The sequence below is a fragment of the Triticum aestivum genome, chromosome 5B (assembly GCF_018294505.1).
Source record: "Triticum aestivum cultivar Chinese Spring chromosome 5B, IWGSC CS RefSeq v2.1, whole genome shotgun sequence".
In the NCBI taxonomy this organism is placed as follows: domain Eukaryota; kingdom Viridiplantae; phylum Streptophyta; class Magnoliopsida; order Poales; family Poaceae; genus Triticum; species Triticum aestivum.
Genome location: NC_057807.1, coordinates 655,167,672 through 655,239,760, shown reverse-complemented (window position 1 = coordinate 655,239,760; position 72,089 = coordinate 655,167,672). Strand labels below are relative to the sequence as shown.

Sequence of the window (72,089 nt, the reverse complement as noted above, 5' to 3'; positions counted from 1 at the left end):
GCGGGCGGAGCAGGAGGCGCTGCTTGATTCGTACCGCTCCGCCTGCAAGGGCCGCCTCGAGCGCTGGCGGTACCACATGCGGGTGGCGGAGGCTGCGGCCGCCTACAAAGAGACTAGCAAAGAGGGCGATGAAGCGGGCGAGGCGCTGTTTGGCGAGACTGAGGACGAGGCAGAGGACAATGCCGGCTCCGACGAGTCCCCGCTCCGCTGGCGTCGACGACGCCCTGCTCCGCCGACGCCCCACAGTGCCAACAACGAGGCAGAGGACACCGCCGGCTTCGCCGAGGCCCCGTGGCGCCAACAACGAGGCAGAGGACACCGCCGGCTCCGCCGAGGCCCCGCCCCGCCAACAACGAGGCAGAGGACATCGCCGGCTCAGCCGAGGCCCCACCGTGCCGGCAACGTGGGGGAGGATTTCCACCGCTCCGCTGAGGCGCCGCCCGCCGGCAATGAGACAGAGGCATCACCCTTTCCTCTTCAAGGAAAACCAACGCAAGCTCAAGATGTAGCAAGAAGGATTTCTGGCGCCGTTGTCAGGGAGGTCTTCGCTCAAGTCAAGACATATCAAGTACCCATCACAAACCCATCTCCCTCGCATTTACATTATTTGCCATTTGCCTCTCATTTTCCTCTCCCCCACTTCACCCTTGCCATTTTATTCGCCCTCTCTTTCCCAATCTCCTCCTCTCTTTTTTTCGCTTGCCTTTTTCTGTTTGCTTGTGTGTTGGATTACTTGTTGCCATGGTGCAAGATAATATTAAATTGTGTGATTTCTCGAATACCAATAATAATGATTTCCTTAGTACTCCGATTGCTCCTCTTAATGATGTTGAGTCTTGTGAAATCAATACTGCTTTGCTGAATCTTGTTACGAAAGATCAATTCGCCGGCCTTCCTAGTGAAGATGCCGCTACTCATCTAAACAACTTTGTTGATTTGTGTGATATGCAAAAGAAGAAAGATACGGATAACAATATTGTTAAATTGAAGTTATTTCCATTTTCACTTAGAGATCGTGCTAAAATTTGGTTTTCGTCTTTGCCTAAAAATAGTATTGATTCTTGGAACAAGTGCAAAGATGCTTTTATCTCTAAGTATTTTCCTCCCACTAAGATTATCACTCTTAGGAACGATATTATGAATTTTAAACAACTTGATCATGAGCATGTTGCCCAATCTTGGGAAAGAATGAATTTGATGCTTTGCAATTGCCCTACTCATGGTTTGAATTTATGGATGATCATACAAAAATTTTATGTCGGTTTGAACTTTGCTTCTAGAAATCTCTTAGATTCGACCGCGGGGGCACGTTTATGGCAATCACGTTAGGAGATGCTACAAAACTTCTTGATAATATTATGGCTAATTATTCTCAATGGCACACCGAAAGATCTTCTAGTAAAAAAGTGCATGCTATAGAAGAAATCAATGTTTTGAGTGGAAAGATGGATGAACTTATGAAATTGTTTGCTACTAAGAATACTCCTCTCGATCCCAATGATATGCCTTTGTCTACTTTGATTGAGAATAATAATGAATCTATGGATGTGAATTTTGTTGGTAGGAATAGTTTTGGAAATAATGCTTATAGAGGAAACTTTAATGCTAGACCGTTCCCTAGCAATTCCTCTAATAATTATGGAAATTCCTACAATAATTCTTATGGTAATTTTAATAAGATGCCCTTTGATTTTGAGAATAGTGTGAAAGAATTTATGATTTCTCAAAAGAATTTTAATGCTTTGCTTGAAGAAAAATTGCTCAAAGTTGATGATTTGGCTAGGAACATTGATAGACTTTCACTTGATGTTGATTCTCTTAAACTTAGATCTTCTCCTCCTAAGCATGAAATCAATGAGTCTCTCAAAGCAATGAGAATTTCCATTGATGAGTGCAAGGGAAGAACTGCTAGATTGCGTGCTAAGAAAGATTGCTTTATAAAGGCGTGTTCTTCTAGTTTCCATGAAAATAATGATGAGGATCTTAAAGTTATTGATGCGTCTCCTATTAGATCTATGTTTTGCAATATGAATCCTGATAATTATGGTACTGATGATGAGTCAACTTTACCTAGAAGGCGTCCCAAGAATTCGGAGTTTTTAGATCTTGATGCTAAATTTGGTAAAAGTGGGATTGGAGAGGTCACGACTTTAAATAGTATTGAACCCACTATCTCGGATTTCAAGGAATTTGATTATGATAATTGTTCTTTAGAAGGTTGTAATTCCTTGTTGCAATCCGTTGTTAATTCTCCTCATGCTTACAGTCAAAACAAAGCTTTTGCCAAACACATTGTTGATGCCTTGATGCAATCTTATGATGAAAAACTTAATTTGGAAGTTTCTATACCTAGAAAACTTAATCATGAGTGGGAACCTACTATAAAGATTAGAATTAAAGATCATGAGTGTTTTGCTTTGTGTGATTTGGGTTCTAGTGTTTCCATGATTCCGAAAACTTTATGTGATATTCTAGGTTTCCATGATCTTGATGATTGCTCTTTAAATTTGCACCTTGCGGATTCCACCATTAAAAAGCCAATGGGAAGGATCAATGATGTTCTCATTGTTGCAAATAGAAATTTGGTGCCCATAGATTTTATTGTTCTTGATATAGATTGCAATATTTCTTTTCCTATTATTCTTGGTAGACCTTTCCTTGGAACGATTGGCGCGATTATTGATATGAAGGAAGGGAATATTAGATTCCAATTTCCATTAAAGAAAGGCATGGAGCACTTTCCAAGAAAGAAATTCAAATTACCTTATGAATCTATCATGCGAGCTACTTATGAATTTAGTGCCAAAGATGGCACTACTTAGATCTATCTTCGCTTTTATGCCTAGCTAGGGGCGTTAAACGATAGCGCTAGTTGGGAGGCAACCCAATTTTCTTTGTGTTTTTTGTTTTTGTTCCTGTGTAGTAATAAATATTGCATCTACCTCCTTTTTAGATGTGTTTTTATCTTTTAATTAGTGTTTGTGCCATGTAGAACCTATAGGATAACCTATGATGATAGTTGATTTGATTCTGCTGAAAAACAGAAACTTTGCACGCACGAATTTAGTTGTATTAAATCACAGAAACATGATTTTGCGTTGATTCTTTTTGCTGCTGATCAATAAACAAATGTTCCAGGACTTCCTATTTTCGTAGGAGTTTTAGAGTTCCATAAGTTTGTGTTAGTTACAGATTGCTACAGGCTGTTCTGTTTTTGACAGATTCTGTTTTTCGTGTGTTGTTTGCTTATTTCGACGCATCTATGGCTAGCAAATTAGTTTGTAAACCATAGAGAAGTTGGATTACAGTAGGTTTAACACCAAAATAAACAAATAATGAGTTCATTGCAGTACCTTATGTGGTGGTTTTGTTTTCTTTCACTAACGGAGTTTATAAGATTTCCTGTTGAGTTTTGTGTTGTGAAGTTTTCAAGTTTTGGGTAAAGATTTTATGGACTATGGAATAAGGAGTGGCAAGAGCATAAGCTTGGGGATGACCATGGCACCCCAAGATATTCAAGGATAGCCAAAAGCCTAAGCTTGGGGATGCCCCGGGAAGGCATCCCCTCTTTCATTTTCGTTCATTGGTAACTTTACTTGGAGCTATATTTTTATTCGCCACATGATAGGTGTTTTGCTTGGAGCGTCGTGTATTATATTAGTCTTTGCTTTTTAGTTTACCACAATCATCCTTGCTGTACACACCTTTTGGGATAAGCCTACTTGATTAGAATTTGCTAGAATACTCTATGTGCTTCACTTATATCTTTTGAGCTTGATAGTTTTTGCTCTAGTGCTTCACTTATATTTTTTAGAGCACGTCGGTGGCTTATTTTTGAAGAAATTGCTAGTCTCTCATGCTTAACTTATATTATTTTGAGAGTCTTTTAGAACATCATGGTATTTTCTATGGTTATAAAATTGGTCCTAGAATGGTAGGCATCCAAATTGGGTATAATAAAAACTATCATAGGAAGTGAATTGGATGCTATGATCAATTTGATACTTGATAATTGTTTTGAGATAGGGAGGTAGTGATATTAAAGTAATGCTAGTTGGGTGATTATGAATTTAAAGAATGCTTGTATTGAAGTTAGCAAGTCCCGTAGCATGCACGTATGGTTAAAGTTGTGTAACAAATTTGAAACATGAAGTGTACCTGGCTTGTGAATCCTTATGAGTGGCGGTCGGGGACGAGTGATGGTCTTTTCCTACCAATCTATCCCCCTAGGAGCATGCGTGTAGTACTTGATTTTTGATGACTTCTAAATTTTTGCAATAAGTATATGAGTTCTTTTGACTAATGTTGAGTCCATGGATTATACACACATTTACCTTTCCACCATTCCTAGCCTCTTCGGTACCGTGCATTGCCCTTTCTCACCTTGAGAGTTGGTGCAAACTTCGTCGGTGCATCGAAACCCCGTGATACGATACACTCTATCACACATAAACCTCCTTATATCTTCCTCAAAACAGCCACCATACCTACCTATTATGGCATTTCCATAGTCATTCCGAGATATATTGCCATGCAACTTTCCACCGTTCCGTTTATCATCATGAAATACTTTACTTTTGTCATATTGCCATTGCATGATCATGTAGTTGACATCGTATTTGTGGCAAAGCCACCATGCATTATTTTTCATACATGTCACTCTTGATTCATTGCACCATCCCGGTACACCGCCGGAGGCATTCATATAGAGTCATATCTTGTTCTAGTTTCGAGTTGTAATTCATGTGTTGTAATTAATGAAAGTGTGGTGATCATCATTATTAGAGCATTGCCCAAAGAAAAAAAAGAAAGGCCAAAAAAAAGAAGGCCCAAAAAAGAAAAAAGGAAAAAAGGAAAAGAAAAAAAAATAAAATAAATAAAAAGGGCAATGTTACTATCTACTTTTCCACACTTGCGCTTCAAAATAGCACTTTGTTCTTCATGTAGTGAGTCTCATATATTGTGATTCAAAGTAGCACCATGTTTTTCATATAGTGAGTCTCATAAGTTGTCTTTTTCGTACTAGTGGGAATTTTTCATTATAGAACTTGGCTTGTATATCCCTACGATGGGCTTCCTCGAATGCCCTAGGTCTTCGTGAGAAAGCAAGTTGGATGCACACCCACTAGTTTTCTTTTGTTGAGCATTCATTTATAGCTCTAATGCATCCGTTGCATGACAATCCCTACTCCTCGCATTGACATCAATTGATGGGTATCTCCATAGCCCGTTGATTATCCTCGGCAATGTGAGACTTTCTCCTTTTTTGTCTTCTCCACACAATCCCCATCATCATATTCTGTTCCACCCATAGTTCTATATCCATGGCTCACGCTCATGTATTGCGTGAAGGTTGAAAAACTTTGAGATTATTTAAGTATGAAACAATTGCTTGGCTTGTCATCGGGGGTATAGAAGTTGGGAACATCTTTGTGTGACCACTACAAAAAAAATACACTTCCGTGATGATACGTGTTTGTCATAGTAGGTCGCGGTTTTTGTCATGCATGTACATCCATGACAAATTTATGAAAGAATCAAGATAGTCATACCTATGCTGTCGTAGAAGTGTTCGATGACATTACCAAAATTATCATCACGGAAGTGTCCACTTCCATGACGATAAATCACGCGTCATAGAACTGCTTTCGTCAAGGGTGACCGACACGTGGCATCCACCGTAACGGAACACCGTTAAGCTATCGGGTCGGGTTTTGGAGCCGATAACCCGTTAACAGCCCCGACCAATGGGGATTTTCTACGTGTAAAATCATCATTGGCTGGAGGAAACACGTGTCGGCTCACCGTTGGGACAGATGTCATCCACTCATTGGATAGAAGGCGCCTATGATACGTCGACACGTGGCACGACCCAACAGAGGCCCATTCCTATGAAAAGGCCGGCCCGTTTGACTTGGTCAAAAGGTGGTGGGCCGGCCCATGGAAAGCCTGTTAATGGCCTGTTCACATATAGCCCATTTACAGCCCGCTAACCCAAGGCCCGTTACGCCCTATCCGAATTAGGCCCAGTAGCATCATTTGGGCCATCCAATATGATTCCAGCCCGTTTTCACTTCTGGCCCATGTATGGCCCATGACGTCTTTCGGCCCATATGAGGCCCTATGTAACTCTTGGCCTATTAACGGCCCGTGGTGAAACTGGCCCGCAATGAACAGTGTATCAATTTACACCCACTAACGGCCCGTGGTGAAACTGGCCCGTAATGAACAGTATATCACTTTATACCCATTAAGGGCCCGTTATTCAGTTGGGCTGTTTCCAACAAATGTTATCTTTCGGCCTTCTCAGAGCCCATTTATTCTTGGGCTCATTTCCAGCATTCGTTTACTTACGGCCCATTACTGTCATTTTCTGCTTGTGGGCCAAATTTAGCCCGTGGTTACATCGGCCCGTTTGTGGTCCGTTAATACGTTGGGTCCTTTTCATAGCGTCATCAAATACGACCTATTAACGATGGCCCGTTATGGTCATACGGCCCGTATAAGGCCCATTGATGATACGGCCCGTAGAAGGCCCATTGTTTCTACGGCCCGTAGAAGGCCCATTGTTTCTACGACCTATAGAAGGCCTACTGTTTCTACGGCCCGTAGGAGGCCTAGTGTCACTATAGTAAATATTATCCCATGGTTATTGTGGCCTAGTTTTAAAAAGAACTGCACTGACTACAAGCAAACAAATAAACAAGACAACAAGGAAATAAATAAGCAAGCAACTTATGCTAGGCTATCACGGCTGTTACACATATTACATCCACTGGGCATCAAAGTTCGCCACTAGTGCAAATATAGGGAACAAAGCAGCATATCATATACACTGGTTGTCAAAGTTGGCGACCAGTGCAAATAAACACCGCAGCAAAACAAATCCAGAACTGAAACCACTTCAGAAGATCTCAAGAAACAATATCATGGGTACCCATAATGCTGGAAAGATGCTTAGCAAGCTTACTAACTTTCCCTTGTTTGGCGCTTAAATCCTCCAGCGCTTGCTGTTGCACCAGAAAATATGCATCTGAATTCTGCAGGGACTTCCTCAGTCCTTCAGCTTCCTGTCGTAGCACATCTGATCGATGTCTTTCAACTTGAAGTTGAGACTCAAGAAGACGAACTGATTCAGGCAGCGAGTTCGAAGAGCTTGTGCCAGCAGTAGTGGACAGTAACTCGAACACTACATCAAGACAGGACTTTTGGGTTCCCTCACTATCGTCAAGATAGTTTTTATCAGCTTTCTTGGAGACCAACAGGGATGTCTCACTATCTTGAACCTTATCTGCATTACTTCCTTTACCATTGGATAACGCGGTACTGTTCTCCAATATTTTGTCTGCATTCTAAAAGAGAAACAAGCAGACACATCACATGTTTACCATGTTGTATATGAAACTCATTTTGGTAAATGAGTTCAGTAGTAAAGTGGACAGGATAATAGCATGAAACAAACATATATCTATGTGCCATGGTCACTTTATGGTCTATATCATTCTAGTTTTTGTTGCCAAATCAAGATAGAGACACAATTCAAATAATATTTGTTCAAGACAAAGCAGAATAGACAGAATATAAGTGTGGGTAACTATAGAGCAATAACAACACTTGTAATTTGCATGACATGAGAACATAATTGTTTATTCAATTGAAACTGAAATCAACAAAGAGCAGGTTACAATAGCAAACTAGTTAAAGAAACATGTTTAAAACATACCTGTTGCGCCATTGGAGTTTCAATTCCATCCTTCAAATTTGAAAATAGTTGGTATGAGTAAATACAGTAATGCAAGAGCAAAGGAGTATGAACCATAGCTACAGAACCTGACCTGAGAACAAATCTTCTTCTCCTTTAAGCGTTGAGTTGGGATTCGGAGTGGTGGTCCTCGTGCTTTGGGCACCGCAGTTCCCTTACTAACTGCTCGTGTTTGGGTGCTCTGTGGTGGAGACGGTGATGTGTCAACTGGAAATGGGTTACTATCTGCCGGGGTTGGGGTTAAAAGGGGTGTAGCTGGTTCTCTGTCCAACTGGGTAGGGGTACAATCTGCGAGAGTCTGGGTTATGTGTGGTGGATCTGGTCCTTGGGCAAGTACAACCGTGGTTCTATCTGCATCAACTGGTAGCACTATCTTTTCTGAAGACCGTGTTGTTACTCCGTTAGATACTGCCATCACGCTCTCCAATTCAAATGGCTGATAAACAAGAAAAGTAATTAAAAGTATAGACATTGTATGATAGACAGGTGCAATGGATAGTGGGGAATAAAAGAGGGCATGAAATAATTCATATTTATGTTGTCTAACCAAACATGATAGCATGACACAATTTCACATATATGATGGCTAACTAAACAGGATAGCATGACACAATTTCACAATATGATGGCTAACTAAAAAAGATGGAAAGACATAGTTCAAAATATGAGACTATGTAAACAGGATGACATGACATAACTATATAATGTGTTTATTAAATAGGTTGGCATGCCATAATTCACATACATTCATGGATAGAATGCCATAATTCTAAATATGATGACTGTAAACACTAAACAGGATGAGATGATATAACTATATGATGTCTTTATTAAATGGGTTTCCATGCCATAATTTAGATAGATGATGTGTATGTACTATGTAAACATGATGGCATGATATAATTCAAATATATGATTTATATAGTAAGCAAGTAAGCAGATGGCAATCTGTATATGATGTAAAAACTAAGCAATGCAAGACAACATGCATGACATGGGTAATATAAACCTGCCAAGTTTGAGCATAGACCTCAAGGGGGAAATAGGACTGGTCATCAGTCTCTGAATCCTCCTTTGAGGAGCTCTCTGTAGCCAGCAAGATGTCTGCTTTAGTAGGTAGCATTGTCTGCTCTGAATACCTTGTTTTCACTCCAGATACTTCCATCACCGCTTCAAATGGCTGATGCACAGGAAGAGTAGTTGAATATAAAAATGTTGTCGACAAATGGAACACATAATACAAAAAATGATAGCATGATATAATTCACATACATGATGATTGGCTAAACAGTATGGCATTGCATAATTCACATATATAATGCCTTTGCAACAAGATAGCATTGTATAATTCACATATATAATGTCTTGCAACAAGGTGGCAATGCATAATTCACATATATGGTAATTAGACACTGAACAGGTGGCATTCACACAAAGCATGTCCAAACTAATCAAATGGCATAGCAATGCGAGACACCATACGCACGATATGAGCAACATAACCCTACCAAGTTAGAGCATACACCTCGAGGGGGAATAGGACTAGTCATCTATCTCTGAATCCTCCTCTGAGGAGCTATCCGTAACCAGCGAGATATGCGCTTCGTCAGATAGCATAGTCTGCTCAGAAGACCTTGTTTTCACTCCAGAATTTGCCTTCACCATGTCAAATGGCTAATGCACATGAAGAGCAGTTGAATGTACTAACATTGTTGACGAATGTAATATGTAACGGGAAAAAAAGATGGCCTGATATAATTTACATATAAGATGATTGGCTAAGCAGGATGGCATTGCAAAATTCACATATATGATGCCTGGCTAAACAAGGTGGCGTTGCATAATTCACATAAACGATGAATAAACTAAATAGATGGCATTCGCACAAAGGATGTCTAAATTAAGCAGATGACGTATTTGATGTATAAAGTAAGCAATGCAAGACACCATATCCATGATATAACCAACATCAGCATGCCAAGTTAGAGCGAAGACCTCAGGGGGTAAATAGGAGTTATCTTCTCCTTCTAAATCCCCCTCAGAACAGATATCTTCCTCTCGATTACAATCCGAAATGCGTGGAGGGGGGGCTGCCTTTGCGCCTACCATGGAGCGACGTCTGCATGAAATTATATTGCCACGCAAGGCTCGTCTCTTTTGCTCTACATGTTCAGTTCCATTGTTTACAATAACTGTCATGCATAGGAATAAAACATAGTGAGATTATGTAAGGAGTGCATGCAGAAATCCAGAGTGATGGTAGCAACCTGTGTATAGACCCAAAACCAATAATAGCAGGCACATAATGGCTTCAGTTAATAAATACAGATAATGGCTTCTTTACTATTTGTTTCCCACCCAACATGAAACTCATAGTAGACACTGGAGATTAACCAGATAGTAGATAGATACTATTGATAGCGGCCCCGATATGTACCCCACAACCATTTAAAAAGTCAAGTTTGACCATTAGTTTGGAGCTGACTCGGAGTCTAATCGGTGAACAGGACGATAAAGTAGCATGTAATATTAAGCGATGCATAACGTAAGCAGACACGAAAGAGTGCGACCTCTCTTGCGGACCCATGTAGTCCTCGAGGTCATCTGCTCGGTTGATGATGGTAATGCAGTTTTCATCTGCCAGCGGCGGGGAAGAAGATCTGAGGCGGCGAAAGACAGTCTGGAGGCCGGATCCCTGCTCTGCTAGACCCTTCTATCGTTGGAGCAGCTGAGCTGGGGTGGACGACGACGCAGCAGGACTGAGACAAACCACGCAAGGTTTTCTTTGACAACTATCTGTAAGAGAAGTAATTCTGTAAGGGCTCGTTTGAATTGGAGGATTCCAACAATGCAGGGATAGGAAATAGACAGGAATGGGATAGGAATGCACGTGCAAAACAGAGAATTTAAAAACACAGGATTTCTGCCAATCTGGGTGTTTGATTCACAACAATTGGAAGATCACATGATGCAAAGAAGCATGGTGAGATTAAGTCAAATCACAAGAAAATGTACGGTTATAATGCTATTATGCTACTATTTCTTAGTCTTGTGCTTCATGAATAGGAATTTGAAAAGGAGGACAAGTGAAAATTAAAATTCCTACGTTTTTTCTTTCAAGGAGACACTAAAGGAACAAATCTGTGTGCTCAGTGGACAATATATATAACATGTAGAGTAAAAAAGAGATGCAACAAGTGTACAACCTCTTTGGCGAAGCCATGTCGATCTCAGCGTGATTGGGTTGGCCGGTGAGGATGCTCCGGCTGACTTTGTTGTCGGAGGAGGGGAAGAAGATCTTAAGCATCTGGAGATGGATCCCGAGGTACTGCTCTGCTGTGATGGAGGGTTTCGTCGTTGGAGCAGCTCCGGTGAGTTGTACGACGCCGAGGCTGAAGCAGGACAAGAGAGACAACGAACAACGTTAACCTGAGTGGAATTCTAATAGCATCTCCAATACATGACGTAAAATACATAACCACAAAGTGCTATATGTAAAATACATCAGCCGCTCATCTCTGAACTTAACTGTCGAAACTGAACTTAACTGTCGAAACTGAACCTAACTGTCCAAACTGAATTTTGCTGTCGAAACTGAATTTTGCTATCGAAACTGAACGCACTAGCAAGGTGAGGCTACACGTCGGTCGACTGATTTTTTCATCTCTGGTCAGTCGATTTTGCAGCCATTGGATACGAAATCAAGGGCCTGCGGTTCATCTTCAACCTCCACTCCCCCTGAGCCGCCAGCCACCACCAGCCAAACAGCAGCCCCCCGCCGCCCGCGGTCGGCGGTGCGCCACCCCGCCCGCCCCGAAAACACTCCCCACCGACGGCCCGCCGCCGCCCCGGCCATCCCTCTAGGCCCCCCCGGTGCCGAGATTTTTCTCCGGCGATCCCCACGCCACCGCCCCGCCAATGCCCCGCCAGCGCCGGCGACCACCGCCCCCATCTTGAACCCTAAGGTAGATAGTGGGGTACATCTCCGGCGAGCCCCCCTCCCCGCTGTGGCTGGTTCTTCCTTCACCCTGGCGAGTCCACCCCTTGGAAATCGACTGACACAAAAGTCAATTCAGTCGACTAGAGTGTAGCCAAATCGGAGCAGCATCGCAAGCAAGAGCAAGAGCAAAAGCAGCAGCGCGAGCAAGCGCAATAGCGAGAGCAGACCAGGCAGGGGACCAAGAGCAAGAGCAGAGCAGCAGCGCGAGCGCGAGCTAAAGTAGCAGCAGCTCCTACTAATGTGGACGTCGCCGCCGAGGGAGCGACACCGTGGAGGAAGTGGCCGGTGATGCCGCCGTGGATGGCGCGCCGTGTCGGCTCGGGACCGAGCGCCGGCAGCACCGTGAGATCGAATTAAGAAGAAACTGCAGCGATTAGTGTACAACCTCTTTGGTGACGCCGATTAGGCCGCAGCTTCATCTGAGGAAACGGTGATGATGATGCTCTTCCGGTGGTGCAGGTGAAGACGGCGGTGTGGGAATGGAGGTGGCGCGAAAGACGAGGGGAACATCGAGGCAGCTCCTTGGAGGTGGAGGACGGGGTGGCTGAACTGGCAGGACGATGAGATCAACGATGGATCCTCATCCGGTACGGTGGATGAGGGACGTCGAGGTGTTGCTGTGGACGACATCGTCGGGGAAGAAGCTCCGGCTGGGTGGCGGATGGAGCAAGGTGTGGGGTTTCGTCGTGGGTTTTCGCGGCCTCGGTGTATGAATGGGTGGGCGGATTGGATGGCAGTGGGGAACCATGGCTTAGAGATGTGCTTGTCCGAAATGTGGGGTAAGTTACAAAAGTACCCCCCCCCCCACCGATTTGAGGCGGTTCTTTCGATTCAGGGGTACCATGGGCATTTCGCGTGTCGGGATTTCATACGAGGTGGGAGTTTTTGCGCGCGTTGTAATTTCAGAATAGCAAGGCGCGGGTTGAGATGGAGGGAGTTGTCGAAGCACAACGAGACAAAGATGTATCTTAAATATTTCGGGCTAACAAGGCGCGGGTTGAAATTTCTGGACAAGCCTAACGTGTACTGTACCAAATCAATGCGCACTACAAATGTCATTCAAAACTTTGAATTCATGTTATGTTCAATTAAAATATTTCGCTACGTGTATAATGCATGCAACCTACTACTCAAATGAATGTTTTAGTGCATTCCAAACGTATATACTACCGCTTCAACATGAACTGAATTTGAATAAGATCTACAGTACTGATTGTTGTGAAGTCAAAGCATTTGAATTCGTTTCTCTATTTTAATAAGATCTACAATCATCATTATTGTCAAGCTAAACCATCGTTTGTGTATTATCTTCACAGCACACCACATGATCAGTATCGAGTTACATATGAACTATGTGTACTATATGAACTCGAACTAGATTTTTTGAATCGACTTTATTTTGATTTCAAATCACATTACATTTCTAGCTCTAGCTAGATCTTCATAATCTAAACCATGTCTCATATGTATAATGTGTTTATCACATTATGTATGGTGCCCCGCCCCCTACGCCTACAAGTATTTAGATGTGAGTTGCAAACACCACACATTACCACAAATTCAAATAAAATGTGAGAATGTTCGATATATAGTATTGTTTAGATTGCTCGATATTTAGTTGTAAGCTGCAAACGCCGCACATTATCACAAATTCAAATAAAATGTGAGATTGTTTGATGTATAGTATGGTTTAGATTGTTCGGCATTTAGCTGTGAGTTGCAAACGCCATGCATTATCACATTATGGTATAACATGTGCACAGCACGTGTATCACCGCTATATTCATGCATGCAATGTTTAAAACACTATGATCTCCTATTCAAATATATGAATCTGCTTTCATATCAAATTATGATCTTTGTTAGTCTCTTACACCCACACAGTCCTCTAACCTTTGTAGCTACCACTAACTTTCTCTCGTGCATGCACATGCCCTCCTCGCCCTCCCCCTCCCTCGGCATTCTATCCACTGGGCACATTCATTTTTTCCTTTAGGTCGTTCTCCCAGAGTCTCCACAACTCCTTTCCGACACACACCGATCGATAAACCTCTCCAGCGATGTCTGCCTACAGCATACACACACAGCTTCAATCTCCTCCTTTATGTGTCCTTGCCTCGTGTCTCTCATATGGTCAGACACACGTGTAAACTCTCACCCCTCTTTTAATCGATCTCACAACCGCACACTCCTCCCCCTATCCAGCTAGTAGTTGGGCCTCTCGCACCACCTCCTAGCTCCATTCTCTCTGTCTATCCGTCTCGCTGGGCCTTATTTGCCTCTAACAAATGGACGTACACCGACCGATCTCTCGCAATACATATAGCCAGCTAGGTCCTTATAACTCATTTTTACCCACACATCGATCGATCTACCTCATTAGTTGTGTCTCTCCCTTCCTCCGACAAACAACAATTCATCTACCGATCTAGTTAGGTTTCCTTACCAAACACATGGTTCCCCTTCATCATCCATGGGTGCGTCCCGACAGATCTATCACGCACAGGCACACACAAAAACACATCCCCACTCTTATTGATAACATTGTAGTTCCACCCTTAGTTTGTCTAGTAGGCCTCTCCCAACATCTCCGAGAAGCAACTCCATCACCCATCCAGCACTCTAGCCTAATCCCTCCGTCTCCCTCCCTCTCTCTCCTCTCTCTCTCTGTCCCATCATATTTCCCGTCCTTCAGTTATGTATGGATGTCGACCGATCTCCCTTATGACATAGCTGGGTCTCTCCTTCTCAACACATATACGAGTCGTTCTACCTCTATAGTTAGGCCTCTGCCTACCCCTCCCCCCACCCCCTCCCCCCCCACACACCGATACATCAAGCGCTCTAGTCATGTCTCCCTGCCACACACAAACTTGACATGTGCCCTCTAACGTTCCGGTAGGCCAGTCGCCCTATATCTTTGACTTGCACACACACACACACACGCGCAATTTCAATGGCTCTCTTCATCGATCTCGCACCCACCCGTACTTGATCCTCTCTCCGACTCTATCGATAGCTATGACCCCTCCCTCTCTTCTCGTGGATTGCCCGACCCTCTATGTATGATATGGATAGGCCTCCATTTCACACACATTGCATGCAAAATTTTGTTTGAGATGTCATCGACACATATTCCCACAAATAATTCATGAAATCAACCCCCACCCCACCCCCACCCCCCACCACAAAACAAAAAACACTCACGAACGCGGTTTGTATCTCTCTCACACACCCACGTAGGTGGGGGACGTGCACGAAGAGAAGAGGTGCATGCACGGCGCACGTACTCTCGTCTCTTTCCCAACCACACCCGCGCGGGTACATGGTGGAGCTCATTTCTGTACGAAAAAGGCAGCCCACGTGGTAATTTGGCACATGTACTGGTTGTCCACTTGGTGGAGGGAGGATCGTCTACCACGGGTGAACAAACAAATTGTGACTTGATGCGTTATGTGAAATTAAAAAAAAGGCAAACCATGTGGGGCCTACCTTAGAGGCAAGGCTCTATACACTGGAGTACTTTTGATGTGTCCCGTCAACTCGTAGAACGAGGAGAAGCTTGCTTAGTACACCGTCTCCCCTGCCCACGGGCGTGGTGGCTCGCAGGATGAGGTGAAGCTTGCTCCTCCCTCGCCCATGCGCGCGGTGGCTCGCAGGACGAGGAGAAAAATTTACTACTCCCTCCGTTTACTCCTCGTCCCTACTACCTTAGTTATAGAGATTATATCATATTGTTTGGAATATATATGTCCTTAGTAGATTTCAATATGAACTACTAGTACATACTCCAAACACTGATGTATATAGACGTATTTTAGAGTGTACATTCACTCATTTTGCTTCGTATGTAGTAGCACTCTCCCTCGACCCTCACCCATGTGGTGGACGTGCAGCAATTCATTCGGTTTCATATAGCCATAATGATATATACTGCACTGCCATTATTGCTCGACTTCCCGAAGAGGCGAAGAGCCAATCGCAAGGTTAATATTTTGGAGATGCCAAGCGCAAGGTTATAGGAGAACGAGCAGTAGGTGTCGCGTCATTTATAAATATATATTTTTCTTCAGTGGCACGTACGCAATATGATAGGTTCATATGGAGAGAAAAGGAAACCGCTCCACTATATACATAGTCAGGACGGGCAGCCTGCACGGTTGCTTGCTGGGGTTGCTCTCTTCACACACTCTCGCACAAAACGGTTGTGGCCACATCTCAAACATCCTGGCGGATCACGTCCGCTTGGGGAAGGGGTGGATGCTTAGTGTAGATGCGGTGTCCGTCGCCGACGGTGAGAACCCACTATCGGCACATCCCGTTCAGGGGTCCCCGCCGTTCTCTCTCACAAAGCCGGTGAGGTTGCCTTCCTCCCTTGCTCACTGCCACGACGTGGGCAGTTGCCGCCTCCCGCCGCCCTCCTCAAGGTCGAGCTACGTCCCTCAGGTACAATTCCCTTTACAGCCGGCTTGCACCACTGCTCCAGCTGCCCACATCACTCCCTGTGGATATTTCTCTACTTCTTTGCCCCGCACATACCTGATACCTCTACTGGCTTCTACGTACTGTATTTGTGATGAGTTCATGTCTCATCAACTAGTCCTAGTAATCTTATTCTAATCACGCTTCTTCAATTTCTTTGCCACAGGGATGCTCATCTCGATTTTGGTGAAACTGCACAAATGATCCGATGGTCAAAAGGTTGCAAACTTCATTTATTAGGAAGCTCGAACGTTGCCAGCAAATTGAAGCCTGGTTAGGGTTCATGGTTCAAGGGCTAGGGACTGCATGGATCATTTTTTTCTTTAGTTGCCTCTGTTCCAAAATAAGTGTCAACTTTAGTAGTAGTACAACTTTGTACTAAAGTTTGCACAAAGTTGAGACACTTATTTTGGAACGGAGGGAGTACATATTTGCTATGATCTATCAATCATTGAGATGCAATAGCATGCATGTTAGTCTCCTTTGTATTTGATGAAATGTTGCAACGGGCAACCTTTGACGCAAGATACATGTAACAGGAGCTGGAAGCTTCATAACATTGTACAAATTTATCTCGCTGATAAATTACAGTACGTACTAGTACTATACTAGTACTTCCTCCGTTCCTAAATATAAGTCTTTGTAGAGATTTCACCATTAACCACATGCGGATGTATATAGATGCATTTTAAGTGTAGATTCATTCATTTTGTTCCGTATGTAGTTCACCTAGTGGAATCTCTACAAAGACTTATCTACTAGTAATAGCTAGCCCCCACTACTAGGAATTCTCTATCCTCTCCTTGAGCCACATCATCAAAATTGACGTAGCCGTTAGATGAAGTAAATCAGTCATAATAGCCATTTGATCTAGACGTTGAGAGGCTCAGCACTAAGCCACATGCAAGCATGCACAAATACCGGGGCACATGCATGTGAGTGGGTTTTAAATCACATCAACATGTCTGCATGCTAGCATGCATGTAAGTGAGCTTTTAAGTCCCATTAACATGTCAAAAAGAAAAATATAATCCCATTATGCAGTAGGAGTTGGCTGATCTTTTTTCCTTATGTGGGATGATCTAAATGATGATGGGAGTTTATTTAGTTTGGCTACCACATTTGTCATGCGGTTATAGATTTTTTTAGTTCTATGAAATCGATAATTTTGCGCTGAGAGATATACCGCTGTTCCGCGGCAACGAGCGGGGACTCATCTAGTAATATTTAGGAACAGAGGGAGTACTATGTAAAGAGTTAGGTGTCGCACGGTGATAGTGTGAGGTGGGCCATGTAATCACTGAGCCTGCGTGTTTTCATTGCTCTTGCACTCCTCTGCTATAAGAATGGAGAAAATTGTAATCTACTACCTCCTTCGCCGAAAGCGTGGGACATCCAGCAGTCCTACCACCTCAGTAATAAAGACCAATGAGCCGTCAAATCACATAGACCCAGCAGTAAGTTGGACGGACGAAGCAACCATCACTCTTGCGCCAGTGAGAGGTCGTGTCCGCTCTGCCCGGGCATGAATGCGGCACCGATTCTTTGGAGCGGCGCTAACCGTTTCGGGTGGGAAGCGCGCGTGGGCGATGGAGGGGCTTTGGGTGGGCCAGGTTGGTCAGGAGCGGGCGTGGCAGCTGTCCGCATGTCCCTACCGGGCACGCCTGGAAACGAGAGGATGCACCGACTCTCGCGGCTAAAATCGTACACTACACACCATATTTCTATAGGAGTAGGTCAATCTATCGCACTCTCTAACACACACATGCTGTTAAACACACACACGCACACGCACGCACCTTGGTCCCGGTGCACCTTCTAACGTCGAATACAAGTGCCCAAAATTTATGTGCATGTTATAATAAGGATTCGCTTAAAATAGTACGTGAGCAAACAGAGGGATCAATTGGACAGTGTTCCCGAGCAGTAGCGAGATGTGTGAGGTAGTAAGATACACCGCTGACGCTTTTAATTTTTCTTATTAATTTGTTTGTTTCACCCTCTGACTAGTGGGACCCAACGTACTATGTGGAGAGAGGTAAGGTGACTAAGGCTGCATTATTTCTGCACCACTGTGGATAATCTTACCACCAAAGCCACATGACACGATTATGATTGAAATCCTAATGACTCCCCCCCCCACACACAAAAAAACACGGCATGCCTGTCACACGAATGCAGGAATGTATAAAAGGTTATTTTCCCCTCGTTGAACATAACGGGAGGGTTGTGTAGCTGGTTAGCCTGTTCGCTCATCAAACTTGAGGTCTCGGGTTCGATAACTACACTTGAGCATAATTTTTGCCAGGAGGATTCTTTGACTGGTCAAAATGTTTTCTAGGGTTTGCACGCTTCACACTCTCTCTCCAGTATATATATACACGCTGGAGCCTCGGCGCTTGTAGTTGCTCTCTTCACACTCTCTCGCCCTCTCCCGCTGGATCCTCAGCGCTTGTAGTTGCTCTCTTCACACTCTCTCGCCCTCTCCAGATCTAAACAAGACTTCGTTGGCCTCTCTCCCCCCTCACTGCTGCTCAAAGAGCCGGCAGGATCCGTCCGCTGGGAAGGGAAGGAGGCTTAACGCTGTCGTCGTCGGCGAGGGAGGGAATCCACTACCGGCGCTGCTGTTCACTTTCCACCCAGCAGCAGTGCGGGAGGGCCTCCGACCCTTCTTCTTCGCCGTCGTCCCGTCGCCCACCGAACCACGCCCCAAGAACCTTAAGGTATATTTTACTTACTCCACATGCATTTCTCTAGCTGCATGTATACCATGAATCTAGGACGTGGTTCAAAGAGGAAAGGAGTGGGGGAAAGTAGTGGGAAAAGTTGTATATAGCATGAATCTAGGACGTGGTTCAAAGAGGAAATGAAGGGGCAAAGTTGTATAGCATGAATCTAGGACGTGGTTCAAAGAGGAAAGGAATGGGGGAAAGTAGTGGGGAAAGTTGTATCGCATAAATCTAGGACGTGGTTCAAAGAGGAAAGGAAGGGGCGAAAGTACTAGTTCAAAAAGGAAAGGAAGGGACAAGGCTGTAGAGTTTGAGCATGACTAGATTTGCTTATCTAGCTAATAACTATGGACCCATAGGTCTGTGGTAAACTACTCACAACTCATCGGAGGGGCTATGGTGTTGATGTAGAAGCCCTCCGTGGTTGATTCCCCCTCTAGTGGAGCGCCGGCGAAGGCTCCAAGATGAGATCTCGCAGATACAGAAGGTTACGGTAGTGGAAATTGTGTTTCGTTGGCTCCCTGGATGTTTTTGGGATACATAGGCTTATAGAGGAGGAAGAAGTACGTTGGTGGTCGCCCGAGGGGCCAACGAGGCAGGGGGTGCGATCTATAGGGGCGCGCCCTCCTATCTCGTGGAGGCCTCGGCTGCTTCTTGACTTGCACTCCAAGTCCTCTGGATCACGTTCGTTCCAAAAATCATGCTCCCGAAGGTTTCATTCCGTTTGGACTCTGTTTGATATTCCTTTTCTTCGAAATACTGAAATAGGCAAAAAACAGCAATACGGGTTGGGCCTCTGGTTAGTAGGTTAGTCCCAAAAATGATATAAGTGTGTAAAATAAAGCCCATAAACATCCAAAAGGGGTAATATAATAGCATGGAACAATAAAAAATTATAGATACGTTGGAGACGTATCACCCCCCCCCCCTCCGTACACAGGCTTTAGTTTTAGAACCTTCTTTCAATATGAGGGGTCGTCTCTGATGGATGGTGTGGACCCTGAGCAGAACATTCAGGACAACTTGTTTGATGTGCGGTCTTCTGATGAGGAAATTCAGGCTGTGGACGCTCTTGCTGATGGTTTTATTCTTGGGAACCGTGCTGCACGTTTGGCCTTTGTCAGAGCAAGTGGAGATTCAGGTAACTTCTTTGTGGTTGTTGATCGTGAGCTTTTACTTTGGATGGGACGGATGCTCAAGCGCATGTACACACTGTCCCTCACTTTTGAGCAGTCCGAGTATGTCATGCTTCCTCTGAATCCCTTCAAGGTTATCCAGAATCAACTAAATGATGTCTTTGTAGCGTGGCTGACTTGTGCTGCTCCAGAACCTGATGTTATGTCAGCTGCATTCAGCTCAGTCTTTTAGTTGGGTGCATCCATTATTCCCAAGTTTCTGCTATAGGAGTTTTCTGGTGTCAGGTCGGAGTCGATCAGTGCAGATTGGGAGCTGGTTGATCGATCCCCTGGGCTCAAGGCGGTTTCACATCTTGCTTCTGAAGCTACAGGTCTTCAGTCAGTTCCTCTAATAGACCAAGGTACTGCTCTTCAGGTGGTTGCTTCTTCATCTCTCTTCAACGCATCAAACTCTCGCAATGTCTTGGTGCGACTTGACACCACTGCAGTCAGAAGAAGCACAAGGTCGAACAAATATGATGGGTTCAAGGTCAATCATGCCCCTGATGCAAAGCAATCCAAGTCAAGGGTGAAAGCTCATGTGATACCATTAATTTATCAATGTTGTTTCCATGGTTGCTGCTCCTGTGCAGGTTGCTGCTGGTCTGTGTCCACCTCCCACTTCAATCGAGGAAATTCAACAGGTGGGCGGCCGTTACAGGATTGCGCAGGAGGATTTATCTCCTAAGAAGCTGCTGGATGGCCAGCAGTCGACTTCTGACGCTGGAAACTGTGCTCTCCCTCGACATGAATAAATCGTGGAATGTGCTATCGTGGAATATCAGAGGCATCAACTCTGGTAGTAAACTTTTGGCTCTTAGGAATGCTATTGATACTAGCGGTTGTTCTGTGCTATGTATCCAGGAAACTAAGCGTGAATCTTTTGATTTAGCTTTTATTAAAACCTTTTGCCCCAAGCGTTTTGATAAGTTTGTGTTTTCACCTTCAGTGGGTGCCTCGGGTGGCATTATCACCATATGGAATAGCTCTGTGTTTGTGGGCACGCCATGGCATGCCGATTCGTTTGTTGTGGGTGTTTCTTTTGCTGCTACTCAATCCAGTGAAACTTGGGATCTTGTCAATGTTTATGGCCCTTGCTCTGGTCAGAGAAGATGGATTTCACTGTTTGGTTATTTGATCTCAATATACCCAATGATGAAAACTGGTTGATTCTGGGTGACTTTAATTTCATTCGATCCACGACTAATAGAAACAAACCAGGTGGAGATGCTGCAGATATGTTGTTGTTTAATGAAATCATTCAAGCACAGTCCTTGATGGAACTCCCAGTGAAAGGTAGGCCATACACCTGGAGCAATATGCAGGACGATCCTTTGCTCGAACAACTTGACTGGTTCTTTTCCTCGTCTAGTTGGACCACCTCCTTCCCAAATACGATGGTCTTACCGTTGGGCAAGCCTGTATCTGATCATATCCCATGTGTAGTGGCCATCAAATCAAAAATCCCAAAATCCAAATTGTTTCATTTTGAGAACTTCTTGGTCAACCATGAGTGTTTCTTCAATGTGGTTGCTACCTCCTGGTCCAAGTCATGTTATGCTCCGAACTTTGCTGCTCTCATCTGCAAAAAAACTCAAAATGCTGAGATACGGCCTCAAACGATGGAGCCGGGGCATCTCAAAGCTGAAAATAGTGATCCAGAATAGCAATGAGGCTCTAGTTATGCTGGATAATCTTGAAGACAAGAGATCTCTCTTTGTCCAGGAGTCGAATTTTAAAACTTCACCTGAATACGCTGCTCAAGTACCAGAATGAATACTGGAGGAAAAGATGTATGATCATGTATTTTAGGTTTGCTGATGAGAACACTGATATGTCTCCAATGTATCTATAATTTTTTATTGTTCCATGCTATTATATTACCCGTTTTGGATGTTTATGGGTTTTACTTTACACTTTTATATCATTTTTGGGACTAACCTACTAACCGGAGGCCGAGCCCGAATTGCTGTTTTTTTGCCTATTTCAATGTTTCGAAGAAAAGGAATATCAAACGGAGTCCAAACGGGATGAAACCTTCGGGAGCAATCTTTTTGGAACAAATGCAAACCTGGAGACTTGGAGTGGACATCAAGCAACAAACGAGGCGGCCACGAGGGTGCCCGGCGCGCCCCTGATGTCTACTACACAACCTTCTTCTTGTAGACATTGTTGGGCCTGCAAGTGCACAGGTTTGTAGGACAGTAGCAAATTTCCCTCAAGTGGATGACCTAAGGTTTATCAATCCGTAGGAGGCGTAGGATGAAGATGGTCTTTCTCAAACAACCCTGCAACCAAATAACAAAAAGTCTCTTATGTCCCCAACACACCCAATACAATGGTAAATTGTATAGGTGCACTAGTTCGGGGAAGAGATGGTGATACAAGTGCAAAATAGATAGTAGATATAGGTTTTTGTAATCTGAAATAATAAAAACAGCAAGGTAGCGAGCGGTAAAAGTGAGCGTAAACGGTATTGCAATGGTAGGAAACAAGGCCTAGGGTTCATACTTTCACTAGTGCAAGTTCTCTCAACAATAATAACATAGATAGAACATATGACAAGCCCTCAACATGCGACAAAGAGTCACTCCAAAGACACTAATAGCGGAGAACAAACGTAAAGATTATGGTCGGGTACGAAACCACCACAAAGCTATTCTTTCGGATCGATCTATAAAAGAGTTCGTACTAGAATAACACCTTAAGATACAAATCAACCAAAACCCTAATGTCACCTAGATACTCCATTGTCACCTCAAGTATCCGTGGGCATGATTATATGATATGCATCACACAATCTCAGATTCATCCAACCAACATAAAAGTACTTCAAAGCGTGCCCCAAAGCTACTACCGGAGAGTCAAGAACGTATGCCAACCCCTATGCATAGGTTCCCAATTGTCACGAAACCCGCAAGTTGATCACCAAAACATACATCAAGTGGATCAATAGAATAACCCATTGTCACCACGGTTATCCCAAGCAAGACATACATCAAGTGTTCATAAAAGACTCAATCCGATAAGATAACTTCAAAGGGGAAACTCAATTCATCACAAGAGAGTAGAGGGAGAGAAACATCATAAGATCCAACTACAATAGCAAAGCTCGGGATACATCAAGATCGTGCCATAGAGGAACACGAGAGAGAGAGAGATCAAACACATAGCTACTGGTACATACCCTCAGCCCCGAGGGTGAACTACTCCCTCCTCATCATGGATAGCGCCGGGATGATGAAGATGGCCTCCGGTGATGGGATCCCCCTCCGGCAGGGTGCCGGAACGGGGTCCCGATTGGTTTTTGGTGGCTACAGAGGCTTGCGGCGGCGGAACTCCCGATCTATCTTCTGTTCTGGAAGTTTTAGAGTACGTAGGTATATATGGGTGCAGGGAGAACGTCGGTGGAGCTACGGGGGCCCCACGAGGCAGGGGGCACGCCCAGGGGGGGAGGGCGCGCCCCCCACCCTCATGAGCACCTCCCGTATCTTCTGACATGGGGTCCAAGTCCATCAGGTGGGTTTCCTTCCAAAAATAACTTCTCCAGTTGATTTCGTTCCGTTTTGACTCCGTCTGATATTCCTTTTCCTCGAAACACCGAAATAGGCATAAAATAGCAAATCTGGGCTGGGCCTCCGGTTAATAGGTTAGTCCCAAAAATAATATAAAAGTGGATAATGAAGCCCAATATTGCCTAAAACAGTAGATAAAGTAGCATGGAGCAATCAAAAATTATAGATACGTTGGAGACGTATCAGTCCCCTGGGGGTGGGCGCGCCCCCCACCCTCGTGGGCCCCTCGAGCGTCAACCGACCTACCTCCTTCGCCTATATATACTCCCGTACCCTGAAACCATCGAGGAGCACCACAAAAACCTAATTCCACCGCCACAACCTTTTGTATCCGCGAGGTCCTATCTTGGAGCCTTCGCCGGCGCTCCGCCGGAGGGGGAAGCGACCACGGAGGGTCTCAACATCATCTCCAAGGCCTCTCCAATGAGTTGTGAGTAGTTTACCATAGACCTTCGGGTCCATAGTTATTAGTTAGATGGCCTCTTCTCTCTCTTTGAATCTCAATACAAAGTTCTCCTCAATCTTCTTGGAGATCTATTCGATGTAACTCTTTTTGCGGTGTGTTTGTCGAGATCCGATGAATTGTGGGTTTATGATCAAGTTCATCTATGAGAAGTATTTGAATCTCCTCTGAATTCTTTTATGTATGATTGGTTATCTTTGCAAGTCTCTTTGAATTATCAGTTTGGTTTGGCCTACTAGATTGATCTTTCTTGCAATGGGAGAAGCACTTAGCTTTGGGTTCAATCTTGCGGTGTCCTTTCCCAGTGACAGCAGGGGCAGCAAGGCACGTATTGTATTGTTGCCATCGAGGATAAAAAGGTGGGGTTTATATCATATTGCATGAGTTTATTCCTCTACATCATGTCATCTTTCTTAATGTGTTACTCTATTCTTCATGAACTTAATACTCTAGATGCGGGCAGGAGTCGATCGATGTGTGGAGTAATAGTAGTAGATGCAGAATCGTTTCGATCTACTTGTCGCGGACGTGATGCCTATATACATGATCATGCCTAGATATTCTCATAACAATGCATTTTCCTATCAATTGCTCGACAGTAATTTGTTCACCCACCGTAATACTTATGCTATCTTGAGAGAAGCCACTAGTGAAACCTATGGCCCCTAGGTCTACCTTTTATCATATAAGTTTTCCATCTATCTTTTATTTGCATCTTTTATTTTCCAATCTATATCATAAAAATACAAAAAATATTTATCTTATGTTTTTATCTCTATCAGATCTCACTTTCGCAAGTTACCGTGAAGGGATTGACAACCGCTTTATTGCGTTCATTGCGAGGTTCTTGTTTGTTTGTGTAGGTGCGTGGGACTTTTGACGAGCCTCCTACTGGATTGATACCTTGGTTCTTAAAATATGAGGGAAATACTTACACTACTTTGTCGCATCACCCTTTCCTCTTCAAGGAAAACCAACGCAGTGCTCAAGAGGTAGCAAACACCAAGCTCTTCCAATCTCTTGCGATTGAGATATATCGGCACAACTCTATTGCCACGCTACGTGATGATGATGTGGAGATCACTGACCATGTTGGCAAGGAGGGGTGTTGTATAAAACCTACAAGGAGCGCTTGGGTTCCTCCAAACCCACAAGCATGTGTTTTGATCTCTCTAGAATTATCCATCAAATAAATGGTCTGGATCAATTATCGGCTCCCTTCTCTACTGAGAAGATTGATGCTGTGGTTAAGGAAATGCCCATTGACAGGGCTCCTGGCCCTGATGGTTTTAATGACTGCTTTCTTAAGAGTTGCTGGCAGATTGTCAAAGAGGATTTTTACAGGATGTGCCAGGACTTCCATGGTGGGAAGCTTGATATCACCAGCATTAGTGAGGGATACATTACTGTGATACCCAAGATTTCTTCTCCAGAAACTGCTAACGACTACAGACTAATCACTCTGCTAAATTGTTGTTTGAAAATTGTCACAATTTTTTTGGCTAATCATCTGCAGTCATCCTGAAAATTGTTCATAGGAACCAGTACGGATTCATTAAAGGGAGAACCATCCAAGATTGCCTGGCGTGGACTTTTGAATACATCCATCAATGCCAGACCTCGTCGCGGGAGATTGTACTTCTCAAGCTTGATTTTGCTAAGGCGCTTGACTCGATTGAGCACGCTCCCATGTTAGAGATCATGAAACACGTGGGTTTTGATGACAGGTGGCTGAGTTGGATGGAAATGATCTTTGGCTCTGGTGTTTCTTCTGTTCTCCTTAATGGAGTTCCTGGCAGGAGATTTCAATGCAAATGTGCGGTGCGGCAGGGCGATCCCCTGTCACCGTTAATCTTTGTCCTTGCCGCGGACCTCCTGCAAGCAGTGATCAATGATGCTTTTGCTAGACGCCTTGTTGACCTACCTTTTCCTCGCAACAACATTGGTGATTTTCCGGTAGTGCAATACGCGGATGACACTATATTGGTGATGCAAGCATGCCCCGAGCAAGCTGCTCGTATGAAATCAATCCTTGAAGACTATGCTGCCTCGGTAGGTTTGAAGATCAATTTTCACAAATCCACCCTCATTCCCATTAATATTGATCATCAGCGTGCTGTTGAGCTGGTGGGAGTGTTCGGCTGCTCTGTTGCTTCACTATTGTTCACTTACCTGGGCCTCCCCATGGGGACGACGAGGCTACACATACCGATGGTGCATGGAGTGGAAAGATGTCCACGACATTGTCTCTGATGTCGTCTGGGGCTAAACTTACTTTGATTAATTCTGTTGTGACGTCGATGCTGATATATGCAATGTGCACGATCAAATTACACCCCAAAGTGGTTGAGCATCTAGACAAACTGCGCAGGTACTGTCTTTGGGCTAAAAACTCTGATGATGGGATCAAAAATAATTCTCTTGTGGCCTGGGAGCTAGTCTGTCGACCAAAACGGAATGGTGGTCTTGGAGCCATCGATATCAAGACCCAGAATGTGGACCTCCTCTCGAAGCATCTATTCAAGTTTTACAACCATGAAGATGTCCCTTGGGTGACCTTGATCTGGGAGGCATACTACACGAACAAAATCCCGCATGCTGCCGACCCGGTGGGCTCTTTCTGGTAGCGGGATGTAATGCAACTCAGCGATGTTTTTCGCGGGATCACCAGGGTCACCCCAGGAGATGGTTCTTCCTCATTGTTCTGGAAAGATGTCTGGTTTGCTAGTGATCGAGATGCCCCCCTCATGGACGTATACCCTAGGGCTTTCTCTTTCTGCCTAAATGAGGATGATTCGGTTCCTAAGGTTCTCACTGCTATGGACCCGACCATGATTTTCCATCTACCTCTTTCGGCTCAGGCTAGAGAAGAAATCAGGGAGATCCAGCAAGGTTCATTGCATGTGTGGTTGGTGAACGACTGCTGTGACACTTGGGAGTGCACACTTGGGTGATTTTCATCCAAGAAGTTCTATGATCACTGCTTTAAAGAGGTTATGGCCGATGATGCTTTCAGCTGGCTTTGGAAGGCCAAAAGCCCGATCAAGTTTAAGATGTTTGGATGGTTGTTGCTGGTGGATCGCTTAAACACGAGAAACATGCTCAAGCGCAGACACTTCACCGTTGCGGGGAACAATTATGCTTGCATGTTGTGTCAAAACCCCCCTGAGGAAACTGTTGAACACCTGTTCTTTACATGCCCTTTTAGCCAACACTGCTGGAGCAAAGTTGGCATGCTTTGGACGATGCTGGGCAACAAGATCGCTTTATTGCATGGCGGCAAGGAAAATTGGCGGTGACCTCTCTTCATGGACATTTTTCTGTTAGCTGCCTGGAGTTTATGGATGGAAAGAAACAACGAATACTTCAGAGGGATCCCACATTCTTTTGGTTCGTGGTTGACTAGGTTCAAAAATCTTTTGGAACTCCTAGTCCATAATTGCAGAGAGGAGCTTTGTCCTTTCCAGTCTAATTACATCGTAGGCTTGAGACTCTAGTGCTGTTATATTTTGCCTACATGGCCGAGGGGCACTATAAACCCATTGTAACACCAATGTAACTGGTTCTTTGTGAGTAATACAAAAGTCAGTGGGAGCCTCTCCCACTGTCGTTCATGTTCAAAAAACAATAGCTCATGGCCAAGGGCAGCGTCGTCGATGTCTCATCATCTCTCTACAAAAACGACCCTGGACCTTGTAGATAATGTAGCGCAACGGATCCCTACAATCCCTTGCGGTGGTGCTTGGAACTGAGGTAGCAAAAACATAAGCCTTTGACTTAAGAAGGCCTCCCTGTCCGCGCTGGCATTGAAGTCTTATGGTTGAACCAAGAGATGTTGCGACCAAGGTATTGTAGAGGCCGATGGATCCTTGCTAGTGCGTTGGCTCTTTGCATGAGTGATAAATGGACCAGCCTTGCTCCATGCCTGAAGAAGAATGGTCGACGATGGGGGAATGGATAACTACGATGGATTTGAGCTTGGGCTGCCTAAAATGGGGGTATGGCTTGAAGATCTGTGATGGAGAATGGTGGCGCAACATGGGAGCACTCGCCCCAGAAAAAGGGGCACGACTGGCCAGGCATAAATACGCGGGGGGCAGCTAGGTCTCCGGAACCATGGACGGACCGGAGGGAGAAAGGGGGTCTCCCTCAGATCCAGGCGATGTCCATCACGCGATTTCCAATGGCGGCGCCCTAGGGATAGGTGACTGAGAGTGGTGGGGTTGCCATGAGCTGTGAAGGAGGCGCAGCTACCCGTGCGGGTATCAATGGTGGCTCGTGGCCGCCGCATCCGGAGTTGCCAGCGGCACGGAGGTGGAGGGGGGCGGAGCTCAGGAAGCGCAGGACTTGTTGAAACTTTTCCGGTTGATACGATAAATTCTATTGCTCTGCTTTGTGTGCTTCCGCTAAGGAGAAAAACTTATGAGATACTTTACGTAGTTATTGTAGGAACTCAATTGATGTAATGATGCTATGCTTAATTGTCTAAGTGCAATTTCTATGATATATACATGCAGGAACTCAAAAACTATGTTCTGTGCAAGTGATATTACATAACATGTGGCTGTTATGTGCGAGTGCTGGTTGCCACTTTGCACTGGCGAAGCTATGTACATTTGCGCGGGGGGTTTTCTTAGGGAGGACTTAGATTGATGTTTAAGCATTTGCACCCTCCCCGTACTTCTTTTGTACTCCAAGTGCCGCGGTGGAGCCCATTCTACTTTGGACCGATCATATCATGACTTGTGCCCGTGCCCGCTTCATCCATGCATTTCCCTCATATAACGTCTCTCCTTCTCTTCCCGAGTGTGTAGCTACATCCTCACTTAACCACAACTTTCCCTTTCCTCCCTTCCTCTCGTTGTATCGCAATTGTTCTTGATGGAACGGGAGGCGCGACACGTAACGGTGGTTCTTGCGGTGGCGGCTCTCGTCACCGCCGGCGGGCAACTCTCGCCCACCTTCTATGACAAGACGCGCCCGTCGCTCCAGCCAATTGTTCGACGTGGCATGGCGCAAGCTGTGCCAGTTTCTATATTATGGGACGCTCCCGTTTCGTCGCACGCAGTGGAGGGCACGCCCTCGGCCCATTTGCGCGCTGCAACATCTCGGTGTACTGAACGGCGGTGGTGGTCGGTGTTGGCGGCGTGGAGCTCTGTGGCGGCGGCGGAAGAAGTCAGCGGCGCTCGGGAGTGGGAGCGAGGAGGCGGGGTCGCGCGACATGGAGCGCATGATGCCGGTGCGCGCCTGCGGCTGCTGCGCGGAGCAAGCACGCACGGCCTGCTGCGCGCGGGAGCTGCTCCCGCTCGCTGGCCGGACGAGGAGTCGGACGCGCCTTCTTCTCCTGGCGGCTCTCAATTCTCAAAGGGCGGCGCTCCAGTGGCTCTTGAAGAACAATTGGATCCACGCACAAAAGTTGTTCGATGAAATGCCTCGTAGCAAGAGAGATGTGAAGAAGATGATTGTCTAGTCATTGACAGGTGGGGCCAACGTTTCATTTGCCATATCAGTTGATCAAAGTTTATAGTCTTTGTCACGTCAGCCCGACAGGTGAGCCCTACCTGTCGGTTTGGCTGTTTTCGCGACCAATTCAGAGCATCAGCCGCGTTACAAATTAGGCACAATTTCGGTGGGTTTTTTTTTGCCCTGGTACAAATGTGGTACCGAGTTGTTACCCTAGCCTCAACTATGGTAGTTTTGCGTAAATAACTCATCAATATACTCTGGACGAAGGGAGTACACGATAGTATTACTCAAGATTCAAATTTTTGTATTTGGTTGTTAACAGGGACGTGTACCCTCGCCATCCCATAATATAAGACGTTATGAACATAAAAGTGACCTAAACGCTTTTATATTGAGTACTCCCTCCGTCCCAAAAAACTTGTCGAAGAAATAGATAAAATTGGATGTATCTATAACTAAAATACATCTAGATTCATCCATTCCTTTGACAAGTATTTTCGGACGGAGGGAGTACAAGCTAAGCTGCATGTCTCAGTTGAGTGCAAGTGCATGCCCTTTGTTTTCTGAACAAATGATGGGCCTCGCATGGAAAAGCCTGATTAAGCTATAAAGTAAACTGCTGAAGCTCTGTTGTAATATTCAGGAGCGGTCATGAGGGCAGCAGCGACCGACTCAGAAAAGTTCATGACTAAAATGTGAGCCCCCTTTCTCGCAAAAAATAAAATAAATTTTTTTTGAGCCCCTTGTCGTGTTCACCGTAAAGTTGAGGAGAAAATCAGTAAAAAGGCCGGAGGGGTGAGAAATTCGGTGTGAAAGTTGGCACGAGAGCGAGAGTAGAAGCAAAGCCATCCCATCCCATGTTCTAGAAGATCACTTTATTTTTTCAGAAAGAAAAAGAAAGGTAAACTGGAGCCCGCGAGTCAAAAAAAGCCGCGTGGCCGGGCCGGGCCGGGGCCTCCACGTCTCCTCCCACACCGCCCTCCGATGAATCCCCGGACGCGGTTTGCGCGCCTTCCGCGAAGCTTCCCCCGACGACACGGCCACGTCCGAGCGCCTGCGTGACCCACCGGACACGGCGACAGTTGACAAGATCACAGGAGAGCGAGCAGACGACGACTAGGTAGTAAGTACGGTCCAATCCAAGCTACTCCCGAGCCGATTCGCACTCGTTTTCTCATACTTCCACTGGAAGCAATCCAACCGCGCCACCCCACCAACCAACCACACCGCACCTTGTCTGGCCCATAATAAAAGCAGCCCCTCCGCCCCCGCCCACGGCCTCCATTTTCCATTCCCATCCCGCAACGCACGCAGCTCGCTCGACCAGAACACCTCGGAGCAGCAGCAGCGGCGGCCGGCGGAGACCGTGTCATGGCGATGGAGGGCTACGACCGCGAGTTCTGGCAGTTCGGCGACCAGCTGCGCCTCCAGACGGCCACCTTCTCCGGCCTCTCCCTCGGCGACTCCATCTGGTCCCCCGCCGACAACACCGCCCCCCGCGCCCGCAACGCCGACCTCTTCTCCCCATCCCCGGCGCCCGACAACAACAGCGCCGGGTTCGCCGCCGCCAAGATGAACGGCAGCCTCAACGGGCCCGGCCTCATCGGGTCCGGCAAGCTCGCCTTCGGCGCCACCACCACCAGCAAGGCCGACCGCTACAACAACGTCAGCCTCGCCGACGCCAAGCCCTACGCCAACGCCAACGCCAACGCCAACGGCATGTACGGTGCCAAGCCCAACAACACCAACATGAACAACGGCTTCGGGCTCAACAAGATGGCTGCCGGCGGCGGGGGCTACGGCAACTTCAACAGCGGCAACGAGGGGGTGAAGAGCTACTTCAACAAGTCCATCGGCAGGCCGGCCAGCAACAACAGCAGCAGCAACAACTTCAGCGGCTACGGCGGCAAGAAGGGCGCCGCGGACGGCAAGAAGAAGCACGCCAAGAACGAGCGAGGGGACAGCAACCACGGCGCCGCGTCGGAGAAGCGGTTCAAGACGCTGCCGGCGTCCGAGGCGCTCCCCCGGAACGAGCCCATCGGAGGATACATCTTCGTCTGCAACAACGACACTATGGAGGAGAACCTCAAGAGGCAGCTCTTCGGTAACACTAAAGATTTTTCTCTTGAATTTTTCTTTTGACGTCCGATTAGATTAGTTGTACCTAATCCTCAACACAAAATCAAGGAATCTTCTACTAATTTTATCAGATCTAGTGTAGTGACGGGTTGGTTACTTTGATTAATTTGCAGGGTTGCCATCCAGATACAGAGATTCAGTGAGGGCAATCAGGCCAGGGCTGCCCCTCTTCCTCTACAACTACTCCACCCACCAGCTCCACGGCATCTTCGAAGTAAAACTAATTCGAATAATCAAATTAATTTGCTATCTTGTTTGCAATTTGATGACAAATTAGTGTTTAATTGATTGAACTCATCGCCTTATACTGAATCTCATGCACAGGCTGCGAGCTTTGGCGGAGCGAACATCGACCCGGCGGCGTGGGAGGACAAGAAGTGCAACGGCGAGTCCCGCTTCCCTGCACAGGTTTGTACCTACACCTTCACTCGCCATGGCAGAGTGCCGCTAAGCTACTTATTAAGTTGATATTGTCAATATAATTCCACGAACAAAAGTTGGCTAGAGAAATCTACTGCTGGCGAGCCAGTTGCAAGGCTGGCTTGAAGCGGAAGGAGATCAGATCAGATCAAGGACGAGCAAAAGCAATCAACCAATCGATTAGTTTATTTATTATTACACAGATGGATGTTGTTGTCTTGTTTAGTTGGAACCTAGTAGATCGTCGGCATAACTTTGCTAGTGACTGTCCAACAACCTCACCTCAGATTAGGTTGGCCGGTCAATCCTAGGCCAACCACCTGTTCTTCTAGAACTAGCACACTTGTCAACACACGCTCGGTCGGTCGGTTCTTCTAGAGGGGGTCTCAAACAAAGATCACTTTTTTAAAAGGGGCTCAAACATGATTGATTTTTCGTTTTAGGGACTCAAACAAGATCACTAGCTTAAAGTATTTGAAGTTATATACAGCTATTAGTATATACAGTAGGAAGAAAAATTAAAAAGGAAAAAGGAAATGCTTGCACGAATCTTCACGTAAAATCAATGACATATGACTTAGATGTACCATACTTGATGCCTTAAATTAACAACACTGAATCTTCTACTGGTCTTTTGCATCTAAACAAAATTAAGGATGAACAATCCTAACTTGGAGTACTGTGCTTAAACTCTCTGTATGTCTTGCTAATTACAATTTGCGACGATGGATGAATTCAGGTGAGGGTGGCCACAAGGAAGATCTGCGACCCGCTGGAGGAGGACGCCTTCCGCCCGATCCTGCACCACTACGACGGGCCCAAGTTCCGGCTGGAGCTCAGCATCACCGAGGCCCTCTCCCTTCTCGATATATTTGAAGACAAGGACGAGGCCTGATCGAGGCTGCATGCCTACTGCTGATCAGGGAGGGACTGTTGAGGAAGGAACAACGCAATAAGATCGATCGGAGCATATATATATACATACATACATACGATTAATATCATTATCAATTAATGGTGATATATACATACGTGAGTTTTATGTATTGGGTTTTCCATCCCGCGGGCTATGAAATTATGCGCCCCCCGCTGTCTATCATGCATGCGTGGTGATGGCTGCACAAGATGAGCCCTCGTGGACATAACTAATCTATTGTCACGGCTTTGTATGTATGTATAATATTGAGACTTTAAGATGTTTCTCCTGTTGTGTACCTTAGCAGAATAAATCATCCTTTTTACTGAATTTGTTGATAGATTGGAAATTTGGAAAACCGAGCAATGCTTAGTGAGCTAGTGTGGTGCATCTGCACCTTGCCCGCCGGGTTCAGCCTCAGCTTCCCCTCCGGGAAGCTCCTCGTTGAGTCCAATAGAGCGCGCACAGGGGACCCTTACTCGGCTGGCCTGATGACAGGAACCGAAGCATAGCGCGTAAAAATACAATATGGAGTGGAATGGTGAGGAGTCGAAATACATGTGCCATTAGTTACTGGAATAGTCAGTGATAGATAGGTAGCGTGAGTGTTCAAGAACTTCCTGCACTAACAGGTTTGAAACCATTTTTTTTTCAACATTTACTGAAATTTGTGAGCATTTAAAAATGGCAAATGTTATTAAAATCACAAATATTCATTTGAATTCCAAAGAGTTTTTAATAAATGTGAACATTTCTTATAATTCAGTTTTTCTGAAAAACAGTGGACAATTTTGTAATCCTGAAATTTTTTTAATCTGTAATAAATTTTGAAAAAAATAACATTTTTTGAAATTCCATTCAGAATTTGAATTCACGGGCATTTTTTAAATCCACACGCAGATTTTCTAAAATTCTGATTAAAATTTGAGAACTCAAACTTTTTTCACAGAAACATGTGAATATTTTTTATGAAAACTTACAAACTTTTTTTGAAATCATCACAGAATTTTGTAAAATCTGAATAAAATTTGAGACCTCGAACTTTTTCCAAAGAAAATCTGAGAATATTTTTTATTAAAAACTCAGGAATATTTTTCAATAAATGCAAGAATTAGAATAAATAAATAAGTATTAAATAAGAAGTGAAAACAAAAATTAAATAAAACCAAAAAACCCCGGAAAAGACACTACATAGAGGAGAAAACTGTTCAGGGAAACCTTCTAGAAGGTTCCCAAAACCGGTTTACCGCACTGTGTAAACGCTGAAGTGGGTCGGCCATATCGTGTGGCTCACATCCCTACTCTATGTGAATCGACAATAATTCGCCGTGGCGAGCGGCGGCGAATAGTAAATTCCTGCTTTTGTTCTAATTAATGCCTATGATACTAGTGTCTTCTGGGTCCCCCTTTTATAAAGAGAGAAATTTCGGTCTGTGTCACTAGCGAGTTTAGATATGCGAAGGTTGTCCCAGCCCATATTAGTCTATCCTACACTGGTTTTGCGAATCTTCTAGAAGGTTCCCTCTGGCTCTGTTGGGTCGGTTTTCTTTTGGGTGCTTTGTATTGAGTTTTTTTGGTTTCTCATTTTATTTTATGTTTTCCCTTTTTCATTCCCTTTTTATTTTACCAGTTAATTCCTATTCCTTAAAAAAATCTTGAACTTTATTCAAATCAATGAATGTATTTTCAAATCTATGAAATTTCTAAAATTTTGAACTTTTTGAAATGTGTGAACCTATTTTCAAAATATATGATTTTTTCAAATCCATGAGCTTTTTCAAATGTCACAAACATTTTTTAAATACATGAACTGTTTTCAACTCCACCAACTTGTTAAAATTTGTGAACATTTATTTTCAAATCCAGAGTTCAAAAATTATGATTTTTTAATCAAAATTGTGAATTTTCTTGCAAGTTCATGAACATTTTTTTCAAAGTCGTGAACTTCTTTGAATCCGGAAACATTTACCAAATTCGTGAATTTCCTGTTTTTGTATTCAAATTTCATAAAAGTCAACAGTATATTGTCGGCGATATGAAATCAGAGGTCAACCTACCGGTGTTTAGCATGTCAAAGGAGTCAACGGCTAACAATGAATCCTCTGGCGAGAGCGCCCCCTCACGCGCTTGCCTGCTCACGTGAGAGTCGGTTGGTTGGGCCGGCCCACGAGTCCTCTCACGCATACTGGCAACGAACACCAAGCAAGGCATTTTCTAAACAACAAAAAAACAAGCAAAGCAAATCAAACCAGACGAACCGACCAAACAACTCGGGAAACAATGAGACCAAAGAACGAAATACGGCAGGAGGCCACGAGGGGTATACCTATGATCAAATGTTTCCATTTAGGTCCTAAGTCAATATACTCATACATAGGTGATCTACTCGCCGACCAATTTCTTATAGATGTTAGGTTGATTGTGCATGTTCTAGTCATTTTCTTTATTTATTTGCCTCCATATCATTTTGGCTAAGCATGTTGGATGGCATTATTTCCATTCGAGGTCATCCAAATTGTGGCTTGTTTGATTTGGTTTAGTTCACCAGTTGGATGTAACAATAATGCCTAAGGGCCCCTTCCAGCTACCTAGTATCTCGTAACTTATCTCAACTAACAATTCTGGGTGATCACAGAATTTGAACAAGTTTGATTATGTCCCTCCAAACGAGGAGCATTCGGAGCCTCCAGCCTGTTTGGGACTGATTTTTGAAAACTTCTGTGTGTTTCTCGGTTTGACCAATTCCAGTTACCGCGGTCACACTAACATAGCCTACGGGAAATTAGGTAAGCAATCATGATCATTATCACCTAACAACACGGGTCCATAGAAAAGGCCGGGCATTTCGGGCGATACACTTAGGCTGTGCTTGGGATCGGTGTGCTTAAATACACGTTATCTACATGTGTAACTTACCGGGCTAGTAGCCATTTTCGCCTGCAAGCGAAACAACGGCCGGAGGCGTGTATTGTTTACAGGTGTAGTTCCACACATGGCCTGATCGTCTAACAGCGCCTCGTGCAGAGCTTGGAACGAAAAACTGGGTGGGCTAGGCAGGCTAATCTGAAAGGAATTGGTCTTGATCTGGCCATCACTTCATGCACAGTGTGAGCGAAATTACTAATTAAGAAGTACTTCTTGCGGAGATCACTCCAATTTCTCCGGGTTACGACAAGTGGCACACATGTGGGAGTTTCCCCTTTTTCGTAGATCCGTTTATTCAAAATGTTTTATCTCTTAAACCGTGCGTCAAATCTCGAACCGCTTTCGCCATTGGATTCCTCGCGTCGATATCTTCAAAACTAAATCCCATGTTGATAGGTTTTGACGAACTTTCTTTTCATAAAAAAACCGGACGAAAAAAGCCGACGAAAAAAACGGACGTAAAAAACCGACGAAAAAAACTTCGGGAACACGGTTTTTTTTCCTTTCCGAAAGAGACACGCCCGTGCCTCTGACGAAATCACAACCGTGCCTCTCGCGGAAACAAAACCGTGCCTCTCATGAAAAAAAACGTGTTTTTTTCCTTTTCCGAAAGAGGCACGCCCGTGCCTCTCGCGAAAGCACAACCGTGCCTCTGTCGGAATTAAAACCGTGCATCTCACGAAAAAAATAGAAAAGACATTTTTTTCCTTTCCAAAAGAGGCATGCCCGTGCCTCTCGCGAAAGGACAACCGTGCCTCTGGCGGAAGCAAAACCGTGCCTCTCGCGAAAAAAAAACAGAAAACATGTTTTTTTTCCTTTCCGAAAGAGGCATGCCCGTGCCTCTCGCGAAAGCACAACCGTGCCTCTGGCGGAAGCAGAATCGTGCCTCTCGCGAAAGAAAAAAAAACAAAAACGTGTTTTTTCCTTTCCGAAAGAGGCACGCCCGTGCCTCTCGCGGAAGCAAAACCGTGCCTCTCGCGAAACAAAAAAAAAACAGAAAACACATATTTTTTCGTTTCCAAGAGGCACGGCCGTGCCTCTCGCGAAAGCACAACCGTGCCTCTCGCGAAAATAAAATCGTGACTCTCGCGAAAAAAATGCATTTTTTGCGCAATTTTTTTTTTCGAAATTTTTGTTTTGGTCAAAAAGCTAGGGAAGACCGGTAAAAAACCGAAACATAAAAAAACCCGAAAAAAAACCTTTTAAAAAGCTGAAAACGCGTGCGTAAAAATAAAAAACAAAAAATCCGAAAGAAGCGTCCAGAGCGCGACACGTGGCGAATGGCTGTGAGCGCGCCAAGTGGCGCTGATCATTGCGATGCTCCCGAAAGAGCACTCCTTAATTAGTTGCTCCCCAGTGTGAGTGTTTGGCACTTAGGCTGGACGGGCCATGGCCACCTTTTGCCCTCATGTGACGCAGCTTTGTGTTATAGCTGGCCAAACGGGCCATGCTAAATGGGCCGGCCCGGTAGCACACAGGAACGACACAGCCTAGGCCCGGCACGCGGCACGCCATGGGCCATGCCTGGGCCTAGAGGCTGGGCCGGCACGGCATGGCTCGTTTATTTTTTTTGAAATATATAAATATATATGTCCTATATAAATACCTAATACTCTAATATGTTCAATAGTTTTGTAGTGCATGCGTACTTTTGTAGTACTTTAATATGTATTTTTTTATTTTTTGTAATATTTCACCATATTTTTTTACATTTTTAGGCTTTCCCCCCTGTTTTTGAAGGTATTTTGCAGAAAAAAAATCAAACCGACACGGGCGGCGTGCCTAAGCGTGCCACGGGCCGGCCCACTTATATCTTGTGACGTGCTTGGGCTGCTGGGCCGACACGACACGACCCGGCTATTAATCGTGCCCTGACGGGCCGTGCTGTGCCAGGCATGTTTACGGCAGGCCGGGCCATGCTGGGCCGGCCCGGCCCGTTTGGCCAGCTCGGTTTTTCATATCATTTGTAGAAAGTATATCATATACACCACCAAATATATATCATTGCATATATTTTCATATCATATAAATTTGTTATTGTAAATGTTCATATTATTTATAAAATTTGGTCAAACTTTAAAAAATTTGACTTCAGTCAAAGCTAATATATAAGCTAATATGGGGAGTAAATAAAAACGGAGGGAGTAAAATCAACTTGGCCGGTTTCCTTCCGCGCGCATTGGTCTAGCCGAGTATGACCCAAGCCTAATAACGCCCACTGTGGTTGCTCTTGGCAAGCCGGTCGTTTTCGGTTTACATGTGTCATTACGTCTGGGAGCATCATCCAGAAAGGCCAATGGTCACGATCAGCTCGGCAGGTTCCCTTGCATTCGCATCGGTCTAGGCGAGTATCGACCCCACGCCTAATAACGTCCACCGGGGATGCTCCTGGCGAGCCGGTCATTTTTGTTTTGCCTGTGCAATTTCGGTTGGGAGTGTCGTCCGCAAAGGTCAATGGCATGCCACTCGAAGGCATCCCAGTTCTGTATGGTGGGGTGTTACGATGGCATCTCCCATTATCAAAAAAATTGTATGTGTAGAGTGGTGGCTTTGTGTTGTTTGATGTATATTTTCTATCAAACCATTGTTGAAGAATTTAATAAACATAGCTGTGTCCATCTTTTTATGCAGAAGCCCGGGGTTTCGACCTTCTTTTCTAAAAAAACAAGTCGAGTGATGTAGTTCCTACAAACTGAAGCTTGACCCGACAAAAGACTAGCGATAGCATGCCTTCTGCAAAGATCGTGACCGCTGCGTTGTGGGAGAATCGATCTGCACTTGCACGTACTATACATCCAGCCATGCCCACCCATCAAACCCAAAGACCAAACACACCTGAAACCCTGGAAGCATCCGTATGTACAGTACGCACGTGATCCAGACCAATCGAAGCCCCTTGGAGCATTTCTAGCAGACCCCGCAAAATCCTAACCCACATAAACCGTTTTCAGGTCGACGAAGATCTCATTTGCGGGTCGAAAACGTGCGTGGCACAACAGAAGCCGTATATGAAACTGCATATTTTTTTTAAAATTAGCGAGAGAAGTTGCAACCATAATAGTTCATCACATACTACATATACAACATGATCAAACACTAATTCATTACAAACACTAAACACTAGATCATATTACATACTACATTCACTACTAGTAGTAGGGGGAGGGGGGGGGGGATCTCACGGCGGCGACCTCGCGGCCATGGACGATGCGGTGGAGGAGCTCAATCCTCCTCGTCGGATCTGCCGAGGTCGATGTACTTCTCCTTCTGCTCCACGCGGATGCGCCGCCACTCGTCGTCATTTTCCTTGCTGGCAAGGTTCACCGCGACCGCCTGCTAGAACACGAGGTCTTCGAGCTCCTTGTGGTGGCGCCGACGCTCTGCCTCCTCGCGCAAGCTGTGCTCGGCAACGGAAGCCGCGACCGCGTCGACATTGGCGACGAAGTCCTCGGGCCCGACGGTGCCGCGGCGCACGATCTCCTGCAGCTCCTCCGACCACTCCCTCTTCACGTGGAGAAGCCTCACACCGGAAGGGGAAGAGCTCGCCACGCGAGTGAGCCACACGGCAGATCTCGAGCCCGCGGCGAACGAGCCCACGACGGAGGACCCCGCGGCATGCTGACGGTCGTACTCCTCTGTCTCGCGACGGATGAACCTCGACGGCGGCGAGAGGCCCCGGTTCGTCCACTTCTTGGCCCTGCGCTTCCTCGCGCCGTCCGAGCGGACACGACGCTCGCGCTCGGTGTCGCGGCAACCGCCGGAGCCGCGGCCGAAGCTCCACATGGCGTTTCGAGGCAGATGCGGGCTCGCCGGCGGCGAGAAATGCGAGGGGGCAGTGGGGAATCGCGGTGGAACGTGACGGCGGAGGGATAGGGTTTTGATCCGTATCCCCCCCCCCCCCTCCCCAACCCGTAGATATACCGCTTCTGCTGGGCGGTTTGCGGGCCGCAGTAAAAAAAAATACGGACCGGATGAGTATACGAGCTCTGTTCTGGTTAGAAAATTGAGCCGAGCCCGTATACTCGTCGGACTTATGCAGATTTGCGAGATTTGCAGGGTCTGCTGGAGATGCTCTTACACTTGGTTCGTAAGCTTGACACCACCTTCGTGGAGCTTCACCAATGTTAGACCAGCCATTGTGTATCCAACATCCACGTGATGATAAAGTGGAGGAGTTATAAACCCGACATGCGTATAAAAATTAAATGAAGACCAACCAATGTTGAGTGGCTCCTCGACATAATGGAACAATGCGATCGCATCTATGTTAGACTTTGTAACATAGCCCAACTGCGTAATCTGTATATTGTGTAACCTTATAAATATATGTGATAGGCCACCCCTAGAGGGTTGAGCCAGTTCCTACAAATCCTACGTTTAACATGGTATCAGCCTAAATCTAGGACCTACTCCAACTCCACCCCAGCAGCCGCCGCCGCCGTGCCCCAAACCCTAGGGCCGCTGTCGCCGCCGCTGCCATGACCGCTTCCGCCTCCGGTTTCGCCAGCTCCGGGACCATCCCCGCGTCGCTGGCCGCCCTTCTCAATCTTCCCGCCCACGCTGGTGCGTCACCGAGGCCCCAATTCTTCGGCACCACAGCCGTGGGTTCATTGTTCTTGGCTTCGATCCCGCCGTCTCCCGCGCCATCGACAGTGGTGGTCTCCACCGCTGCGATGATGGAGCCACCTGCGGCCACTGCTGGCTCGTCCCCGACACTCGCCATGATCTCTGGGCCGTTCCACTTCGACAACCTAATCACGACTCGTCTCACGCCGGACAACTATTTGTATTGGCGCGCCAAGGTTCTACCGCTGATCCATAGCCGCTCCCTCCTTGGCTATGTCGATGGTTCCCTGCCGTGTCTGCCGCAGGTTATCCACACCGTCCACGGTCCGGCCATCAACCCGGCGCACCGTGTGTGGGTGTAGCAAGACCAAGCGATCCTCTCCGCCATCCAGGGTTCCCTCGGAGACGGAGTCGCTGGCCTTTGTCTCTTTGCTGCCTCCTTCTTGGATGCGTGGACGACTCTGGAACATGCGTTTGCCCAGACCTCCACCGCCCACTCGATGGCTCTTCGCAGCAAGCTTGATGATGTCAAGAAACTAGACTCCTCTGCCACAACATACTTCAACAAAATCAAGGTCTTGGCAGATACGTTGACCTCTATTGGTCGACCGCTGAGTGATGAGGAGTTCGCTGGCTACGTTATTAAGGGTATCGATGCCGACTACGACAACCTTGCCGAGGCCGTCCACAACGCCAAGCCGCCGCTTCCTCTGCACGAGCTCTTCTCCCGTCTGCTCTTCACCGAGCAACGCATCAAAGTTCGCCGCTCCGTCACCACCATTGCCGACCAGCCAGCGGCCTTTTGGGCATCGCGTGGCCAGCGCCCCCCTGCACCTTCGTCGCCTGCCCGGGTCGCCACCCCCCCTGCGCTGCCAGCTTTGCGGGCGTGAGAGGCATCTCGCCTCCAAGTGCCACAAGAGGTTTCAACGGAGCTTCCTGGGTATTGGTAACGATGGCAAATGTAATTAGCGTCAGTTTGCCATGGCGGATTTTGGCCCTCCTGCTGCTCATGTTGCCGCCAAGGGCAAGGATACACGCGTCAAACCCGGCTTTACACCGTCATACCCGATTGATCCCGCGTGGTATATGGACACTGGCGCCACGAATCATATGACGAACGAGCTCACCAAGCTGTCCACCCACCAGCCATACTACGGTCACGACAAGGTTCACACCGCCAACGGTGTAGGTATGCCCATCTCTCACATTGGTCAAGCATATCTCTTAACTAGTCATCCATCTAGGCAGCTTCATCTTCGTAATATTTTACAGGTCCCCTCGGTGACTCTTAATCTGTTATCTGTTCCAAAGCTCACTCTTGATCAATGTCCTATGTGAATTTCACCCGTTTGATCTTTTTGTTAAGGACCGAGACACCCGAGAAATTCTGCTTAGTGGTCACCTCAGCCATGGCTTATACCGCTTGGAGGATCCATCCGCCCCGCGCGTCTTCAGTGGTGTTCGTGTGTCGCTGTCCCAGTGGCACTCTCGCCTTGGTCACCCTCCCACTCCCATAGTTCGCCATATACTTCACCGTCATGAGCTGCCTATCGAGTCTAGCAATAAGGAGATGTCCGTGTGTGATGCCTGTCAACAAGGCAAAAGTCATCAGTTACCATTTGTTTCTTCTACTCGTCAAGTAACGAGTACTCTTGAACTTGTGTTTTCTGATGTGTGGGGTCCCGCTCAAACGTCTGTGAGTGGTCACAACTATTATGTTAGCTTTATTGATGCCTATAGTCACTTTACCTGGCTTTATCTTCTTAAGCACAAACCTGATGTGTTTGATATATTCATTCAGTTTCAAGTGCATGTCGAACGTCTTCTCAAGCATAAGATTATCCATGTTCAGTCCGATTGGGGGGGGGCGAATATCGCAACCTCAATACTTTCTTTAATAAGCTTGGGATCTCTCATCATTTAGCATGTCCTCATACACATCAGCAGAACGGCGCTGTTGAGCGCAAGCATCGACATGTAGTTGAGACCGGACTCACACTCCTGGCTCACGCTTCTGTACCCTTTCGTTTTTGGAGTGATGCCTTTGCTACAACGTGTTTTCTTATTAAACGACTACCTACGCGTGTCCTTAATATGAAAACTCTTATTGAGCTCCTTTTACATGAAACTCCTGACTATACCTTTTTAAGGTGTTCGGGTGTGCCTGTTGGCCCCATCTTCGTCCATATAATCATAGAAATCTTGAATTTCGGTCTAAGAAATATGTGTTTCTGGGTTATAGTTCTCTTCATAAAGGCTACAAGTGCCTTCATGTGCCAACAAATCGTGTCTACATATCCCGTGATGTTGTCTTTGATGAGAACGTCTTCCCCTTTTCCGCCATGCCGTAGCAACCCGCCACACCCCCATCTATGCATTCATCTCCTATTATGCTTGGCCAATTTGAAGATGTTGCATATTCGCCTGTGTTGTTACCTAACCATGGTGCAGGTATTGGACGTGGTGCTCGCATGGAACTACTTCCGGATGCAACTCCTGTGACGCATGTTGATCGGCCGGTGCACGTGCATGCACCGACTCTCGTTGTCGACCCCGTCTCTGGAGCCGCACCCGCCAATGCAACTGAACCGGCGACGGCCTCCGAACCTGGGCCGGTGACAACCGAGGCGCGGCCCATGTCAGCCGAGGCGCGGCCCACGTCTCCGACGGTTTCCCCTGGGCGGCGCGAGCGGTCCTCGTCACCGTCTCCATGCCCGGCCTTGCCTCCGTCATCGCCTTCGTCGCCCGCCTGTATGTCCCTGCCACCCCTTTCACTTGGGTCGGTTGGGCCTACCGTCGACTTGCCTGAGCTCTCGCCTGGGCTACCGTCGCCCGCCCTGCCATCATCATCTCCAGTATTGGCGCCGCCGGCTCCTGTTCCCGTTGCACCGCAACGCTCGCATACTCGCAGCCGCAGCGGTATTGTTCAACCCAAGTAGCGTCATGATGGTACTGTCACATATTTGGCTGCCTGTCTTGCTCATTCTGTTGCAGATCCCACTGATGAACCACGCAACTATGAGGTCGCTATGAGTATTCCTCACTGGCGGGCTGCTACGGAGCAAGAGTACCACGCTCTTATGCATAATGAGACATGGACACTGGTTCCCCCTCCGCCTCGCGTCAACATCATTGATTCGAAGTGGGTTTTCAAAGTCAAGAGACATGCAGACGGATCTATTGAGCGCTACAAGGCGCGTCTCGTGGCTAGAGGGTTTAAACAGCGTCAGGGTCTGGACTACGAGGACACATTCAGCCCGGTTGTTAAGCCTACTACTATACGGCTTCTCCTGTCTCTTGCAGTCTCTCGTGGTTGGTCTCTTCGACAGCTTGATGTGCAGAATGCTTTTCTCCATGGGCTACTTGAAGAGGAGGTTTACATGCGGCAGCCACCAGGGTTTGTTGATCACGCTCAGCCTCATCATCTCTGTCGTCTGACAAAGGCTCTCTACGGACTGAAATAGGCGCCTCGTGCCTGGCATGCTCGCCTTGCTTCGGCCCTTCGTACTCATGGCTTCATTCCATCGACAGCTGACAGCTCGCTGTTCTTATTTCAGCGCCCCAGTTTGACTGTGTATTTGCTTGTGTAAGTGGATGAAATTATTCTGGTCAGCTCCTCTGCAACGGTTGCTGATGCTCTTGTGACTGCACTTGGCAGAGATTTTGCGGTAAAAGACTTGGGACAGATACACTTCTTCCTGGGCATTGAAGTTGCACATCAGTCTCGTGGCAGCTTAGCTCTGACCCAGAAGAAGTACTCCCTTGACCTCTTGCCCGTGCTGGTATGCTCAAGTGTAAGCCATCCCCCACGCCCATGTCCTCTACTGACAAGCTCCCGGCTACTGCTGGTACTATTCTATCTCCTATGAATGCTACGGAGTATCGGAGTATTGTTGGTGGCTTGCAGTATCTGACTATCACACGCCCTGATCCTTCCTTTGCGGTTAACAGGGTATGTCAGTATCTTCATGCTCCTACTGATGTGCACTGGTCTGCTGTGAAGCGCATTCTTCGTTATGTGCATCTCATTGTCTCCTATGGTCTTCATCTGCGACCTAGTTCCTCTGTTGTTATATCTGCATTCTCAGATGCTGATTGGGCTGGGTGTCCGGATGACAGGCGATCCACGGGGGGATATGCTGTATTTTTGGGTCCTAATTTGATCGCTTGGAGTGCATGCAAGCAAGCCACTGTTTCTCGCAGCAACACAGAAGCCGAGTACAAAGCAGTTGCCAATGCGACTGTTGAGCTTATCTAGATTGAGTCTTTGCTTCGAGAGCTGGGAATCTCCCAGTCACATCCTCCAGTTCTTTGGTGTGACAACATCGTGCTACGTTTCTTTCGACAAACCCGGTGTTTCATGCACGAACCAAACACATTGAGATTGACTATAATTTTGTGAGGGAACATGTTGCACAGAAGCTACTACAGATCAAGTTTATCTCCTCGAAGGATCAACTTGCTGACATTTTCACCAAGCCTCTACCTTCTCCCATGTTCGAGGTCTGTAGGCGCAATCTCAACCTCCTAGATGCATCAGGAGTGAGTTGAGATTGAGGGAGGGTGTTAGACTTTGTAACATAGCCCAACTGTGTAATCTTTATATTGTGTAACCTTATAAATATATGTGATAGGCCACCCCTAGAGGGTTGAGCCAGTTCTCACAAATCCTACGTTTAACAATCTATGACCGAGAAAACCCTATGAATACCCTAAGGGTTCGGACAGCCTCTAGATCCGAAGGTGCAAGGCGGACGATTTCATTACTTCATAATAAAATAACAATGCTGAACATATTATCAGCTTGGTGGCTCATACAAGTGGCCGGCATGTAGTGGAAAGACATCAAAACTAAGAAGGGCCTCAATGAAAAGAACGTTGAGGTTTGCAACCCTGTACTTTCACCCCTCTCTATCAATGAAATGATACGTATCATGCGTATTCACGAAAAAAGAGAACGACGCTCCAAGCCATGCATCTGTAAAAACTATGAAGGGATTATGGTTTGGCTCAATACATCCAATGGGTGCCGGCCCTCTGTATTTATAGTATAGATATGAGGTTGTTGCGTCCACAATCTGGAGCTAACAACTAGGTTACAACAAACAGAATCCTACCTCTTTACAACTTGATGCGCAAGCCTAGCTAACTACCTGGACTCTATTTATCCTTATCTGCACAATCTATGCGATAATCTTAACACCCCCCTCGATCTCATCGTCCAAGATTGAGATCGTTACAAAGTCGTCGGAGTTGCTGTGCAGTGATAGGTTTTGTTAGTCCATCAGCCAGCTGGTCATTGGTGGATACAAACCTGATTTGCAATGCCTTCTCAGCCACCCTTTCTCGAACAAAATGAAAATCGATTTCGATATGCTTCGTTCGAGCATGAAAAACAGGGTTGGCTGACAAGTACGTAGCTCCCAAATTGTCACACCATAACACTGGAGTTTGCCTTTGACTGACACCCAGCTCCTAAAGCAATGACTGAAACCAAATGATCTCTGCTGTGGCGTTGGCCAATGATTTGTACTCTGCTTCAGTCGAGGACCGAGACACTGTTGCCTGCTTCCTTGCACTCCAGGACACTAGGTTGCCTCCATAGAAAATCACGAAGCCACTTGTGCTGCGTCGATCGTCTACTGATCCTGCCCAATCGGCATCCGAAAAGGCACTCAATAGAGATGAAGAAGTTTTTCTGATTTTTAGACCAACATCCATAGTTCCTCTCATATAGCGAAGGATTCGCTTGGCTGCACCCCAGTGCTGTTCTATAGGAGAATGCATAAACTGACACGCCTTGTTTACAGCAAAGGCAATGTCTGGCCTAGTTAAGGTTAAGTATTGCAGTGCCCCGACGACACTTCTGAACCTTGTTGTCTCTTTTTCAGAAAGCCTTTTTCCTTCATCTCTACTCAACTTTCTGAGGTGCACATAGGTGTTGGAACTGGTTTGCAGCTCATCATGGCCTCCTTGTTCAACAGATCGTTGGCATACTTAGCCTGCTTGAGTGTGATCGAGTCTTGGGAGCGTGTCACCTCTATCCCCAAGAAATAATGAAGCTCACCAAGGTCTTTTACTGCAAAAGCAGCGCGCAATGCTGCAATGAGTTCTGTGGCAGCACGGGTAGAGGAGCTTGCTAAGATGATATCATCAACGTAGATGAGCATATAGATAGTGACTCCCCCTGGCTCATAGACGAAGAGCGAGCTGTCAGCCCGTGAAGCCCGAAAACCAAGGGACAACAATTTCATACTGAGGCGGGAAAACCATGCGCGAGGAGACTGTTTCAGGCCATATAATGACTTGTCCAGTTTGCAAACATGACGTGGAAAAGTTGTACTGACATAACCAGGTGGTTGGCGCATGTAGACAGCTTCCTCAAGAAAACCATGCAAGAAGGCATTCTGAATGTCGAGTTGACGAAGACACCAGCCACGAGACAGTGCTAGAGAAAGAACCAACGGATCGTAGCATGTTTGATGACCGGACTGAAAGTTTCAGCATAATCAACACCAAATTGTTGCTTAAAACCTTTAGCGACCAGGCGCGCCTTATACCGATCAATAGTGCCATCGGCACGATGCTTGAGCTTGAAAACCCATCGACAATCAATCAGGTTGCAGCGCGGCGGAGGCGGAACTAGGTGCCAGGTGCGATTATCCAGGAGAGCCTGATACTCCTCATCCATGGCGCGGCGCCAGTTCTGATCAGTGGCGGCCTCCAGGTGCGAGCGAGGCTCTGTAATAGCCAGGGAGGCTTGGTGCCGTCGACGGGGAGGACCGTAGGGAACGGTGCCATCAGTAACAACCTTGGGACGCCAGGTATTGTCGCGGAGGCGAGTGTCATAGCGATGCGACGCCTCAGGCGGTGGTGCTTCGTCACACAGCGGCGAGGCAGTGCCAGATGAAGGAGACGCCTGATCATGGGCCTCAACTGGGGATGAGGAGCCGCGAGGCCCAACGGGAGAAGATGGCCCAGGCGAAGAGGCTGGTTCAGGATCCAGCGCGGCCCGAGACGGTTCCGCGGCCTCGTCTGCATGCCCCATGCAAGCGATTCGATCGTCGTGCGTGCGAGGCGAAACATCGCCTGGAGATGGGCTGACCTGCATGGAAGGAACAAACGGATCACGTGCGACAGGATTAGAATAAAAATCAGCCCTAGATTGGTGACCCTGATTACTAGCCGCATTATCAGATGAATACGAGGAGTAGGGGAACGACATAGGTGACAACAGAAGTTGATCATGAAGAGCGGCGGGTGTGGTTGGGGGCATAATATCGGAGTAGGGAAACACGTCTTCATCGAATACCACATCGCGTGAGACGTAAACTCGACCAGAGGAGATATGGAGGCACTTGTAGCCCTTATGTAAGGTACTGTAGCCAAGAAAAACACATCGCTTGGACCGAAATTGAAGCTTTCTGTTATTGTATGGCCGGAGGCAGGGCCAACATGCGCTGCCAAAGGTTTTGAGGAAGGAATAATCAGGTTTTTCCTGGAAGAGATGTTCAAGAGGTGTTTCCATATTGATGGTTTTACTGGGCATACGATTAATGAGGAAGCAAGCGGTCTTGAATGCCTCGTCCCAGAACCTGATTGGCATAGAAGCTTGAGCTAATAAAGTGAGGCCTGTTTCAACTATATGGTGATGTTTTCTCTCGGCAGATCGATTCTGTTGGTGAGTGTGTGGGCAGGATACATGGTGTGCAATGCCAATTTTCTGGAAGAACGGATGTATCTTTTGGTATTCGCCCCCCCCAGTCAGACTGAAGTTGCAAAACCTTGCGATTTAGTAGGCGTTCGACATGAGCTTGCCACTGAAGAAAAACTTGTTCAACATCTTTTTTATTACGGAGACAAAAAAGCCAAGTAAACTTGCTAAAATCATCTATGAAACTCACATAATATTTAAAACCTCCTGATGAGAGACAAGCATGTCCCCAAACATCAGAGAAGACAAGTTCTAAAGGAACAGTGGAAACTCTATTGGAATGAGGAAAGGGTAGCTGATGGCTTTTCCCTTGTTGACATGCATCGCACACTGATGCTTTATTTGAGCTACCTCCATAAGGGAGACAAAAACGGCTAAGGACATGATCGACTATAACGGATGAAGGATGGCCCAAGCGACGATGCCATCGAGAGTGACTAGGCTTGCTGGAGATGGACAGGGCAGCCCTATGTTGACTCGGACGCCTGCCGTAAATTGGATAGAGACCATCTTCATTGACCGGCCCGCGAGCCAGTACCCTCCTCGTGGCCAGATCCTTGACAACAAAAAAATGAGAAAATAGTTCGATGGAAACATTGTTGTCATTTGTAAGTCTATGGGCGGATAGAAGATTTTTTTGTGTTTGTGGTACGAGAAGAACATTTTTTAGGATTAAGGATTGATTATGCGGCATAATAATACGAGAATCACCAACGTGGGAGATTTCCATACCAGATCCATTGGCGTTGTGAACCTGTTCCCTGCCGTTGAAGTGCTCCCTGATGTGAAGCTTTTCTAGATCATTGGTGATGTGATCAGAAGCTCCTGAGTCCACGTACCAAGCGGGATCAAAAGCTTGATGACCAGTGTTGACGTGGTTGGCGAAGCGCGGTTGCTCTTGTCGAGGATCTACTCCCTGGTAATCTGCATTATACCTGTTGTAGCACTTGTAGGCCACATGGCCAACCTTGCTACAGATCTGGCACACTGGCTTGGAGCCGCCGGCGTTGTGCTGTCCGTTTCGATGCCCGCCGCCACCATTACCTCCTGGATGACCACCAGGAGCACCATATTGGGGAGCGCCTCCTCTGCCCCCCTGGTTTGGATAGCCACCGCGGCTGCTGTTGTTGCGGCCTCTGCCGCCGCGGTTTGATCCACCATTGCCGCGTGTGGCGGCGTTTGCAGTGATCTGGTAGCTGGTATTGGACGCCTCGCGAACTGCCTCATAGTCCATCGTGTGCGAGTAGAGCTCATCCAACGACATCTCTCCATTCATATTGATGGAGGTGGTGAAAGCCTCGTATGACTGATTGAGACCTGTGAGGAGATAGGTTATCAGCTCATCATCAGAAAGGGGCTTACCGGCCGCCGCCAGTTGATCGCCGAGAGACTTCACACGGCCGTAATAATCGGCCATGCTCATGTCCTTCTTCTGGATGAGCGCGAGTTGCCTCCGGATGTGCGTCACATGAGTGCGCGAGTGCGATGCAAACATCCTCTCAACCGCAGCCCAAACTGCGGCGGAGGAGGTCAGCCCGAGGATGCGTGAGAGAACCTCGGGTGAAAGCATGGAGAGGAGCGCAGAGAGGATCAGCTGATCCTGAGTGTACCACGGGAGGTACGCAGGGTTGGCCACCATGGGAGCACCGGCCGCCTCCGTCTCTGGGACGAGCATCGCTGGTGCAGGATGCGATCCATCGACGTACCCCAAGATTTGGTGGCCGCGAAGGATGGGGATGACTTGAGTCTTCCAGAGGAGATAGTTATCTCGGTTGAGCTTGACGGGGACGATCTGGGCCATCGGCGGGTTCACAAAGAGCCCCGATGAGGTGGAGCCGGCGAAGGTGGAGATGGTGGTGCCGGCCGTGCCGGACTGATACTGCCCGAGGGCGAGGGTGGTGGATGAAAGGGACGGAGAGGTCATGGAGGAAGTTGTAGCGGAAGTCATGGCTTGAATCGACTAGGCTCTGATACCATGTAAAAACTATGAAGGGATTATGGTTTGGCTCAATACATCCAATGGGTGCCGGCCCTCTGTATTTATAGTATAGATATGAGGTTGTTGCGTCCACAATCTGGAGCTAACAACCAGGTTACAACAAACAGAATCCTACCTCTTTACAACTTGATGCGCAAGCCTAGCTAACTACTTGGACTCTATTTATCCTTATCTGCACAACATATGCGATAATCTTAACAGCATTCAGTCCTCACCGAAAAATTCAAACGAAACCGCCGAACCCCCCATGAATTACATTGATACACCAGCTGTTGGCAGAAAAAATTAGATACAATTCTCGACAGGAGAAACAACATGTGCGCATGCATATGAACTGCAGTACCAATTTCACTAGCATCAATTTTATGGAAACTAGATATATATAACCATAATACCATATAACTGATGTCTGGTTTATACATAGAGAAAACGTCAATTCATCAAAGACAACCATGATCCTTGGTGATTATATGACGCATCACACAAATACTAACTAGTACAGTCAGTCTATCCAATTAATTACACTAGTAGATTAACACAAACGGCACGGAGATGAATCGTCACAGCATAATGCATACTACTCTACGATATCATTCCTTAATTAGAACTACGCACTCATCAGTACCTCATCTCATGAGCTGATCCCCTGCGGCTAGATGAACTAATCGGCTGCGTACGTACTGCTTGCCCAGCTTTTCTGTCCTACTTGTCACTGAAAAGGAAGGCGGAGAGGGTGATGTCGCCCACAGCGCAGAAGAAGATGCTGGCGGTGCAGATGATCCTCAAGAAGAGGTCTCCTGGGTGGGCGACGAGGGAGAGGCGAGCTTTAGCGGCGAGCATGCAGTGGCCGGCGATGGTGAGTGCGAGGGCGAGGTATGCCAAGGCGCAGCGGACCCTGGCGCGGCGGCACGGGAGCCGCAGAGCCCCAGCACCGCCGGGGCCGCCTGGAGAGCGGCGCAGCACAGAATCCCGCTGTCTAGGACGCCCACCTAAGAACAGGGGCGGATCCAGAACAAAAAATGTCCCAGTGTCCACGTGCACATCATATGTATAAGGATAGACACCAAGCAATAATATAAAATAACACACCCAAGAACACTAATTATATGGCAACGAGATTTCTTACCAAAATAAATTGTTCACTTCCATTTGAAATACTAGTTGATTATGCAAATTTTGAACAAGCCTAAGAACGCCAAACAATGAACGAGTTACAATAGTATTTAAGAAACCTTTCTATAAATTCTCCTGTGATTAATTATTACTGTTTTAGCAAAAATGTACGAGTTACATTATTTGTGTTTGCATATGCAAGAGTATAAACAATAAACAAAATGTATCGATCGAATGATATGTTTAGGGACTTAAACTTACTCGACATTGTGTCTCGCCGCTGTTGCAGAGATAATCATCCCCTGGTTAGATATGAATCACAGCGAATTGTTTCCACTTGTAATAGTTTTAAATTTTAAGACCCTAGCCATACAATTAGAAAAACAAAACTTAAAAAAAATTGTAATTCCTACACACAGCTGAGATTTCAGATTTAAGAAAGATCGGCAATTACCAAGTGCTGAGTTGAGAGTTGGGACGTACCTCAAATTTTCAACAATCCATGACTGGATGAGGGTACAGGTGGCCGGCTAGCGATGCTTGAACAACGGTGACTGGGCGGACATGCTTGAACAACGGTGACTGGGCGGACCGGCGGCTGGCAGCGCGACGGAGGAGGGCCGAGGACGGGCGACGCTGTGAGGGTTGAGGCGCAGAAGCCGGGCGGATGAGCAACCGAACAGGTGTACGTACAGATAAGGTACAGCCGTATTGGGGAATCGATTAATGAGACCGATAGCTTTTTTTCTTTCAACACGTGCACGTACAGACCAAGGATTAATCGATCGTTTCAGGAGTGGGCATTAGGTAGATGGGCTGGACTACCTCGCTTGTGTTTGTCAGTCGCTGGGCTGGGCGGTGTCCATGTCCAAAAGTTACCGGTGTCCAGCCCAAAAATCTGGACTTTGTATAAGGTAAATACGTATTTTACCCGGTGGCAGTGACACCGGTGTCCATAACGTGCCTCCGCCCCTGCCTAAGAACAGGGACAGCAGAGGAGACCAACTTGGCGCATCATATATACGATCGGGAAATTGGGGATGTAAAAGGACAAACACCGGTCGTGGTCGTGGTTACCACTTACCAGCGGGCATGTGGTTGCGTACTCCAGGACGTAGGAGAAGAGCAGGACGAAGGCGGTGCCGAGCGCCCAAGCGCTGGCCAGTACGACAGCGGCCGGACGAGCGGATCCAAGCTTCTTTTGCGCCGAGTCCATGGATCCAAGCTAGATCTGTCGCCGAAGAATTGGGCTAGTTTTCAACAGGAAAGAAGAAGAAGAAGAAGAAGACCGGTGTGGGAGAGGAGGGACTGCTGCTGTGCGAGCGTGGTGCTCGAGGGCTTTTCAAGCAACGCAGGGTGTGCGATGGCAGCGAGAGAGAGAGAGCGCGCAAAGAAGCAAAGCGACGCTGCGTGGGCCCGGCTGGCCCCAACACGGACGCGTCGAGCCTGAGCTGCTGCACAGTGCACACACAGAGAGGGAAAGAGACGGGAGAGTCAAGAGTGAAGCAAAGTATCATGGCAGCGACGGGGAAGGATCGCTCCAACCATTTTCTCTTTAATTCTTTCTTTCTCTCCACTTTGTCAGGAAGAGACCGACTCTTTCATATGAATTGGCTTTGCTCTAAAAGCAACAGTGCAGATGCTGTTGAACCACCAGAATGTAAGACGTTTTTTGACATTATGGGACGGAGGGAGTAGTTGCTAGTTCCTTGAACAAAGTGAGACAACCAGTGTTTGAACACATGAAAAATCGATAGATCAAATGTCGGGCCTCTCAACACATAAAACTTCTCGGCATCCAGCAAAAGAAAACAAGATCCTAGCGTATTAGTCCCTCACATGCTCATATAGTAAAATCCCATATCTCAAAATAATGGTTTGCTATGACTGATAAATTTTGTTTAGCGTCAACCCACGCCCTAAGAAGGTACCGTATACCAAGATTAGGAACATTTGTTTAATCATTAAATTCAGCTAACTTGTATGGGAATTTAGATGGGAACCCCTGTGCACATTAAGTTCTAAATATGTTGTGGAATTGACCTAAAGGAATTACGCCATTGGAAATCAATTAAGATTTCTAAATTTACTCGGTTTCAGCTTGCCCCTTGCCATCTACTCAAAAAGTGTCAAAAGAAAAAGAAAGCAACGCTGGTTGATGACATGCCTTCATCAAGTCATAAAGTGGTGAGGAATCTTGTGTTACCCAACAACACAAGTTTTCAAGGGATTATCTTGAGTGAGCTTATCTTTTCTCACTTTCCACACCTTTTTCTTAATTCCTAGTTGAAGATAACTAACCTAAGTCATTCTCAAATGATTTCCCTTATTTCTCTATGCTTTGTCGGGAAGGGACCGACTCTCCCATAGGAATTAAGTTTGCTCTAGTTGCTTTAACAAACTGAGACGGTCATTGTTTGAACACATGGAAAGTTAATGGATTGAAAAGTCCAGACCTCTCAACACATGAAACATTTCGGCATCCAACAAAATAAATCAAGATCCTAGTGAATTAGTTCCTCACATGCTTATACCAAAGTCCGTACCACTAAATGGTTTTTGCTACAACTCGGAAATTTTATTTAGCGTCAAGCGACGTTCAGAGAATGTACGTCACCAGAGCAAGTGAATGTATATCAATTTCAACCAAAACTGTGGTCATCGATATGTTAAAGTCCGTAGCCACAGACTAGGGAGACTTACGGCAAGATTTACCCGATTGTGTCCACGGTCATCCAACTTAAAAATCTTTGACCAAGAGGGACGAGCACACAATTGAAGAAATTGATAGCCAGGCATGAGAAAATTTCCACCAAAAAATGTATTGGTGTTTTGAACATCTAGCCGTTTGAGTGCTCATATAGTGTGTGGCGTGTGGATAAGCATGGCAATTTGGCTCCCCAAAGGAAAATGCATGAAAAGAAGGACCTCAATTGGCAAGATGACACACGAAGCCATGGGGTCGTGTCTCCGATTGCAAGGTCATCCAGTCCTATTCAAGTTCGTGGTCACACAATCTCAACAAAGGGCCCACAACACCCCATAGAAGAGCCCATGAAGTCAGGTCCCTCAACACCAAAAAGAATGCATCAAAACCCCGGAGGTGCACTTTAGTATAACTGCCTTCCCCACCCCCACCCCCAACACACACACACGCACATTAAAAAAATTACAATTTCATTTTAAGCCATTGTTCTAGACACCGTCCCAAAGTTTACATGCAAACACATGTTGCATGGTCAAACAATAATTACTAAAGTGAAGTAGCATGCTCCAAGATGGCATGTGTCTCCTAGATAATATTATGTCCCTGTTTCAAGCAGGCGAGAATTTCACTTTATGTTTTCACTTGCAAACTGTATGAAACGATTTGGTATTGTTATCCATATTCTTCTTCAAAGCCAATGTTCACTCGATTTCCTATGCTAGAGTTCCTCTTAATAAATTCCAAAGTATGTTTAGAACTTTATTTGCTTATTGATTCCCATCTAAATTCTGGCGCAATCTGCTTTAATTACCAGTTAAACTTATGTTGAAGAAGACATTACGACGTAAATTCCCTAAACCTCAGTTAACGCGTTAAGCAATTTTTGTTGGACCATGTAGGAGAGATGCATGTGTATTCGTTAAAGAAGATAGTACAATGCCAAAGAATTCGTAGGCCCATACAACACAATAGAGGCATAACTCAACATGAAAACCAAAACGAAGAAAGGATCATCAACCGAAAAGTCGGCAGTCCACGAGTACAAGACAACTGGTTCCAACCTAAACTAGAGCAAAAGGTACAACACAAGGCATGTAAGCGAGAACCATCTACTGCCAAACTTGAAACAGTGATGCTACAACATGACCCAAACTCAACAAACAAGATGACAAACGGCGGCTAAAGTACAAACATCACAGGGACGAATTCACCACAAACCTTGAGCTAAGACACTTGCACAAGTATAGGTGCAACATCACCTAGCGCCAAGGCAACCTGCCCAATGTCAATGGACCTACCTCCATGTAGGCCATAGAGGATGGCCATGGAGGTGGACTCACTCAAACTGGGGTAAGCAGAAGGACGAACACGAGAACCAAAGATGAAGCCAACCACAACCTGGGGGAGCTAGAGACGCATCCCCAAGCAGATACAACTAAACCGCCAAGACCGAGATGGAACTTTTAACTAAAGTCTGTTGTGATTTTTTTCAAATAAATATTAAGGTGAAGTAGGGTCTAGATCAACGAGTATCTTTACGATTAAAAAATCCATTTTGCAAGTTCGTTATTATGGGTAGTTTCTATAAATAATTGGACTGCTTTATGTAAAGTTTCCAAAGGACGATTAACCTCTGGATTTGAAATCATTGTGTCCTAGCCCACAACAAGATAACAACCAGCCGGCACACGACCAAGATCAAAACCACCCACCACGCGGAGATGAGCCACCATTGTATTTGGCCGAAGATGACCAAGAAACACTAGATCCATGACCAAAGAAGAATTTAACATGAAGATCATGGGAGGAGATGCCGCAACCAAATAGGAAGAGTACCGATGGAGGCACCGCAACCACCAGCCACATGAGCAACGCCAACAAGCAAGGGAGACACCACCACGACAGATAGAGACAGGGAGGTGTCGGGGCGACAGATCTAGAGTTCGGCGGTGGATGGAGCATCTAGGGACACCCAGATATAGTAAAAATATAAACATGCCTAACCACTTCCAATGATGAACGAGAAACCAACTAGCCATGTTGGAGATATGCCCTAGAGGCAATCATGTGATGATGATATTTCCTTATGTATTCATGAGTCTTTTGTATTGTCCTTGAACATCATCAATGATATGCATGAATAAGTATGTGACTTGTTTCTGGAACTATGTATTATATGATGATCGTTCTAATGGTCTCTAGTTGATAAGGTTATTCGGGCACATACCTTTGACTAGTATATGACTCGTTGATGACTATGTTTCACAAATCATATGCATGGAGATGCTAAACCCATAGTATGGCCTCGGGGATGGAGATTACCGAGTCGGATAGACCCACTTTGAGACGCCGCGAGATATTGTCATCTGTTAGTCTCAAGTACAATGTCAATGCCATGTCCTAGACCTGAGGTCCTTGCATGTTCTCGGGATGAGGATCGACTCACTTAGGGTCTATCAAACGCTACTTCGTAACAAGGTAGTTATAACGGTAGCTTTCGGGTGAGTCGTGAGACATGCCACGAGACATGGTTGACCAAGATGGGATTTGCCCCTCCTATTTGGAGATATATTCTATTGGCCCTCTCGAGTGATCAGATTCAGCAAGCATGGCCATGCGACTTGGGTTAAGTGTTAGCCCAGTTCAGGTATCTGTATCACGGTGTCGAGAAGAGAGGTCGAGCTACCACAAGGGTGACAAGTACTCGGCTTGAGCTTGACAAATATATCGTGAAGCAAAAGGAATGTTGCATATGGCACATTGTCGAGCTTCGTCAAACGAATTTACGCACACATGGGAGTTGGCACGTTCTGCTAGGAACCGCTACCAACTATCGACTTTGGTCGTGTCCATGTGTACGTAAACCTATGAGGTCGCACAGTTAAGGGGCTGCATCCCATTCAGATTGGATCCGAGTGAAAAATGGATGTAGACTCCTAATGGGCTCAAGTGTTGAGCCCACCTCGGAGGTCTATATAAAGTGGAGCGGGCGCATCACTTAGGGCTTATCTTTTTCCATCCTAGACAGCCGCTGCCACAACTCCCCATGCCCATGCCGCGCGACTGGACCTAGCAGCCACCGCCTGACGCTGCTCCCCATACGTTTGGATACCTTGGAGGCATTACATCTACGGTGTTTGGATGAACCGTTCAAGGGAGCGATGAGGTGTTGTTCACTGGAGATTACCGTTCACGGGTCTTCATTGTTCGCGGGAGATCGCCGACATGAGGACGAGACATCTCGGGAGATCGACTACATGCATCACCAACTCTACTTCCGCTGCGGTGACTGCGCGTCTAGTGGTAAACCCGATCTTGTGATCTATTTCCAGCAACATGATCTTGGATGTGCGGTAGATATTTTTTATTTGGCGCTAGAGTAGCATACCGCGTGTTCCAACAAGCCAGATCCAACCCATGTCACCGATGAATGGGCAGGAATGGGCACATCACCCCCGCCCGGGACGAAGCATTAGTCGAGAAGGAAGACCACCTCGGTCAGCGATCTGGCTGAGTAGGCGTGGCACTGTAGCCACCCAAGCCACCACCGCACAAAGGCACCAGCACCCGCCCAATGCCTTTTGTCTGAAACCAACTTGACAGACGACCAGAAACGACTACTAAGACCACAACTAATAAAAAACAAATAGACATGGCATATTGTCATCGTATAAACCCAGGATTGGTTGATGCCTCAGAAACTAAGGGCTAAAAACTACCCCAAAAAACTCCAGTTTCAAGGCATACAAAATTCAATGGTAGCTGGATTAACCGAGCTGCTTGGCTCATTCGGCTCATTATAATTAAGATCATTATCGATAAGCTCATTATCATTAAGCTTGTAAATATTAACAAGCAAAAATCTCTGTTTAGCTCGGTTCGTTATGGGCTCGTTATGCTCGCGAGTGTTCATGAGTACTCGTTAATGTAGCAAACAACATAGAAGACCCATACAAAAGTTCACAATGGAATAAATTAAACAAGGACGTAAAGATAATCGACAACACGAAAGAATCATGATCCCATCAAAAATTCACAACGGCATAAATTTAATAAGAACGTTTGGTTCCTGGTGGCTTGGGGCTAACTAGCAACTCTTTTGTTAGTGAGCTGATTTTAACTAGGGGTCTCACATCAAACTTTTGTGAAAATTAGCGAGCTAAACGAGTTAGCTCGTGAAACTCGTTTGCTCGCTCATTAAGCTCGTTTATCTTAACGAGTAAAAAACACTATTCGGCTTGGTTCGTTAACTAACAAGTACGAGCCGAAACAAGCCAAACTATCAAGCGCTCATTATGCTCGCGAGCTTTGAGCTTTTCGTCCAGCCCTGAATGGGTGTGTCTAGGTCTTAGTCGACTGAGACTTAATCAAGTCTCAGTCAAGTGATATAGTATATAACAAATCAAAAGACAATATGTAGCATATATATAGAAGATACAAAAGATTGATATACCAAAGGATTGGTTGATCTGAGTCTCCCATGACTACATCTTCAATAGGTGAAGAAGCTAAACCTTCAATGAAAATTTTACTCATCTTGAGTTGAAGGACGTGTGGCCGTACCTGTGCTTCAAACTTGAAAAAAAAAAGAATTCGATGTCTTGTTTCTTTTACTCATCTTGCCTTCCTGTAAAATTTTATAGAAATAAAAGTTACTCAATGTCTAAATCGGTTTCCACATCTAATAAATTGTGGCATCAAGCAACAACAATGCCATCTTGCAACTAAAATCATCATCAAACAGTGGCAATATGGCATCTAGAAACAAAAATAGTGGCATCACATAACCAGTGCCGTTGCGTCGGGCAACACGGCTGGTATTTGAGGACCACCTCGTTGGACGCCGAGCAGGGCAGCAGCCGGCAGCGGCGCAACCTAGACGGAAGGCTGGAGGGGGGAGGCCGGGGGCACTGCCGCATGAAGAAGATGTGAAGGGGGCGAGCTGGGGACCAAAGTATATACTAGATTTTTAACAGTTGTACGAGAAAATTTCAACTATTTTTGACAACATAATTAGGTCATAATGGTTTTTTTCCTTCAAAATGGTTTTTTAGTTTTCTCGTTGTTTACTTTGAGCCTACCCCTTGTTGATGGTCGCCTCGTAGCCACAAAGGGCGGATCCTATTTGCCACCTCAAAGCATCAAATAGTCGCGGCTTTGCTGAAGTGAAGCGAACGATCGACTTAACACGGTACAACCAATTTGTAGCGAGCAACCGCTTTTGGAAACCTTCCAGAAGGTTCCAAGGATCCCTAGTCCGGTCTTTTCCTGTTTTGTTTTTACATTTTTTCAAGTTTTCCTCATTTTTTATTTTTTTATTTTTTTCTGCATTTTCTCATACAGTCAAAACTTTCAAAAATTGTTTAGAATTTCTTTTTTCTTTAAATTTTCAGAAAATGTTCAAAATGTTGACGGTTAAAGAATTGTTTCAGGTTTTCCAAAAATTGATCATGATTTTAAATTTTCACATTTCTCAAAATAAATTCATCTTTTCTTCCTTTTCAATTTTCCTTTTATTTTTACTCTCTGATTTTTCATTAAACTCAAAAAAAATTGATTTCATAAAACATGTTCACATTTCCCAAAAATGTTCACTAAATTTTCTAAATTTGGTTAGAGGTTCAGAATCTGTTCTAGTTTTAAAAAGTATTCACATATTCAAAATACGTTCATGTTTTCAAATTTTATTAAGTTTTATTAAATTGTCTGATTTAAAAATGTTAACATATAAAAAATGTTCAATTTTCTAAAAAATTATTCATGTTTTAATATTTTCAAGCATTTTTTTACGTTTTTAAATTATTTTATGTTTTTTAATATTTGTTCACTATTAAAAAATAAGGTAAAATGGGTTGAATTCCAAGTTTTGTTCACATTTCATAAAATGGTGACAATTTTCAAAAATTGTTTGGAGTTACAAAAGGTGTTCGCTTTGTCTAAAATTGTTCAGAATTTCAATTTTTTGTTCACAATTTTCGTGATTCTTTGAAAATATTGAAAAGAAGTTTGGTCGTGCCGCTGCAGTTTGTTTTTCAATTCTCGCGCTGTAAATCAATCACCAAAATGTCTGGAGTTCAATTTTTTGCTCGCGCAACACTTCTTGGCACGCCGCGGGTTTGTTCGTCCAAATGCCGGCCTAGTCAGGCTGCCTCCTTCAGCGACAGCTCAATTATTGGACGCATGCGGGTGTCCAATAGGAGCTCTCGCCACGAAGGTCAGCGAATAATTTTGGCATCTTGTGAATTGGGCACTTTGACTGCCCATGAGCAACAGATTCCACAAATTTCACAGTACATTATCACCATGCAATCATCTCTTCCCTGGCCTTCTTAATGGAGTGGCGTCATTAAGGAGCAACTCATTGCTCCAGAACGGGTATGGTGATGTGCTAGAAATGTTGAAGTGCACCTGTGTTAGGTCACCTGGCCTACATCATATCAACCATATGATATGATGAGATACGGCGGGGTTAGCGTGATTCAACTCACCAAATGGATGTGACTCCTCTAATTGCGGCTTGATCCGACCAGAAGACTAGCTCTAGATAGCATGCCTCTGTACTTGCAGCATTGAAACATGGATGGCTAGTGATCCCCGTGTCGTGTTGCCATGATTGTGGCCCTTGGTTTACATGAAAACCGCGTGGCTTGCCTCGGCCCTCGGTTTACATGTAAACCGTGTGCTCGCCGGCACTCGGTTTATATATAGACGGACACGTGGCGTAGCCGTTAGTGTCCGGCTGCCGTTATATATAAACCGTGTGTTAGTGGCCCTCGACTTACGTAGATGTACTCGGCTTGTATGTAAACCGAGTGTTTTCCCCGTGGCTCTCGGCTTACCCTTTATAAGCCGGTCTTTAGTAAGCCGTGAAAAACACTCGGCTTATATTAAACCGAGTGCAAACTAGCATAAGTCTAGTGTTTTGGGCACTCGGCTTATAAGTTTTTTCCTGTAGTGTCGATGGCTGCATTATTGCTACGCCAGCGGCTTGCCAGAAAAAAAAAGAGAAATGATTGTCAACATGAGAAACAACATGCATGTGTGCATGCACATGAACTGCAGTACCAATTTCACCAGCGTCAGTTATGCAGAGACTAGATATATATAACCATAATCATCATATAATTCATGTCTGGTCACATAGACAAAAGGTCAAAGACAAACACAATCTAGCGAGGTGATTTTCAGACGCATCACACAAAATGCTAACTAGCTAGTATAGTTGGTTTATCCAATTAACATTACACCAGCTAGTAGATTCACACATACAGCCAGCACTGAGATCAATCTTCACATCATAATGCATACTCGACACTCTTCACAGGCAGCAGATGTGGCATCTCCCCGTCCATGGTGGATCCGAACTTCTTTTGTGGGCAGTCCATGGATCCAAGCTAGCGAGGACGAAATCGGCAACAAGGAACGCACTGTTACTTCCCTTGTTTAATTTTCTGTTGCTAAGGAAGAAGATCGGCGTGGGAGAGGAGGAGGAGGAGGAGGAGGAGGAGGAGGAGAAGATCGGTGTGGGAGTGACTCACCGTACGTCGCTGGTCGATCTGTGTGGGAGGTGCTTGCTTCACTGCTCCGGCAGGCCGGCACTCCCTTAGAGCATCTCCAACAGCCGCGCTAAGCGCCGCGCGTAAAAAATGGCTTTAGCGCGCGCCCATCGCCTGGTTTGGCGCGGCGCGTAGCGGCAGCTCCAGTCGCCGCGCTAAAATACAACGCGCGCGCCGCTCCAGCAGCCGCGCAAAAATTACAGCGCGCGCTCATTCTACAAACTAGGATGTATGCATTGAAAGCATAGAAACTAGATAGATTGCATAGGATTTTAAACGATACGGCGGGGCGCTCATTCTACACTCGGCGTGCTCCGCACGGTCTTGTGCCGTGTTCAGACGAGGCGGCGGGGCGACGTCGAGCGCCTGCTGGATCGTATACACGTCTTGGAAGTTCATCTAGCCGCGCGGCCGGCCCAGGCGCCCCGCCGCCGCGTCGTACGCGCGGGCGGCCTCGCGCGCCGTCCCGTACGTGCCGAGGCCGAGCCGGAGATCGCCGGAGCGTATCTCCGCGTAGTAGCCGCCGTTGGGGCGCAGGCGGACGCCGCGGTAGCCGGACGCTCCTCGGCGGCGCAGCGGCATGGCGGGGCGCTGGGGCGGTGGAGGCGCGTCGGTGGCGGGGCGCTGGAGCAGCGCGTGGCAGAGAGGGAGAGGAAGAAGAGAAGAGGAGGCGTGGAGAGGCGCGTGGCGCGCGCTGCACTTTATAGGCGCGCCGGAAGCGATGCGCAAAAAATGAGGCGCGAGCTGGCGCCTTTTCGCGCGCGCGCGCAAACGGTTCCCGCGTGCGTGATTATTCCGCCACCGCTGGAGCGGGGCAAAACGCCCCGCGCGCTAAAAGTTGCGTTTACCACGCGCACGTCGTTTCGCGTGGCCGTTGGAGATGCTCTTAGCTTGCTATGCGAGGTGTGGCTGACTGAGGGCTGTTTAAGGCGAACGAGAGAGAGGCAAGAAGCAAAGTGACGCCGCGTGGACCCGCCCCAACACTCACGACGCGTCGAGCCTGATCCTGCTGCACAGAGGTGTGTGTGTGCGCGTGTGTGTGTGTGTGCGCGCGCGCGCGCGCGTGTGTGTGAGAGAGAGAGAGAGAGAGAGAGAGAGAGGGAGAGAGAGAGAGAGGACGGGGCGTCGACCCGTTGGCTGGGCAGCTAAGGTTGCTGTCAGCCCACCCAAGTTCAAGTCCCGCCTTGGACGCGTGGTGCTCATCAAGTTTTTTTATAAATAAATGCCAACAAGAATTAGCCCTTGAGTTGGTCTCATTTTTTTGTGTGAGAGAGAGAGAGTGAAGCTAGCAGCCAAGCATGTGAAGATCCCAGTGATGATGGGAAGAGGAAACTACCGGGAAGGAGCGCGCATACCATCTTTAGCGATGGGAGGGATGTGTACTTCCGTTGCAAGGAAATGTGAGTGGAGCTCTGCTCAGCACACACGGGACATGGTAGTAAAAAGATAGCTAGCTCATTTTAGTTGCACGCTCAATTTCAACTAGTAGTTTGATTTCTAGTAGTAACTACGTTACTCGGATGATCCATCGTTTTTTTATGAGCACATTCGTAAGCTTATTCTTGGTTGAGAATGGGGTGGTGGGGTTCCAAAGGTCTACATGGTTTCTGCTTGCCCCTTGTCATCTATTTGAAAAGTGTGTCAAAAGAAAAAAGGAAAAGCTGATGGCGATTGATGACATGACTCCACCAAAGACATAAAGCGGCAAGGCATCATGTGCTACCCAACAACACAAGTTTTCAAGGCATTAGCTTGAATATTTTTTTCTAACTTTTTACACCTTTTCCTAATTCCTAGACGAAGACAAAAGTCATTCTCTACTTTGTCATGAAGCGAGAAAATCGATCGAAAAGTCTGGGCCCCTCAACACATTCACGCATCCAGCAAAAGAAACCGAGATCCTAATATGCCAGATCCGGTCCTCTAGGGGACGTCAATGTTAGAGAATGGTATTATTTTAGCGTAGCATCCTTAAAACCTTCATGCATGCTATCCCGACATGTAAGGTTGTCAGAATCGCGATTCTATTGAACGATTCTACGACTTTACGATCCAAACTAACCCCTCTGATTCTACGATTTTAGTCTCTAGAATCTACGTTTCTACGATCCTGATAGTGAAGATTCTATGATTTACGATCCAACCATCGGAGCTCCGATTCGATTCAGAATCATGATTCTGACAACCTTGTATAAAGGTTGAGCTATCTCTCAATGGACATAATCAAATAATATGCTCATGACTTAGACTATGTGTTCGGACAACCACTCCAATCCAAAGGTTCGGGGAGCATGTTTCTCTTTATATAAAATATCAGGCCCAATAAACCCTACGTGACTAAACGCAACCTTTCACTGGAAAAAGTGAGTGTATGTCAAATTCGATCAAAACCGTGGTCATCGATATGTTAAAGCATGTAATCACAGTTCCATAGGGAGGCATATGCTAAGATTTATCCAATTGTCTCCATGGACATCTGGCTCAATAATCCTTGGGCGAGAGGGACGAGCACAGTTGACGAAATTGAAACCTGGACATGAGAAAATGCTCGCCGAACAATATACAGGTGCTTTGAACATCTAAGAGATTGAGCACTCATATAGTGTGTGCATGTGGATACGCATGGCAATTGGTATCCCAAACACATGAAACAAGGACCCCAATCACCAGGAGGGCACTCAAAGCCACGGTACATATCGTGTCGTCGATTGCAATGTATTACAATCCTATTCACGGCCGAGATCACACAATTCCAAAAGAGGGCCCGCAACACCAGAGAGCCCATGAGGGCCAGGTCACTCAACACTATAAAATATGGACCAAAACCGTCCCCCTACCACTTAATCAATTCAACTTTTGACCATTGTTCTAGACGTCCACCCTAAGTTTACATGTAAAACATTAAACATGCCCAAACAATTATTTGTAAAATGAGGCAGTATGCTCCAAGATGTTAGGTATATCCACGATAATATTATTCTCTTTTTTCAAACAGAAGATAACATTTCTCTTTATGTTGCCACTTGCAAACTTTATGGAAAAAATTGGTATTGTTATGACTATTACCCTTTAAGGCCAATCTTCACTCAATTTCCTATGCCAAAATTCTCTTGATCAATTCTAAAGCATATCTACAACGTCATGTGCATAAGGATTCCCATATGAATTATGGCACAAGCTGCTTTAATGTATTGGTTAAACTTATGTTGAAGACTCATTATGACTTGCATTCAATGAACCTTGGCTGACACTAAACAATTTTTTTTGAACCATGCTGAAGAGTTGCATGTTTATTCATTAAGAAAGAAGATAATACGTCACTAGGGAAAGCATAGGCCCAATGCCATAGAGGCACGACTCAACATAGAAACCTAAACGAAGAAAGGATCATCGACCCAAAAGTTAGCAATCCATGAGTAGAAGACGACCGAGTCCAATCTAAACTAGAGAAAAAGGTACAACATGCCGCAAAACTAGAAACCTTGCTACAACAACATGACCCAAATCAACAAACGTGATGATGACGGCGACTAAAATACAAACATCACAGGGACAAATTCGCCAACATTGATCCAAACCACTTGCATGAGTATAGGCGCAACATCACCCAATAACAAGGCCACCTATCCAACTCTACTGGACCTTCCTCCACCCAGTCCATAAAAGAGGGCCATGGAGGTGGAAGGACACAAACCGTGGGAATTTGAAGGGTGCTGGAGTCAAATCCAGCAGATCTCGGGTAGAGGGTCCCGAACTGAGGGTCTTGAGACGATGGTAATAGAGACACAAGTTTTTACGCAGGTTCAGGATCTCTTCAAAAGATCAAACCCCACGTCATGTTGGTCGTTTATTGCGTTCGTTGTGTGTCTTCTATGAGTCCGGCCCCTTGGTTTATATAGATACCAGGGGGCTAGGGTTACATCTAAGTCAGCTACATATAAGGTAAACATGTTGTAGACGATTTTTAATGTCTTGGAGTATGCGACAAGTCTTTGGGAGCCTTCCTTTCGTACGCCACGTGCCTCCTCGACATGGCCCTTTGGTGAAAAAACATGGGGGCCCTCGGCCCGGCCCACTGGATGGGAGACGACGTGGTGAGTGCCCCCCCCCCCCTCCCCCCCAAATCCTGGTCACCATCAAAGGGGACGACCGGACGAGGACCAAAGATCAAGGCACCCACGACTTGAGGAACCTTAGACGCATTCCCAAACAGCGACAGTCGAACCGCCATGGGCATCCTAGCCCATGGCAAGCCAACGGCCAACCACCACACGTCCATGACCAAAAACACCCACCACTAGGAGATGAGACGATGGGAGCCCCTTGCACTTGGTCCGTATGTACGTGGTCCCTAGGGTTTCAGGTGGGCAACCAAAACCAAAGACCAAACCCACCTGAAACAGCAGAAGCATCCCTACGTACGTACTTGATCCCAGACTAATGGGAGCCCCTTGCACTTGGTCCGTATGCTTGACACTACATTCCTGACGATTCACCAATATCGGGCCAGCCATTGTGTTTCCAAGCAGCGTCATGATAAATTGGAGGAGCTATATAAACGCAACCACGTGTATAAAAGTCGAGTGAACCAACCATCATAGAGTAGCTCCTCCACATAGTGGAACGATACAATCGGACCTATGACCGAGAAAACCCTACAGGTTTGGAGTTTTGTACAGCCGCTAGCTCTAATGGTTCATGACGGACGCGTCTCTTTTCATAATAAAAACAACGATCATTGCTGAACTTATACAAGTGCCCGGCACTGCCTCAAGGCATACATCCACATTCGAAGAAGACGTCAAAATTAATAATAAGAACCTCAATGCATGGGAAGGACGGCACTGCTTCAAGCCATACATGATACATCCACCCACTCCTCACCGACCGATGGAGTGCATTATTGATAGCCAGCGGTTTGCCAGAAAAAATGAGAAATACAGTAATTCTCAACACGAGAAACAACATATATGTGCACGCATATGAAGTTATGAACTGCATGCAGTACCAATTTCAACAGCATCAATTATCCCGAAACTAGATATATATAACCATGCCCATGCATAATACCAATATAACTGACGTCTGGTAACATGTCAAATTCATCGAAGACAAACCACAATTATCTAGGGTGATTGTACGACGCAGGCACGCAGCACACAATCTAGGGAGTACTAACTACATAGTACTGAGATTAACACTACAGTACTAGTGTAGTAGATTCTGACAGACAGACAGACCGCACTGAAATGAGATGAATCGTCTCTGCATATTATTCCATAATTAAAGACGACGCACCTCATGAGGTACTCAGTCAGTACCTCATGAGCTGATCCCCTGCATGCAGCTAGCTTAGCTGAGCTAATCGGCAACGTACTCGATCTTGGCATGCTTCCAGGAGGGGGCCAAGGAGGAGGGCCAGGAAGCAGATGATATCGCCCGCAGCGTACTCGTACATGCCGACGGTGCAGGTGATTCTGGAGAAGCAGTCTGCTTGGGCGAAGTACATAAAGTGGCCGGCGATGGTGAGCGCGAGGGCGAGGTAGGCCAAGGCGTAGCGGACCCAGACGCGGCGGCACGGGAGCCGCACAGCCAGCACCGCCGCGGCCGCCTGGAGCGCGGCGCAGCACACGATCCCGACGTCCAGGGCGCTCGCCTCCGCGTCCTTCTGCGGAAAGAACATAGACTGCAGTGCAGAGGACGATGCGCATCATTCCATCGGAAACATGCATGGCCACAAGATTAACACGGCTCATAGTCCTAGTTACCACATACCAGTGCGGAGGTGAGGAGCGCCCAAACGCCGAAGACGAGGAACAAGACGAAGGGGGTGACGAGCGCCCAAAGGCTGACAAATCTGACAGCGGCCGGAAGAGCGGCCACCGTCGCGCTCACAGGAACCACACCAGGCATCTCCACCTCCATGGATCCAACCTTCTTCTTCTGCGCCGACTCCATGGATCCAATTAAGCTAGATCTGTCACCAAAGAAACGGTCCAATTTTCAACCGGGGAAGAAGCTTGGACTCGAGAGTCAAGACCAATGAAGCATCAGATGAACATGAAAAATAAACAGGAGAAGAATTGAAGCTAGATCTGTCGCGAAGGAAGCTAGATCTGTCGCGAAAGAAGAAGAAGAAGAAGATCGTCGCGGGATGGGAGGGACTCACCGTCGCTGATGGATCGGTGTGAGAGGTGGCGAGGTGTTTCCCTGCTGCTCCGCTACTCCCTAGTCCCTACTCCCTAGCTAGCCTGCTATGCGAGCGTGGTGCTTCTGATGATCTCCCCTCGTGAGTCGTGACAGTGATGACGGGCAGAACAAAACCATGGGGAAGGAGAGCGGGCATACCATCTTCGGCGATGCATACTTTCCTTTCAGATGTACAGAAATGGAGTGAAAGCTCAGCACACCAACATGACAGTAAGCTAGCTCATTTTAGTGTTGTGCTAGCTAGCTGCACGCTCATTTTCAACTACTACTATTTTGATTTCTAGTAGCATACGTATGAGTCAGGGCACTGCTACCTCCGCGTGGATCCGGGTTTATCAGCCCCCTTTTCATTTTGTGTCAATTTTTGACCATATATTTAACTACTCCCTCAATTCCTAAATATATAAGTCTTTTTAGAGATTTCGATATAAACTATATATGGATGTATATAGACATATTTTAGAGTATAGATTCACTCATTTTACTCCGTATGTAGACCATATTGGAATCTCTAAGAAGACTTATATTTAAGAACAGAGGGAGTAGCAAAATATAAGTGATAAGTCACGAATATCATGTTGTTAGATTTTTATTTGAAAGTAGTTTTCTATGGTACTATTTTTTACTACATATTAATTATATTTTGCTGGCCAAATATATGGTCCAAGTTTGACACAGAATATTAGAGGGGCTAATAAACCCCGATGGAGGTAGTGCGTACTTGGTACAACCTCAACTTTGAGTTACATTGTAGAGTATTACAACGTGATTCGGATCATCCATAAGAGTTTTTACGAGCACATTCATAAGTTTATCTCTCTTAATTGAGAATGCATGGTGGGGTTCCAAAGGTTCACATGGTTTAGGCGTCTACATGAAAAGCGTGTCAAAAGAAGTAAGGCTTAGAAAGAGACCAGACACCTCCATAAAAATTAGCTTTACTCTAAAATCAATAGTTCATGTGTTGTTATTAAACATTTGTTTTCTTGTATTTGTTTAACAAATGTAAGAAATGGTTGTGCTTTTCTTTCGCCTTACGCAAGGCAACTAAGGGAAAACCTTACTCCCATTGATCTTCGCCGGCAAGCACATGGATTCGCCTCCTCGCTACCAGCCGCTCTGGCGGCCGGTGGCGGGAAAGGGAATCCTGGTGCCTCGGCACCGGCTAGTAGATAGGGTTTTAGTCCTTGTAGAGGAGGCACTCAGACGGATGGCGCTGCTTCTTCTTTGAGCTAGTTTACCGATTGGACTGAGCTTTGGCGTAGACTCCCGCAAGCTCCTCGGGGTGGTGAGGCTATGATTTCTCGCCTTACGTACGCCATGGCGAGATTTGGTGCCAGCTTCTTTAGATGGATTCAAGGATTCAACGGTCATGATTGCGGCTCCGAGACATTGGTCCTCAGGGGCACATGCACGAAGAATTATCGGCTGTCATCGGCAAGGCCAGGCCGGCTTCGGTATGGGAGCAGTGACGGCAGCTCGTTCTGACGGTAGTAGTTGTTGTTCGGTGGTGCATGTACCTCGATGTAATCGTTATTATGTTTGAGGCACTATGTACTTTTGGTGAATCTTTATAATAGATTTGATCCTTTTCATAAAAAAAATATAGTTCATATGTTGTTGGACCATGAGAGCCTAGATTACCAACTAGTTGCTTGAAGAAACTGAGACCAACAGTATTTGAAAACATGCAAAATCAAAGGATTAAATGTCCGGACCTCTCAACACATGAAACATTTCGGCATCTAGCATAACAAATGAAGATCCTAGTGAATTTATTCCTCACATGATACCAAAAGTCCGTACCTCTAAACGATTTTGCTATGACCTATAATTTTGTTTAGTGACAACCATACCTCTAATTGATTTTTGCTACGACCCATAATTTTGTTTACTGTCAACCGATGTTCAGAGAACGTACGACATACCAAGTTCATCAAGGTAACTTTAAACATTAAATTAATCTAGCTTGCGTCAGATTTTAGATGGGAATCCATGTGCACTTCAAGTTTTAAATATGTTGCGGAATTGGTATAATTATGTCATGGGAAATCAAGTGATCATTGACTCTTAAAGGGATGACAAACTTAACCATCATGATACAACGGATGTGCATGCATCCTCTCAACGCATGTGTTGCCTAGATGGTGGATAGACAAGACGAACTCATCATTCCTGAATCTTGCAATGCCCACATCACGATGATTTGTGTCGCGGTGTACCACGTATGTCTTGTCGCCACTTGCCACATGCCGAGATGTGCTACCATGCCCACTACACCGCACCTTGACCAAACGGCACCGCCAATGGACAAGCCATGTGCCGTTACTGGGCTATCTTGCTCCACCATGGCCACATCATGGGAAACCCTACAGGTTCTTGCACTTGCCACTGAGCCCCTAATATGCCAGAAGCGAGCATGGTATTTTTTAGTGTAGCGTCATAAAAACCTTCCTGCATGCTATCCATGGCATGCATATAAAGGTTGAGTAACCTCTCCATCGGCCAAGCATTGTAGAGCAACCCTTCGACACAGTCAAAATATATGCTTGGACGTATAACCCAGACATGACAACCACTCGAATCCAAAGTCTTAGCAAGGGTGCTTCTTTATATATAACATCGGGCCCAAGAAAACCTACGTGATTACACTCAAAATTTCACCGGAACAAGTGAGTGTATGCCAAATTCGACCAAACCATGGTCATTCATATGTTGAATCATGTAATCACATATCCCCAGGGAGACATGCCAAGATTTATTCGATTGTGTCCACGGTCATCTGGCTCAAAAATCTTTGGCCGAGAGGCACAAGCACAATCGATGAAATTGACAGTCTGACATGAGAAAGTGCTTTCCAAACAATGTACGGGTGCTTTGGAGATCTAAGAGTTTGAGCGCTCCTATAGTGTGTGAGGTGTGGATAAGCATGGCAATTTAGCTCCCCAAAGAAAAGTGCATGAACAAAGGACCTCAATCAGCAAGTGGGCACTCAAAGCCAGGGTACCATGCCTCCGATTGGAAGGTATTCCAATCCTATTCGCGGTCCCAGTCACACAATCTTAAAAGAGGGCCTGTAACGCCCTATCGCAAAGCCCGTGAGGGTAAGGTCACTCAATACCAAAAAATATGGACCGAAACCCGGGATGTGCACTTCGGTGCACCCTCTCCCACTTAAAAAAATATAATTTATTTTTTCACCATTGCTCTAGCAAATCCTTCCTAAGTTTACGTGTAAAACCAAGAAACACCAAATCTGAGACCAAAAAAACTGAATCACCGCACGATTTGTCCGATTTGGTTGAGGCGACACGGCAACTAAAGAGGGCGACCGTGGATGGCAGTACCTCAACCTTTCACCGTGCAATCATTGGTTGCAATTTTTTTGTTGATACCTAACCAAGGGCCGTTTGGTACAGTGCAGTCATTGAGTGCACATGCTTACATATATCTGTAGTAATACATGCAATGGCACGCGCCATCCTATTGGCTTGAAAAATAGGCAAGGTGATGCTGTAACATATTACTAATAACGTTTTCATCAGCTATAAGTTGTAAGTAACCACCACTCTTTTGTCTCTTACTCCCTCTGTTCCAAAATATAAGAACGTTTTTGACACTAGCCTTTGTGATTTGTAACTAGTAGTCATCTACACTCCAAACCTGCATCCCCATGTGATTTTGTGTACTCTGTACCAGTACTAGATTATAACGGAGGTGTACGTGTGCTAAACAATGTCCCGTGGCCCCTGAACAGTGAACACTTGGTTGAGAGTTCTTCTAAATAGCTGAATATTGATGTGACAAGATGGATCGATGAATCAACCTGAACAATAAGCCAGCGGCAAGGGAGGGGAGCTTGGGATAGTTGGCGGTGCTAGGGTTTTGGAGTCGCCCTCTTTGTTTTTTGATCCGTCACACACATGACCTTAAAAACAAATTTTATTAGCAGTAGCAAGTATCGATTTGGTAAGCTATGAGCACGCAAGAGATTAATTGGCAAGGATCTTGATTTCTTGCCAGATGCCAACATTCGTGTGTTGAGAGTTCTGCACTTTTGCTCGGGCGATTGTCCAGGCGTTCAGAACAAATTAAAATGTGACCGTCTCACTTCAGGAGGTTAAGGTGAGATGGATGATAGAGACAAGGGTCAAGCAAACAATGTCACCAGG

At 46.1% G+C, this 72,089-nt stretch overlaps 2 protein-coding genes across 2 annotated transcripts; one reads left to right on the top strand and one right to left on the bottom strand.

The window, feature by feature from the left end:
* Positions 1 to 30,919: 30,919 nt before the first annotated feature.
* On the top strand, positions 30,920 to 33,457 carry LOC123113934 (B2 protein). The gene is made up of 4 exons (XM_044535266.1): positions 30,920 to 31,756; positions 31,905 to 32,005; positions 32,116 to 32,199; positions 32,951 to 33,457. The coding sequence occupies exons 1-4, from the start codon at positions 31,024 to 31,026 to the stop codon at positions 33,104 to 33,106; spliced, it is 1,074 nt and encodes a 357-aa protein (XP_044391201.1). The 5' UTR covers positions 30,920 to 31,023; the 3' UTR covers positions 33,107 to 33,457.
* Positions 33,458 to 66,600: 33,143 nt separating this feature from the next.
* Positions 66,601 to 68,042, bottom strand: LOC123117420 (uncharacterized). The gene is made up of 3 exons (XM_044538184.1): positions 67,877 to 68,042; positions 67,483 to 67,684; positions 66,601 to 67,393 (listed from the first exon to the last, which is right to left on the bottom strand). Exons 2-3 carry the CDS (start codon positions 67,663 to 67,665, stop codon positions 67,055 to 67,057), a joined length of 522 nt encoding a protein of 173 aa, XP_044394119.1. The 5' UTR covers positions 67,666 to 67,684; positions 67,877 to 68,042; the 3' UTR covers positions 66,601 to 67,054.
* Positions 68,043 to 72,089: the final 4,047 nt, after the last annotated feature.

What these genes read in the sequence shown, in the direction of transcription:
- LOC123113934 (XM_044535266.1), top strand. Translation starts at nt 31,024, where the DNA reads ATGGCGATGGAGGGCTACGACCGCGAGTTCTGGCAGTTCGGCGACCAG. An exon ending in CCTCAAGAGGCAGCTCTTCG is followed by an intron (nt 31,757 to 31,904) that starts GTAACACTAAAG and finishes ATTAATTTGCAG; the next exon opens with GGTTGCCATCCAGATACAGA. An exon ending in AGTCCCGCTTCCCTGCACAG is followed by an intron (nt 32,200 to 32,950) that starts GTTTGTACCTAC and finishes GGATGAATTCAG; the next exon opens with GTGAGGGTGGCCACAAGGAA.
- LOC123117420 (XM_044538184.1), bottom strand. Translation starts at nt 67,665, where the DNA reads ATGGAGTCGGCGCAGAAGAAGAAGGTTGGATCCATGGAGGTGGAGATG. An exon ending in CGCTCCTCACCTCCGCACTG is followed by an intron (nt 67,394 to 67,482) that starts GTATGTGGTAAC and finishes TCTGCACTGCAG; the next exon opens with TCTATGTTCTTTCCGCAGAA.